General features: G+C 37.5%; 2 protein-coding genes across 2 annotated transcripts; both read right to left on the reverse strand.

The window, feature by feature from the left end:
- Positions 1–23235: 23235 nt before the first annotated feature.
- On the reverse strand, positions 23236–23832 carry LOC116256650 (aspartic proteinase CDR1-like). The gene has a single exon (XM_031633039.1). It carries the CDS (start codon positions 23830–23832, stop codon positions 23236–23238), a length of 597 nt encoding a protein of 198 aa, XP_031488899.1.
- Positions 23833–41441: 17609 nt separating this feature from the next.
- LOC116256651 (aspartic proteinase CDR1-like) lies at positions 41442–42495 on the reverse strand. Its single transcript, XM_031633040.1, has 4 exons — positions 42197–42495; positions 41803–42137; positions 41566–41730; positions 41442–41458 (listed from the first exon to the last, which is right to left on the reverse strand). The coding sequence occupies exons 1-4, from the start codon at positions 42493–42495 to the stop codon at positions 41442–41444; spliced, it is 816 nt and encodes a 271-aa protein (XP_031488900.1).
- Positions 42496–72089: the final 29594 nt, after the last annotated feature.

The following is a 72089-nucleotide window of genomic DNA, read 5'->3' on the forward strand; positions in this document are numbered from 1 at the left end:
TTGATACCTCCTCCTTTCCCCTTCCACAAGGTTTACAGGTCTTCTCGATCTCCCTCTCTTTCTCTCTGCTGCTTTGTGGCATAGCCCCTTTTTCTTCTGTGAGTTTTTTAGAGTTTTTTTGCTGAACTATGTTGCATTGATGATGTATTTGACAGAATAAAGGGTATGATTATGTGCTTGATTACAATGAGAAATAGGTTTTCCTATTCACATGCAGAGAAGTAGATGGCAGGTGGCAGAGTTCTCTGGGCTTGGAAGCATAAGTTTTTGGGATGGTAAAACATGGGGCATGTTTGATAATTTTGCATAAAAAAGAATTCTTGTGTTTTATGTTCTGGTCATTGCATTCTATGCATACCGTATTGAATAATTTCATGTTAAAGGTAACCAGCCTAACTCCTAGCATTCTTTTCCCTAACCATCCTTGTTTCTTTTCTGCATATCTTATTGAATTATTTCGTGTTAAATGTAGCCAGCCTAACTCCTAGCATTCTTTTCATTCGGGGAAGATGTCCAGAGCAAATGGTCTGCACTCACTCGTCGTCCATTAGACTATTAAGCATCCATCATTTCCTCTACACTTTTAAGGGTAGCTTGGCAACATGAACATTTGGCAAAACATTTGGCACAACACCATAACAGCTTACTTTCAAGGGTTTAAGCATAGACTCTCGAGCCAACATGTACCTAAAGTTCATTTCAAATTAAAGAGTTATTGTGTTCTAAGTTTAACATATACACTATTCGAGTAACTAACATATATTCAAGTATAATAATGTAATTGGTGTGCCACTGCTCGTGACATCAAATAGGTAATTTTTCGCTGGGAAACAACAGAGGGATCCCCTCGTTTTATTGAGATATAAAATAGGTTATTAAATATACATTGACAGTAATTAATCCATTGTCTATATCACTGATTTCTAGACACTAACATTGCAACACTTTGCCAGGGAAAGACTCATAGTGGCTGAGGACAGTAGCTAGTCATGTAAGCAGTTCGGGCATCGTTTATAGGGGATTGCAAGCATATTTTTGTGTTGATGCACCGTTTTCTGCAATCCAAGCAATGTTAAAGTGATAACATTTCAATATTTTTGTTTTGAAGGCTTCCAATGACAAACTGGTAAGAAGCATAGACATTTTAACATATTCATTTTAAAATATTCTTTAGTGGTCGTTTGGCAGTTGATACACTTTGTGAGTGTTTCATAAATCTATTCCAAAGTTTTGAGCTGATTCATAAAGCATCCCATTCGTCAAACAATTCCTTAGAGGTTGTTTGATTGTCGTCCTATATGATAGAATGGACTGGACGTCCTGTATACCAGTGTCCTGTTCTTATGGACTATGGTGTTCTTTGTCCAGAATTTTGATGGTCATAAAACAAAACACCATGCCCTTTTGTCTGACATTTGTCTTTCTTATGTTTTTCCTGTTTGTTCTGTCTGTCCTAATGGCATTTCTCTCTCTCTCTCTCTCTCTCTCTATATATATATATAATATATATATATATATATAATCAGCTTCATTTTTAGACTGGTTTTTCAGGGTTATTTTCTCTCCTTAAGATCCCACTAATCTTTAAAGCAGAAGAGAGTTATGAAGGAAGGAAAAGAAGGTGAGAAAGTAGAACTAAAAAATGAAAAGCCAGTATCTCAAGAAACCTATTGCACTCGTTTCTTTTATATAATTAAAATTCATTGTTATGTATCCTCGTTGTCATTTGTTTACTACATAGAAAATGTGTCGCACCAGCTGTTATGTATGTAAATTATATATTTATTTAGTATGTAAAACATCAAGAGGGCACAAATAACAAAAAACGTTCTGTTCAAGGGTCATACGATCTTCACTAAATTATATTCTTGATTGTAAAAAAAACATTATAGCTGGTGTGGGCAATTAGCCACACCAGCCCACAAGATCAGATCCCTAGTGAACAAATACAACCACAACTACAAAACAAGCTATTGGCAACGACCAATAACCTTATTTCCATTGCCAATACTCATCCCCTCGCAAAAACCAAGACTCGCCCTTGTCCTTTGTAGTGTAGCAAAAAACTTTTGGCTAGGCTAATGGTCGTTGTCAGTAGCCTCAGATCACCTGCCGATGTTTTAGAAGTGCAAGGACAGGGAAGCCTGGGCATCGGGCCCGGGTACCCGGTACTTGGCTTGATACCGGGCCTGAAAGACCAGCCTAGGTCGGCCTAATGGGGCCCGATTCGGCCTGATTAATTTTTTATATTATTTTTATTTAATAATAATATATATATCATTATTAAAAATGTGTTTTGTATTTAAATTTTTTAATTTTATATTTAAAATATATATATTTTTAATCGGGTCGAGCCCAACCTCGGGTTTTGGGCATTGACTCGGGCCCAAGCTCGGGTTTGGGGGGTCAGGTGCCGGCCAGATGTCGAGGCCTAGGGGCAGGTCATTCCCAGCTTTTATACAATGATGTGCCCATGTTGAGAAAACTGTTGCAAATCAATATAGGTTAGAACAGGAACCTTCTCCAAAGATCAATTAACATAATTTGTCTCCACTCAGCAAGTAAATTGGGCAATGGTCATAAACCAACGTACTACTTATTTATGGGAGTGCCTCACGGTCTCCTCCCTTCCTTAATACTCTCTTGATGTATAAGGGCATGACTGATTGTATTGACAAAATTATTATCAAAATAAAAAACGTTGGTTTCTCTTGCTCGTGGATGCAGGCTGCAAAGCCAAACCACGTAAAACTGGTGCAGCCTCTTTTTTCTCTATCATCCTTATCTTTCATTAAATCTCAGTCTATCATGGTATCAAAGTGGTAAAAAGATCTTCTAAGGAAAAATCTTCAAGCTTCAAGCAGTGAGTCATTATGGAACAAGAAAGGGAAAAAAGGAATGACAACGGTGAAGCCACCATCATTCAAACCAGCGATGGATCAATGCACAAGATTGACGTTCATGAACAAGGTAACCCCAATCTCAAAATTACTCGTACGTTGCTCAATGATTTCAACTACTTGCCTTGGTCTAAGGCTGTTACACGATTTCCTAGTGGGAAATCCAAGTTAGATTATATTGATGGTAGTACAAAGAAACCACCCATTAACGATCCAAAATACAAGGAATGGAGGTCCACCAATGACACTATAGCATCTTGGCTCATAAAATCTATGGAGCCCAAGATCGCAGCCAGTTTCACCTTCCTAGAAACCACAAAAGAAGTTTGGCAAGGTGCCAAAGATCGTTACGGTGAGCAGTATAATACGGCCCGTACGTATCAACTAGCACAAAAGAAGGGCAGCTTGAAAAAGGGGACGTCATCTTTTAGTGAGTACCTTGGTACTTCTAAAGCAATTTGGGATGAAATGGATATTTATATATCATTGACTTCAGATCTTACTCAGGCCAAACGTCAACGTGAACAGGAGAGTATCTTTGAAATTCTAGCCGGACTGCCTAATGATTCTGAGTAGCAACGTGGTCAAATACTTATGGCTCACGAACTGCCTTCTCTAGCTTCTCTTTTTTCCTTGCTTATGCGTGAAGAGTCGGCATAAGGCTATGGATATGCTGGCTGATGGTTGTCAAGAGACACATAATGAAGACAAAATGGCCTTTACAACAAGCAATAGTGCCCATGTCACCAATAGTGAGAGGTCTATTGAACACAAATGTGAGGACTCTAGAAAAGTTAAATGTACTCATTGCAAGAGGAATGGTCATTCTCGAGACTCTTGCTGGTTCCTTCATGGGAAACTAAACAAAAGGCAGAATTCAGCATATAGAAGCATGGGTCGCAGTCAAGACAAAAGGGAAAGCAACTCTAGCCAAGTGAATCCGGCCATCTCCTCATCGGAAAACCAAATCATGCTGGATAAACTGGCTGAAATGATAAAAGTCTTCAAGTTCAAAGGACAGCCGGCATCTCAATTACATTAGGCGGCAAAGGTACAAGCGAAACAAGTACGACCCTTACTATGGTTAATAACATTGAGGGTAAGGATTTGCAATGGGTAGTTGACTCAGGGGCCACAGATCACATGGCCAATAAATCTTTTTTCTTAAGTTCATATGTTCATTCTAGAGATATTGGTCCTCTTGCCACTCCCAACGGGCTCCTATAACTGTGAAAGGATTAGGTAACATAGATTTTTTTAACACAAGTTACACTAGCAAGGTGCTTGTTATGCCTAAGCTTACTACCAATCTTCTATCGGTTGCAAAAATGACTAAGGAGTTAAATTGCAATGTAGTATTTTCTGCTATTCATGTCATTTTTCAGGATCAGATGACTCAGAAGATGATTGGTGAAGGACAACTTGTCAATGGACTCTATCAAATAAGAACCATGAATCATGCACTGAATGTAAATCATGTCAACGATGGAAATATCTGGCATCAAAGAATGGGTCATCCATCTTCTAGAGTTTTAGATTACTTATTTCCTAATCTGTGCTTCAATTGTAGAGAGTGTGGAATATGCAAATTTGCTAGAATGACTAGACCTAAATTTACATTATTTGATTCCATTATCCAAACACCATTTGATTTGATACACTCTTATGTTTGGGGCCCTACGCCTATTGATTCTATGGATAGATTTTGTTACTATGTGCTGTTTATTGATGATTTTTCTAAGTCTACATGGGTCTATTTTATGAAAAATAAGTCTGAAGTGCTCTCTCACTTTTAAACCTTTTATAAAATGATTGAAACTCAATATGCATTAAAAATAAGTTTGTGGCTGATGCACATGAAGCTAATAATGAGACTCATGCTGAGAATGAGTGCCCCACAAATGATCATGAACTTGCAACAACTACTGAAGATGTAGAGAACAAGCCAACACTTATCAGAAGATCAAAAAGGATTAGGCGAGCTCCTTCACGACTAGTTGATTATGAAACCTACCCAATCAGCAAGTATGTGTCGTACAATCAAATTTTTGACCACCCTGCCAAGTTCGCTAGAAATCTTGATAGCATTCAGGAGCCCAAGTCCTTTCATTAGGCTTAAGGTGATCTTAATTGGAGGAAGACTATGAACAAAGAGCTAGAAACTCTAAGGTGAAACAAAACTTGGGAAGTTGTCATTCCTCCAAAGAGCACAAGCATAGTGGGGTGCAAATGACATTATACAGTAAAATACAAAAGCGATCGCACCTTGGACAGATACAAGGCTCGTCTAGTGGCTAAGGGGTTCACACAGACAAAAGGGTTGGATTATGAAGAAACATTTGCACTTATCGCAAAGATGAATACATTGAGAATGTTTCACTCTATTGCTTGCAACTTGAATTGATGTCTTCATCAGTAGATGTCAAAAACACCTTTTTACAAGGAAAACTCAATGAAGAAATTTGTGTCTTTACCTCCCGGTCATCCAGATGAAAGGAAAGGAAGAGTCTGCAAATTAAATAAGCCATATATGGCTTGAAACAATCTCCTAGACCTTGGTACATAAAGTTGGGTCAGGCATTGGAAAAAAAGGGTACCACAAATGTCACAAGACAATAGTTTATTGTTAAAAAATTGAGAGAACATCACTGTGTTCTAATTACGTGGAGACATAGCGTGGCTGGAAACGATGCATTGAAAAAAACATTCACATAAAGATTGAAAATCAAATACTTCTTGGCATTGAAGTGCTCAATCTCATAAAGGTATCTTGCTATGTCAAAGAAGTATGCATTAGATATCTCAAAACATTGGTTTCTCTTGCTCATGGAGTAGGCTGGAAAGCCGAACCATGTAAACTGGTGCAGCCTCTTTTCTCTCTATCATCTTCTTCTTTGATTAAATCTCAGTCTATCAATATAAATCTGAAAATTTACATGGATAAAAATGATAGATTCAGATTAGACATCCCTACCAAGTCTGAATTAAGAATTGTATTTATAAAAGAAGGAATCTTAAAATTTACTTGTTTCCACCATTTTTCCTCCTGTTCTACTTCAAACTTCCCAACCATGGAAAAATGATGTATTTGATGTAATCCAAGCAAGGGTTTCCTTCAACAATGTTGCGCGGCAGTAAGCTTCTTGATTTCCACATAACTTCTTTCTACAAGATCAAAGAATACATCAGTTTTCGGCATAAAGAAGCTAAGCAGCCTCAATAGACAGACAAGCTTCTACCAGAGAAGAAACTAATCTAGTATGCACCTTAAAAGGACAAGCTTCTGTGAATCGATCATGCCACAGTCTAGATCTTGATAACCTCCCTCCTTCTGAGCACATCTGTGCTATAGACCATAACTATCAATCTGATGAGATGACTCAGATGTTCTCTAGAAAAGAAATTATCTCTTGATCAACTAAGTCAATACCAGCTTCATGCCATCAAGGGACAAAATGCAAGTTCCTACTAAAAGTGACTTGATACTAATGAAACTACAAGAAAAGGAGGAAATTTGGAAATTCAAACTGTTACAGTCTTAAGGTATTAGAAGCAAAGTAGTTTACAAAACAAATCATGAGAATATATATTGTTACATTAAAGAGAGGCAGCTCTTTGCAAGTGCACCATGTCTCAAACAGCAACTATGTGTTTCAACAACTGTACTAAGTAGATTACACCTGTGACATGTACCTTGTTTCCAATAGCTATAGGTGTGCCATCAGTCTTAAGAATAATATTTATAATTTCACCACTACATTCTACTTGTTGAGTGCATTGGCCCCCTGTAACAACATTCTAGAAATAAAATCAGCATTAACCCAATAGAAGATATACCAAGATAAAATCGAGAGAAAGGATTAAGTAGGCCAAGTAAGGTTACTAAAAACAGCAAGAAGGCAATGTGCAGTATAAAAGCTATAAGCCCAACAGATCTTCGACGCTCCATGAGCAGCAATTAGGGCACAGACATTAGCAAAGAGGAATTCTTACATCCATAGTAGTGCTACATAGTAATAAGACTATGAATAATCATCTTAGCCATGTGTTGCAGGAGGAAGGCCTTGAAGTTGTTCAGTACAAGGTGCATATCAAAAAGTACAAGGTCATAAAATTCTAAATAAATAAGTAGATTCCATTGATTTTCAAATAAATATGTTCATTCATACAAAGTATGTGGAATGGATCAAAGAGAGTGGGTCTTACAAAAGCTTTGAATGCTGGACGATGTGCAGCCATCTCATATATAGAGAAATCTGCAAAACCATATCCAAAGCCTATATTAAAAAAATTAGTACAATTATCATATAAAGGTATTGGCCATCATGGAAAACACGGGAGAGAGAGAAGAGACCAAATATCAGATTCGAAACCATATTGAAAGGCTTATTATAGATTGTATGAGAGTGTTATAAGATTATATAGGTTAACCACAATCTACTAAAACCTTTTTCGAGGACCCAAAGGAATTAATCACAAAAGGTATGCAAAACACAACGAGCAGAAGCTATGGTTAGAAAACATGCTTGAAATGTAGAATGATTTGTAACTGCACCTACTAAAAACCCTTGATATTCTCTTTGACTTAGCAATTACTTACAAGACACACTATTAGAAAGGTGACTCGTAAAAGATGGTAGAGACATTATGGAGGATGACCACCATAGCATATGCAAGATAGCATGTGTATAAAAATATAAATAAACGTGCATTAAAAGATAGATATAAATACGTAAACAAATAGCTATGTGTATACATAAATAAATAGAGAACTAATGTCAGTATCACTTCAAATAATATGTCACCTTTTGAGTCTTTGACAACTTTGAAGAAACCAAATGTCAAATTAGGACTCGTGTGTAAAAAAAAAAGTGTAGCAATGCTGCCAAACTACCATACTCACAAATAACATTTCGGAGTTTTAAACGGCAAGGGTTTTCTTGGATATAAAATGGAAACCTTGAAAGAAAAGGGAAAAATATAGTAAATTTTCATAAAATTAAGAAAACAAAAAATAGGAAAAATAAAATAAATGAGAAACTAATAACACAAACATCAAAAGATAAGTAGATTTGCAACAAATAAAAACTAGAAAATGAAAAAACGTTTGGCATTGAAAAAATGAAAAAATGTTTTAACGTTCGTTTTTTTGTTAAACGTGTGTTTTTTTGTTTTAACGTTTAAAAAAAACACATTTTTTTCAAAAAAACACGTTTTTTTAAGTTTTAAATGACAATTTAATTTATCATGTTCTTTGTGACACTACAAACTACTTATATGTATCCACACCATTACCCACTGCTCTTCCAAGATAATCCAAGATGCCCTCTATTGTTCCTTGCAACACCACCTTTCAAATCAAATAGAACTTGAACATCATATTTGAAAAGAATTAACATGGCATTATTATGAGAACAGTTTCACACAGAAGAAACCTCAAAATGATTGAATGTGGTCAGACTAAGAGAAATGATATTGAAAGATATACAAAATGTGTCATTTCTAATATTCTAACATTTAGATCCACAAGAGGGTGGGGGGAGGGGGGAGAGAGCTAAACCTACAATAACCACGAACACACAATTATGACCAAATAAAACCCCGTTGTACTTATAGGTGACAAAAGTATAGAACTTTTGTTCCTATAATAAACAATTCATTTCTAAGTGTTGGATTATATTCATGGCTGGACTCGATGTTAAAAACTCAAATTTTTCAACATCAGAATTGGAGCAATGTCAAAATTTTACAAAAAAATACGAAAAAATGCAATTTCAAAGCAAATTTCGAATCTAAAGAACAATTTAAATTCAAATCATGAATTTGACTCGTGACACGAATCCTAACATAGGATTATGAGTCCAAACTGGATTCGAATTAGAATTTGAAATCCCAATCCAATTACCAATGTCATTTGAAATCCATATCCGATTGCAAAATTCAAATTTTGATTTAAATCTGAGAATTACATCTAATTCGGTCTAGAATGATGTGTGGGACCCACATGTAGTGCCACCTAGGTCATGTGGTCAAAAGCCCCAAGGGGTTACGCACTTCTTCTTTTCAAAAATATCTCCTCACAGTTACTTTACTCAGTCAAAGTACAATTTAGCTCAATCAAGATCTTTCCTAACTCAAATTCATCAAATTATCTCAATCAAATCAATATCAGCTTGCAGATGAGCTTCGACTTTGGTTATTTGGTCAAATTTGACTAATTTAGACAATTGTGCCCTTCTATAATCAAATTGAGATTTCAGAACTTAAATTGGGATTTTATGAAAGGAAAATGTACATTTTAATTTGTCAAATATATAAATCAAAAAATTGAAATTCAATATTTAAAACCAAATTTTGATTCAATTGAGATCCATTTTCAATCAAATTATGGACGAAAATACCTTTTTAAGCCAAATTTAATAAAATTTTCAAAATTTATTCAAATTTAAATTCAATTGTTATAATTCAATAACATTTAGAGCTTAGTATTTTTGAGGTCTTCATCAAATTGCTGCAGCAATGAGCTAGAAGGAAAAGCCAAGGAGGAGAAAAAAAAATCATCCAAGCCCCCTTCCCTCTCTCTCATTTCCTTCTTCACCTTCCCTATTCTCTTTATCGATTTTGCCAAGTTAGGTTGCTTAAGTGAACCTTACTTAGGATTTTCATGGTGAGAAGCTCTCTCTTCCCCACTGCAAATTCCAACAAGTAAGCCATTCTTCTTCTTACTTTGCTAAGCTTGAATCCAAGTTTGGATTCTTGCTTAGGATTGCTTGAATTAGAAAACAAGCAAAGAGGAAGATCAAGCATCAAGACCGACCATAAAGTAGGTAATTCCAATCCATTTTTCTTCTATTTCAGTTTCTTGCTATTTATTTTTAATTCCAGCACTCATGGGAAGGATTTATTTTCATATTTTTCATGGTTGGAATGACGTCCAGCTAAAGAAAAAGCCACGAATCAAATGTATATATCAACGCATGATGCATGCATGAATCAGTGATTTCCACGTGAGAAAGAGGTTTGCTATAGTATATATAATATAAATGCCAATTATGGATGGACACATTCTTATAAAAGTGATCCACCTTTGCATGGTGAAATTAAAGATGAACCAGCTTGAGTGTTCTCTTATTTCCTTTCATTTAAAAGTCATTTTAATTTGTGTTTTTTTTATTTTAATTGATCAAGGGCGGTAGAGGGGATTAGAAACCAGTTTTCAATCTCCCTACGTAAAGAAACCCAGCCATTAATCATCATGATTCATAGGCCATGTGATCCCTCGTTAAACTTTTCATTTGGAGGGATAACGTGTGCATATATATATATATATATTTAATATATATGCACGTGCGATCTCTTGATTAAGAGTCATGCTTTTCTTTTAAAATCAGGTTGAAACATGTTTTCAAGTTGATTTTAAGAAAAGAAGATCATTCTGTTGATTTTCATAGTGCGAAGGTATGAAATCGCTTTCATTTCATCTTAAAGTTTTGCTTAATTCCAGCAACTCATACACAAAGTGTATGTAATTTGCTGAAATTAGATCATACTTTACAGGGGTTGGTTTAGAAATTTTAAAGTTTACATGCTTGACATGCTAATGTTAAGCCACAAAGTGGCTATGTCTTGTAGAACAATAAAAAGTTTTAATCCTATCTAATCGGCTCTCTAAAATTCCTTTTAGAAATTGTTGATTTCATTTATCAATTTTCAAACTTACATGAAATTGATTATATTTCAAGAACAATGTAAGATCATACTTAAGACCCTAATCTTTATATCCCCTAAAGAACAAAATCAAAAGTGTTTTAATAGTCCAAGAAATGGATGGATTTTTTAGCACAAGAATTTGGAATTTAGCTTGATTTTGGGGAGAAAGAAAAGTTATTAGAATTCCATGACATGAATGAGAGCATGTGGCACATGCTTTTTGCCGACTTGGATGTTTAGTTCACATGGAGTCAAACTGAATTTCATCATTTTCTAAGAGTCAAACACTCTTATAATCAATATTTAATTTTAAATCATTTAAATTGGAATAAAAATCTGATTTTTATGGCAATTTTGAGGAAAATAGATAATAGCCACGTTTCCCCAATATTTAAAAGGTGGATTTCATCTTCATTTGCCTAAATTTTAATTCTTTTGAGATTCTCATCCATGACACAAGTTTATAGACTGCTTCTCTAACTTGTGCTTGAGAATATGATAAGCACATTTAAAGAAAGTCCTATATTTTAATTAAAATCAATCTTTAAGTGTATATTGTATGATGTGTGATTTCATATGAATAGACTTTGAGAGATTATGAGAGAGGTGAGCATGAATGTTTCAAATGAATGAACTTTGAGAGATTATGAGAGAGTGAAGAATCTATGTCTCATATAGTTTCGTTTGTATTTCGCACGTTCACACTCACTCAAAGTCAATAGCACCACATGCATCTTCTCAAGAAATTAAGCGATTCAAATTTGAGTTGCAAAAAAATGGTGACCATGTCATATTGCAACAAGAATTTGTGAACTTCACTTAACTTTCAAAGAAAACACAAGCAGTGCATTAATAATCTTGGCCAAAATATATTTAGAAAACAACACGTTTTGTAATAATTTGGAACCTATGTTTCATCACAAGAATGAACTCTACCTAACTAAAACCCAAGTTTCTAATATTTTATACCAAATCACACGATTTGGCAAAAGAAAATTTTTCTTGCTAAGGTTACTTAGCCATTTTCCCAAAAATTGATCATAAGATGTTCACAATTTCAATCCAAAACTCATCTTCAGTTCACAACAAAAAAGTTAATTTCAATCTTCAAAATCCCCAATTAAAACTATTTTCAAGAATCATGGATTTCAAAACAAATGGCACAACAAAGGTTTTCAAATCAACTTGAAAACCCTCCAATCTTCAAATAACATACAAAAAAAAAATCATTTTCCAAGGAATCTATTTTTGAATACAAGTTCAAATCACTTATTCAAGATGAACTTTGATTCTTGAATCCAAAACCTCAATGCACAAGCATATAGGATTTGCATCAATAACTTGTACATGGTCTGAATAATCCTTAGTCCTTGGTCCAATTACCCCTGTGAAAAGCGGCAGGAATGGTTGGACCTCGTACCGACGGGCAGATCCCTTTCTCATGAATTTTTTTTTCAAAATTAATTAAAAAAAATTGCTGATTGTGCATTCAACGCCCTCGAGGACAGGGTAGGGGCCCGTCATCGTCTGTCTAAAGATTTATTGGATCATATACAAGTTGTGTGGGATATCAATTGCACAGAACTTTCATGCATACCGGCATCATGTAGTAAACATTGAGGAGATTCCATGAACCCCCTTTTACTTCAATTTGTCATACCATCCTCAATTTAGGAGTTGTATGAAGCCCATGTATGCTCTCAAATCTTTAAATCTATCTTGTAGGAATTTATGCAACAGCGCCATCTATTTTGCATCTTCTCATGAGTTTTTTTTTTAAAAAACAAATCCTTACCTACATCATATCTCAGTCACTCAGTTTTCGGGCTATTTCTAGGACATTAGTCTAAGATATAGCCTTATAACTGGACCACCCAATTGGACTAAAAAGTCCCCTGATTAGTACCAAAATGGACAATAGTCCCGATATATCGATGGGTGAACAAGGAGATTGGAGAGCCCAAATCTAGAGAACCCTTGGAGGAGTCTATGCTAGTACCATATATTTGGTATATAGGTATACATTGAACTTGGGATAAATCAGGAACAATTTACCCATTTATTCTCCATAGGTTCCAAGATCAATTTTCAAAACAATGCATATAGGCAAAAGTCCTAGGGAATGCATTATCAAATTTTCATTAATTGCTTGTTTGAATGCATGAGATGTGATGTTTTACAACGCCTCCAAACCCATGTCCAATGCCAAAACTCTTCTCAAGTTTCTATTGGGTCAATTTATGTCAACATCTAATACTTTCTTTTGTCCAGATAAACTCAGAAAGCATTTTCCCATATGACCACATCCTATTCGGGTCATGTCAAGGGCGATCTGGATTTCGCATCATCCCAAATGGAGTCTACCTACCTCAGTAGTATCATTAATTGTACCCAACTTTCCGATGTATGTTGTCGGGCCACTTAGAAGATTGTGGTCTCGAAGAAGCAGCCAGTCTTGCCATGCAACCTGTTAACAACAGTCTAATTCATGTGATTGTTGAAAGATAGAACCCAAGAACCAGCACATTCTGGTTCACATGGAGTGAAATGACAATCACTCTAGATGGGTTTTCTAGCATTATGGGTTTGCCAGAGCCAAAAGGTGATCCAAGAGGACCAATTGAAGACCAGTTCCTTGTGAACCAAGGTCAAGTCAATACTCTAGAAGTAGTCTGTAAACTCACAGGAAAACGAAGCTGGCCCTTTCTAGAGAAAGATGGACATCAATACCTCCAACTACACGAACTTGGTGAAGCATATTTCCAATATGTCAACCCTACTTTACTATCTAGAAGTGTTGCAGACAAGTACAAAAACTCCAAGGTGACTTGTACCGCGGATCTCATCTTCTTCAACAATGAAAAACACATAATGTATTTTCGCACAGCTTGCCTCTTCAAAAAATGGGGGCATGTCAAAGTCTGTCACACAACTATAGCAATGGCAGCCTTAGAATTCCTTTACCGAGAATTGACCAAATTTTCAATTGGGGATACGGATTTGATAGAAGGATGTGTTCTTCGCACTACAAGCATGGTTCTACAAACACATGGGGCCACAATCATGCCATTTTAAAACAGAGACGGTCAATTATCCAGTATGGGGTACTATCATAGGAAGATAGAGGAAGTGGATGACTCCACCATCATTTGGAACTTCTTTGATCGATACACCTACAACCCAGTAAGAGGACCATGTGTTTGTAGAATGAAGTCCACCATCTATCCTTTTGTCCTAGATCATCATGTCTAGTTCATTATGGTTAAGCAAGCCAAGTTTTGTCAAGTTGTGTTGAACGTTATCAAGTCTTATCAATCTCATTATCCTTTCAATTTGCAATCAAAATTTGCTATTTTGTCATTTATATAAATTATCTCTCATCAATTCAAATCCTAACATTTTTAATTTTTCTTCTTACAAAGTGAACATCTGTTTTATAGTCGAGACTAGAGGCCAATAAAGACGGAGGATGGAAATGGAACCAGAATAAGCTTTCATGGGAGACAAGGAAGAAGAATCCTCTTCAGAAACACTTCCCAAGACAAAAGCAAATGATCCGAAATATGAATAATATAAGAAATTCCAGAGATACATTATCTTGTTTAATGAAGAGCAAGCCCAGGCAGAGAAAGCCAAGAAGAAAGGGAAGAAAACGAAGAAATCTTCGTCGAACAGTTTTGATTCTTCTGAAGATGCTACCATAGAATCCAGTAGTAAGGAAGAACGAAAGACTCCCTAGAAAAAGAAGAAAGGGGAATCCTAGAAAGAAAAAATTTAGGAAGTTGAAAAGAAGTTGAACAAAGTTCAACTTAAAGGCAAGAACAAAAGGAATTTCACCTGCAAAGATTTCTATGAAAGTTTTGAAAACGATAAGCACATAACAAATTTATCAAATTTGATGGCCATGGAGACCCAAAGGCACATTTGGCCATCTTCTTCGCGGAATGCTATAAATTTCGCTACAATCATAAAGCTCTCTTTCAATGCTTCGAAGGAGCTTGGAAGGAATTGCAGCAGTGGTACCGGGAGCACATCAATCCAATTGAATTGAAAAATTTTGACAAACTAATCAACCTTTTCATCAACAATTTGACACAACCACTGAGGAGCCTCATTTCTAATGCTCCAATCAAATCTTTCATTGATCTTACTAAAAGAGCAGAATGCAACGAAGTAGGGATTGAAAATGGAGCTTTTGATGTTGTCATCCCAATAAAGGTTAGAGAAGATACAAAGAAGAACAACAAGAGTCAAAATGCTCCAGCCAACATTATATCCAATGCCGCCACCATCAAAAAAAGAAAGGGCATACTATTCTGAGAATAATGGAGTAGCGGACAAAGTAGCAGTAGCAGCGGCCCTAAGAACAAACATCCTGGATTGAGACACGACAAAAAATTCACCCTATTAGAACATAGTTACGAAGAAGTCATGCACATGCTGATTGAAAGAGGCACTCTGTTCCTCCCAAAAGTTTCCAACCCTCGACCAATGATAGGAAAAAACAAAGAACAGTTCTACAAATTTCATCGTGCTCTAGGACACAATACAAAAGATTGTCTTGTGCTCAAAAATATTGTGCAACATGCAGACAACATAGAAATCATCAAGGAGTTTAGTGAACAACTGGATATCCTCAAAAACTCTTTTCCTAAACATGAGAAAGGACCAGTTGCAATGGTCAGGTTTTCAACAAATCATCAAGTCATGGTGGCAAACGAAAGGGATTAAGCATCCCTGGATTTCTTTGAGTTACTTTTCAATCATGACAAATGATCCTTCAATCCACAAACTAGACCAGCAAACAAAACAGTCAAACAAAGATCGATCAAAAGTCACAAATATGGATCTTGAACCCTTGGAAGCCATTTTCAAGAAGGAAGGAATTAACCATAACTGGAGAAATGAATGGGCTTTTGGACTATACAGAAATGGTCTGACAACATTTTCTAATAAAGATCTACCAAATGAAGGCCATTGCATAATGATGCCTTGCACATAGTGGTAGAAACAAGGGGCACCAAAGTCTCTGATGTCATAATCGAGGGAAGAGCAAGCCTGAACATTTGTCCACAATAGACTACATTAGGCATAAAGCATGCGACTATACCCCATCATCAGTTTTCATTCATGATATGATGGAATAGGACAACCTTGCATATGAAGTATATGTCTGGATATGAATATCTCGAGACGTATAATCAGGTTTTATTTGATGTGGTGGATATAAAACTCTCATTCAATCTGTTGCTTGGCAGACCATGGATCCATATTACCAATGCGGTTCCTTATACTCTACATCAGTGCATCAAGTGGACTCACAACATGAATACTATAATAATTTATGTAGAGGACAGGCAAAATCATCTTGTGCATCCACTGATTCTAGTACCAATATATACAATTAAGGTACTTAGTATTCGAGTATGCAAAGTAGAAAAAATATCCCAAGGTGTTAGCAAATTGGCTATTCAGAAGACAAAAAAACAAATGTGGGTGAAAAAAGCTACCATGCTTGAAACAAGTTACAGAAGTCATTCATTATTCAAAAATTTCAGCCAGAATGAGAAAGGATTGGATTTACTCATATGCTATGACTATCAGCCATTCACTGGCCTTGGCAAACATGAAAATGAAATCTTGGAGTCGATTACCTTGACAAGACAATGAGGCACTCAAGCCCTAGGATGTCAAAGTTATGAAAAAGTGGCTGTCGAAGAAGGATTCAAGCATGTATCTTTCGTCAAGAGCAATAGGCTGTTCACCATCAATCTGAATCAACAAATCTACTAGTCATTATTTTGTCATTTTGTTGTCATTGTACTCAATAGACCATGTGTCTTTATTCTGTAATACCTTCAAATATGCAATGACATATGCAAGTTACTTCCATATAAAATGTCTAACATTCAATCTAACCTCTTTATAATCTTTAGGATGGCACCTGAGGATCAAATGTCACTTCAAGGATGTAAATCCAAGACTCACCGAGGTAGAATGCCCAGAGTTCATCCAAATAAAAAGACAATATCAACCGTTACCATTGATTAATGACCGATTGAGGAAATTGACATTGGCATAGAAGAAAAAACCAAAAATTTTGCAAATTGGAACAAGTCTTTCAGCAAAAGAAAGAGAAAAGTTGATAAACTTCCTCAAAAATCATCAAGAAGCCTTTGCATGGACTTATAAAGACATGTCGGCACCATCGTCAAACAAGTGTCTCGGTGGCAAGTATGCCTTCTATGAAGGACTTGTCTCCATAGGAATATCTGAATCCACAAAGTTGGTTGATAGTGAAACCATCGTGGGGCACTTCATGGAAGAGCTGGTGGATCAGCTTTGGCTCTTGTAGGTAGACGACTGAAATGGATCAAACATTGATGTTTGGCTGGAGCAGGAGTCACAGGGGCGGCATGTCGTCCATATGAGGTCGCTACCAGTGTCGAGGGTGGCCCAGTAGAGGCGGGATGGTGTACCAAGTGAGAGTTTCATGAGATACTCGCCGGAGCCAGGCATCACGGGGCTAGAGATCATGCTGGTGGTTTTGGCAAATAGTGAAGCGATGCGGCGGCAGTGCAACATGGAGCGCAAAGCGAACTGTTTGGCTCGTTGGGCTAGAGTGAATGAAAGGTCATAGAGAGGAGAGAGTGATGAGTCTCGATGAATGAGGTCTATGGAGAAGCCAAGAGGTTTGGAAGCGAATATGCTGGTAGGGCTAGGCAGCACTGCAAGTAGGAGCAGCTGGAGGAGAAGGCGGGATGCTGAGGAGAAGGCAGCCATGGTGAGCACTAAAAGGTTGCCGTATTAAGGAGAAATGCGTAGATATTTATAATGGAAGTTATAGTTAAGGTCACTGCTGATTAAGGTGGGGACGTGGATTTGGAAATTGTGGAGAAAATAAACATGTGATCAAACTAAGTAACATATTCGTTGGTGTAATCAGTAACCATCACAATGGAGAAAAGTTGGTAGCATGTTACACTTAAGCAAAGCTCGTAGTGGTTGGTTGGACTTCCACAATTTCTTTTTCTGTCTTTTCATTGGACTCAGTCAAATCAAGATCTGAATATTAGTCTTGAAAACTTTGGATCACAAATATTGGAAGACTTTCCTTCACAAATATTTGAAGGACAGACACTTTAATGTATTATCAATGGTGACGGCAATAACCGGTGAATACGTTGCAAGAAGAGATTGTTTGAAGTTTTTGTCATTTGTGTTGCCCTTGTAAGGCACGGTAGTCCCTGCTCCAAAACCCGTCCATTGACCAGCTTAAACCATCAAGCTTGAAGTGAAAATCTCTGTCCCATTCTCTCTCTACACATATACATAGATGTCTTTCTACCCTTAGATATTATGGGCTTTCACCCGCTGATATTTCATCTGATTATTCAAAGTTACTCTGCTCACTCATGAGGGCCGATTGATTCACTATAATGAATGAATGAGAGAAAAATAAAAAGAAAAATGTGACGAGTATTTTTCTTATATATGATTAGTTTATATCTTTTTTTTACTTATTTATTTCTCAACCATCCATCACGATTGATTTAATGATCTTTATAAGTAAGAATACACACACACACACACACACACACAGATATATATATATATATATATATATATATATATATATATATTATATATATACTGGATGTTGACTGGTCATCAAAAATTAAAAATCTGTCATTGAAAAAGTGTCGACTATTTATCTTGCAGCAATAGTTCACGATGCTTTGGCCATTATTTATCAAACTTCCAAGTTTCTCGTTTTACTCATCTGATAACATTATCTTACATATTTGAATTACATATATAAAAGAACGTTTAAGAGTATCAGTAGCTTTTTTCCATGGTAGCAGTGATTGGCAGGCATTACCTGGCCACTAATAATATTTTATATTAACAAACTCATGCATTGAGTGATTTTTTTTCCACTCTCAAGAACGTAAAACATTCCATGTTTGGTTTGAGGTTGAACTTGCTTTCACATGCATGGCCCATAAATATTATTAACCGACAAATTTTGGGTGGTGGCGAGCCCTCCGCTAGGCTAAAAGAATGAAAACTCAGCCGGATAAATCTTGACATCAGAGCATAATCTTGGACTCTTTCTCTTTATATGTTTGAACTCTTTGTCCTTGAAAAGAGCAGTCGACCTTTTGGTTGTTGTTAGCTGATAGCCATTCTCTCGGGCCAGGTTACCTATAATAGCTTGTAGACATCTAAAATGGTCTATTGCTTCCACTGAAAGAGGATGTGAGCTCCTTCATACTTATCTTTTTGTTTTCTGTCGACAAATTGCATGGTACTTGCTATTTTATTATTTTACTTGATGCAGGAAACTGTGTGAATATGGAATTACATCAAGAGCTATTTGACATGTACAGTAGATGCAGATCTGCTTACCAAAATAATACCCTCTTTGTCTCCTTTTTAGCACATTAAAATGCACTTCGATCGCTGTTGATGAATAAGCACCATGTGGAAGACAATCAGCTATTTAGTGACGCTCATTGGTATATATATATATATATATATATATATATATATATATAGAGAGAGAGAGAGAGAGAGGGGGAGAAAGAGAGAGAGGGAGAGGAAGAGAGAGCAGTCTGTAGTAAATAAAGATGTTCTCTGTTAAGCTGTGAGATTCTTACTCAACTTGGTAGTGCTAAATTTGTGCCATCAATTGCTTTTTGTATTGCATATTTGTGGTCTTACAGTTACATGAAATAAGTTAAAGCCACTATTACTTTGAGACTCTCATCTCCCCTTTGATGTGCACCAACTTTAAAGTGGAAAAAGGTTGGTTGCAGAGAAGGAAAAAAGAGAAGAGAAGAAAGAGAAAAGGTTGGTGACATAATGATGGGAAAATGATGAGATCGAAAAGTAAGTTTAAAAGAGACTGGCTAATCCAATTGTTTTTCTCTTTGTATTTCTTTTCTCGCTCATTGTACATACGTGTGTGTCTTTCTATTTGTTAATATCCCTGTTTACATCAAACCATAAGGTACGCTTTTTTTCTTACATGAAATGAAGAAATCGGACATGTGTCAAGAGACTTTGCCACATGCTGGCATTATAAAGCAAATAGACCGTCTTCTTTTTCTTATTTTACCTGTTTTGCTCTGGTCAACTTTTGTCTTTCTTTTTTTGATTGCTGGTCTTCTTTTTCTCTTTCCTTTTTTTTGCATTTTTAGTAAGTTAAAAAAAATATTACAGTTGTCTTGGTTGGACCACAATTTCCTGATCTTTAATTTGTAAAACTGTGCCTAGTATGGTAGATATTTAACATTTCCTGCTACAGTCCAATCCAAAAGTAAATGCACCAAAGGCTGGATATATAACATCACCTAAAATTTCTTGCTTGAATCATCAGTTCCTGTTGATGTATAAGTGCATTTCGTCGACACACAAAAGTTTCAGAATTTCTGGGTCGTTTAGTTATAAATTAGTTTAGGTTGTGTTTGTTTCATCTAGGATCTCAAATCTATGGATTTATGATCAAACCACCTACCCCCCTCCACTCATCTGACTTGAAATCCATAGTTGTTGACATGTAGCAAGGATTTAAAATCTATGTTACCGAAACTAAGGATCTCCCAAAACATACCTTTTTATGCAGCTTTGAATCTAAGATCTGAGGCTATCAAACAGAACCTTAGGCTGGAAAAGTGAAATGACGGAGTAGCAACTCTTATCGTTTAACTGCGTCTTGGAGATGACTAGTTAAATAAAAGCAGTTGGTGCAAGTGCAGTACTTGTGGAAATATCTGAAAAAATTAGTCATGATCATATATAGAGCAACCTGCAGTTAACAAGCTTTAATCTGCAAAATTTTTTATGAAGGAATATCATCAACCTTATTAAAGGAATACAAATTCGACTCGCATCTTAATAGACCAATCTGCATATAATTAATAGACCAATCTACGTATAATTTCATCTGTTCATTTCATTTCAACGCTCCATAGTTTCAGGCAAAATACATGTATAAAAATGGTCGAATGGTGACTCTCACTATAAAGTTACCCAGCCATTTAACCAAAGCTGGCATCCATCTAGTGCAGATATTGGAGGGTTAAGAAAAAAACATGGAGAAAATATAAAAACAAATATTAGACGACGAAAATGTCTATTTTTGTTTTCTCTTTGTTTTTTTCTTAGTCATCTGCTATGATAAATCAGATGGTCATGGTTAGATGGCTGAGTGACTCAAACAACTAGATCACCATTCAATCTTTCTATACATAAAACACCTAACCACTTATATGGTCAGATGATATATTTGTGAGTGACAATTGCTTGACCACATACTTTAACAGCAAAATGTATCTTTTATGAAAGTTTTTAGCAACATAAAATAAAAAAAAAGAATGTATGACCATATCGGTAGCTGATTCGTTTCAATTCTCTTTATCTTTCTCTCTCTCTCTCTCTCTCTATATATATATATATATATATATATATATAAATCGCAACTCTCTATGCTATTTAAAAATCTGAGAATCCTACTACTATTAATTGGATCTTATTTCGGTCACCAAACCAGACTATTAAGTCTATCGGATTCAGATACGTAACTGACAAAGAAGATCTATTGACATTCGCTTGCACTGAATTCCAATTATTCCATTACGCAATGTGGTTTGGACGAATATAATCAGTCACGTCATAATATTTCACAAGCAAATTCCGAAATATTAATGCTGGTATATTCCCAAAATTCCCGTCTGCTGGTTACAACTTGCTTTATGTACTTCTCAAAATAATATTAAAACTTTTAAAAAATAATTGTATCTTTAATATCAAGTTGACCAGAATAATCTTATTTTTTACATTATTTAGAGATTCATATGCCCCAAGTTCCAACTTAGTTTGAGTCAACGCCGGCCTCACCTGGATAATCTTTGTCTGCAATCCGTCATCCAAGTATTATTGAAAATTATTAATTGGGCACGTGATGTACCTACCCCTTAAATTTTATTTTCTTTTCTTTTTTTTCTTTTTTTTAGTTTTGGTCTGACATGTTTGGTGTAAGAAAGCATGTCATCACAATGGTTGCGGCTGATGCCATGGCAACATAATGTTTATGACGAATACAATGTTTGATTTATACATGTTTTGTCATCCGCAATATTATATGCAGCACATTCGTTTGATTTTATACTTCTGTCATCTTTCGATATACATAATAAAAACCAGATTGCAATGATTACAATGTATTTTTTTCGATTTAACCTTACAGATATGATCTTAAGAATAAATTATTAGAAAACATATATGAAATTAATCATTTTTTAAATTAATAAGTTATTGGGAAACATATAATAAATTGATCATTTAACTATCTGTATATTTATAACAAGTCAAATTGAATGGCTTTCCTTATAGAGTGACGGCATTTTCACGCAAGATGGAACAACCCTACTTTTAAAGGAATTTTTTGGCTTTCTTGCTTTCTTGAAACTACACAGTCGTTATGATGCTAAGAATTCATGAGCAGCTTTTGTCTATAGCAAGTAAATAAATGTGAGTCTCGCCATATGAAAGTATGTTCTTGGATGGTTTCGTGTTTAACTTCAAGAGACGTAGCATAGCACAGCATATCAGCGTTAAATTTTAACGAAATAACGACACAAACCGTAGACATTGTGTAGTTAAGTGGCAGATACAACAGTCAAAGAGCACATTGTGTTATGCGTCACAAAATTTCATGTCAAAGTGTTGGCACATTCCGTGGCCATTATGCTTACCTAAACCAGCTTATGTCGCAACAAATTCAACCAACACACCATGGCCATTTCATCCGTAATAGTGTAGGCAACGGGACTTGTAGTGGTGGAGTTTTAGCTGTCACGATTACCTATTAGCAACAGAATTGTGAGTATCAGCGACTGTCAAAGCCTAGATAATATTCATAATTGCCATGTAGACATATATAACTTAACCTTAAAGCTTAAACGGAGGGGAAAACATCCTTAAAACGAAACACATACATTTATTGTACATGGAAAACTAACACCATCGACTACATGACACTCAGATCTTCCATTGACATAAAACACAATTAAGCAGCGTCCAAAGCTGCCAATAGTAGACCAATACAGAGATCATCACAATAGAAACTATATATATATATATATATATATATATATTGTATTAGCCTTGGGTACATTCAGCTGGTGCAAGAGAAAGCAGCCTCTTCCCCAAATCATACTTCACATGCATGTTCGGCTGCACAACATTCCCGAAGATGGGCACCTCTCCGTCTTTAATGGCTAAGCAGGCGATTACACTTTCAACCATCCTAAAGATATTTGAAGGTGGCAGCTTCCAGTCTGCATTGGCGAAATGAAAGGTCATCTCCGGCAACCCTTCATATGGATCACCATTATTCTCTACATGGTGACACAGATAATCCTGTTTAGCTGGATAGAAGCATTCATGGTTTATGACGTTAGCCACCGCATTTGCGACTTGATCGTACACATCTTTGCAAGATAAGTCAGTGTGGTACCCGAGTCTATAATGATCGATCTGGCATCTCCCAACAATGCAGTCATCTGTGCACCACCAAATTGTATGTTGAGTCTGTTGTTTCCGATGCTTATGTCAATTAGGTTGAGCACATAATACGTGCCTTGAGGACCACCTGGTGCCATCGGCATTTCTTGAACCCCTTCCTGGCCTGAAAACTCTGCGTCCTTACCGGATTTGAGCTGTCTGACGTGATTTCATTGCTATTGGGAGGAAGACAGTAGGCAAATTTATCATCAATAGAAGAGCCAATCTGATTTACAAGTGAGAGAGGACCACCTCCGAGGCCAACAAGGTCAGGAACTTCAAGCAAGGAGGGATTAGGAGGGCCATCCTGATGAACACAACCAGAGACAATTTCTGGAAGCTTGACGGTGCCAGCACCATTGTCAAACAAGAGCGTTTCCGAGGCCAGTATCACTTCTACGAAGGATTTGTCTTCATAGGAATATATGAATCCGCAAAGTTGGTTGATAGTGCAACCATGAATGGGCAGTTCCATGCAAGAGCTGGCAGAGCAGGTCTGGCTCTTGTAGGTGGATGACTGAAGTGGATCAAACATTGATGTTTGGCCGGAGCAGGAGTCACAAGGACGGCACATCGTCCATATGAGGTCGCTAACAGTGACGAGAGTGGCCCAGTAGAGGTGGGATGGTGTACCAAGTGAGAGTTTCATGAGATACTAGCCGAAGCCTGGCATCACTGGGCTGGAGATCATGCTGGTGGTATTGGCAAACCGTGAAGCATTGCAGCGGGAGGACAGAGCCGCCTGCTTCGCTCGTAGAGCTAGAGTGGATAAAGGGTCATAGAGAGGTGACAGAGATGAGTCTCAATGAATGAGGTCTATAGAAAAGCCGAGAGGTTTGGAAGCGAATATGGTGGTAAGGTTAGGCAGTATTGCAAGCAGGAGCAGCTGGAGGAGGAGGCGGAATGGTAAGGAGGAGAAGAAGGCAGCCATGGTGAGGGCTAAATGGTTGCTGTATTAAGGAGAAATGTGTTGATATTTATAATGGAAGTCATAGTTAAGGTCGCGCTGACGAAGGGAAGGATTTGGATTTGGAAATTGTGGAGAAAAGAAACATGTGGCCGATCACAATGGAGAAAAGTTAGTAGCATCTTCCAATGGTTAAGCTTTGGTAAATCTCAAAGTGGCTTCTTGGACTTCCACAATTTTTTTTTTGTGTGTCTTTTCATTTGACTCTGCACAATCAAGATCTGAATATTAGTGTTGAAGAGTTTTCAGTCACAAACATTTGAAGACTCTCAAACACAAATATTTGAAGGAAGGACGCAGACACTTTAACATATTACCTAAGGTGACCGCAATAACTGCTGAATACGTTGGAAGAAGAGATTGTCCTAGTGGTATTTCAAATTTTTTTTTATCAGTGTTGCCTTTGTAAGGCAATAAGGCATGGTAGTCCCTGCTCCAAAACCTGTCAATTGACCTCCTTAAACCATGAACCTTGAAGTGGTTGAAAATGAAAATCTCTCTCCCACACGCTCCTCTCTCTATACATATATATGCAGACGTCATTCCACCCCACGATGTTACGGGCTCTCATATGCTGATAGTTCATCGGGCAGAGGATCATGCGCTGAGGGTTTGCAGGTATGCTATGGTCATTTTGGCCATATCATTCTATGCCTCTTTTATATTTTTATATATATAGCAGAAAATTAAATGGTGACTTTGATTCTTCAAAGTTAACGACTATTTGATTCATTATAATGAATGGACGACAGAATACTAAAAAGAAAAAAGTGATAGGTATTTTCGTCATCTAATATTAGTTTACACTTTCTTTCTCTGCATCTTTATCTCAACCGTTAAGTGGGTGAATGTGGATATGGGCTGAATATATATATATATATATATACTGATCATATCTATTGAATGCTGGATCTTGACTGGTCCTTAAAAATTAAAAACCTGTCATTAAAAAAGTACCAACTATTTATCTTGCGGCAATAGTGCATGATGATTTTGCCAACTATTTATCATACTTCCAGGCTTTTCATTTTACTCATCTGATAACATTATCTAGCATGTTTGAATGTTATATATATATAGACATACACACACACACATACACACATATATATATATTGCCACTAGAATTGCTTTGTTTGATGCTTCTAGTATGCTTTCTATCTGGAAAGATGCCTAACCTGACCCTACAAATAACAGACATTATCTATGTCTACAGATGACCTTGCACAATTATATGTGCTGATCTTCTAAACTTGTCATGATTCATTATTTATTTTCGATGGTGAAATAAGTACATTTTATTTAGGATCTTGCTCACCTGACGCTAGGAAAGATCTCTATAGAATGTACTGATTTTTTTAATTGGTTCAGTCTTAACACAAAAAATAGGGTCGATTGAATGCTAGTTGGGTCTGGCCCGTGGCGATCATTTACCAAAGAAACATTCAATTTATGAGTCATTTGACCCAAATCATGAAAATGTTTAATTGATAACATAATTTTTCTGGTCTGACTAAGAAAAAAAAAGATGGCTATTCATTGTCAGACACTTCCAAGATTTTATTATCTAGCTAGCCATAGCTTCAACTTCATCCACATTTTCTTTTCCTTTCGTGCCTTCTCTGCCTGCAAATCAAAATAAAGTTCTTAATTAAGTACCAACTTCATCCATATTTTCTTTTCCTTTCGTGCCTTCCCAACCTGCAAATCAAAATAAAGTTCTTAATTAAATGTTAAAATTAATCATTATTAAAAATTAATTTCTATTTGAAGTACGACTTGGAAACAACCGGATTTCTATCAACCCATCCACCTACAATTTCTTGCCTTTCTGCACCAAATTTCCATATCAATTCTTCATATGGAACAACCTCCCTGACAGTAGTAGCTTTATTTTCCTGCTCAATTTTTGCCAGCCCCCTTGACAACTGCTCTTTTGAGGGTCTTGTAAGCATATTGTATGGTAAGGTATTGTAAGCATATTGTAAATTTATTTTTGTAATTTGTTAGCAACTAAAAAAATCCTAAAAATAGCGATAATTCAGAAAAAATCTAGAAAAATGTTTTCTATATAAAAGAACTCATTACAATATCACACACATAATAAATATTCATAAATCTTCATCTATGGACATAATGATAACGACATGATTAAGATGATAAAAATTGAGGTCTTAAAGACTTACAATATATGTTTTACTGTTTTTACATCATATTATCAAACAATTAAAATAAGCAACCTATCTATTCATCTTCTTCACCTTTATTATAATATTCAAACTCATTTTGCTTCATTGTCTTCATCCCCTTCAAGTGGAACGTCCTCACCAGCATATGCAGGCTCACCTTCTTCAATGTTCAAAAGGAGTAGGCCACAATGAGGCCTCCATCCTTTCACATCAAATTCCTGAGATGATCACTACTGCTCAGAGTGTCATTGTCAAAATTCAAAAGCAATTGCAAATTCCAAATAATGGCTATTAATGGTGCTAGGGTCACTCTCAAAAGCATGTTTTTTCTTCCAGCAGCCACAATTCCTCATCTGTTCACTTCAAGCCTTCCAAGATAGTCAAACAAACTGAAACATTCATCTCCAAAATATTTTTATGGTATGACAAATGACAACTGCAATTTCCATGTGGTGAAACATGAAGAGGTAATCAGTAATCTGTGGCTCGAGGTGGTCTCCGTGGCAGAGCTACATCTGGTGTGGGCAATTACCGACATCAGCCTACAAATTTTGCCTTATTTACATATGTAAACATAATTGAATTTAGTTTTTTTTTTTCATATGAGTGCCCCTTCAAGTTTAAAATTTAAACTTAGAATGCCCCTCAATCAGAAATTTCTAGCTCTGACACTGGTGGTCTCCCTATCTATTAGTTCCATTCGCATGAAAAACTGGACTTTACTTGTTAAACGATAGCATGACATTTTCAATTTGCAATCAAAATTGGAAATCATTGATGAGATGCAAGTATGAATGGTAAGAAATAATTTATGGAAACCATTATTGTATCTTATCAAGTTATTTAAGGGTCCCTATCAATAGGATGTAGGAAATCAATGGATTTCTTGGATGAAGGCCTTCACACATTTTAATGGTTGCATAGATAAACCCTGAGGTCATAAACATATTTGGTTTGCTTGGCCTTTTACATTAAGTACTCCATTGCTAAAGTTTATCTTTCATTATTAATTTTTAAGGTGATAAATTATTTAAAAGTCATTTAAGTAAAACATATATATATATATAATAAACGTTATGCTACATATAAAATAGGTTTATGCAACCCCTGGAATCCAGCCGTATAATTGAATCAAATATATTTTACTTGCATAATAAGTTCTAGAGTGTTTGGGGTCTTATTGCAAACCAACTTAAATTCTTTCTTCAACTTAATTCTTTTTTTTTTCCGTAATGCAGTCTAAAGAAGCATGGTTTGAACAATTCATTTCCTTTCTATTCAAACAAGCTTTTATAATTATTTGTTTCTTTCATTTTGTTTCCTCTCCCTTTCTCCACAATTCCTTTCTTTTCCTTTCTATTCTTTTCCTTTTTATCCTACTTTCCCTCCATCGAGCACTTTGAAATGACCTTATATAAGAAGTTACATGGGGAAATAGGTCGCTACTGCTGTACACTTGTAGCTCCTTTTATCTTGAGAATCAGGACAATCACAGTGCTATTAAACTTCTTCACCATTCTTCTTATTCCAAGAAAAGTTCAACCATCTTGATTATGTCATGACTGATTACTCCTTGGTACTGTTGAAAAAGGGACATGAAGGATCCATTATGTACTGAAGCACTCTCCGCTTTCAAACTAAAGTTGCATACTTCACTTCTTTTGCTAAAACAGGTCTTACGAGGAAAGTATTTATTGGGTCGGCCCTAGGGTCAAAAGGCTGCCCTTGGCCCCGACTCAATATGGGCTGGGTACCTGTTAGGACGAGACCCGGCATCGACCAAGACCTCTGCCAGATGCCGATCCTCTCCCATGATCTCTCGGAAGAGCCGTTGGACAAAACTAAAAACAAGTTATTTACAAGATGAATACCCAGCCGGACAGCAACCCCGGCTCAAAAATCCTTGGGAAGTAAAATACAGGAGAGGTTACCCACCCAAAAGCTTGAACCTACTACAAATTGCTAGAAGGTTGTGAGGCTAGTACAAGCGCGATCAATACATGAATATCTCTCCTCACTCAACAAACCATTCAAGCATGCACATCCAACACATCCTGTCATACATGCCTAGGACGGCCAAACCATACCCAAGCCCATAGGTGGTCAGGCAGCCCACGGTCATGTTTTCGGCACTTGTGCCTCCAAGGTACCACTGTGGATGCCAAGGCTATTGCCGGGTATAAAGCAAAAGACCCAAAGAATCCCATTGTTATACGGAGGGAAGAAGTATACCTGCCAGTCGGTCCCGGCTTAGGGCAGCAAAGGACTCAGGTGAGAACCGGCAGCTTGGTGCTGCCCTCGAGTATTTCAGCAACCGAGGATGAAGGACTCGGCCCACCTGGCCGAGGGAAGTGAAAGCTTCTGCCGATTGCTGCTGGAATACGAGAGGGGTATCCTTCTCGGCTACGGCACTCCTTGCTGGTGATGAGTAGGCTCCAGTGGATAGAGGCTCGGTTGCCTCGAAGGTGAAGGCGCTCCTTGATTCTGCCATAGAGGATAGGTCCGCCTTGGTGAGGATAAGTAGGAGGGTCTTGGTTGGGTTGAGCTGAGCTGGGTCTGATGTGACCTTGTCTGGGCTCGACCAAATGCTAGGCTCGGTTGTGGTTAAGAGAGGTAGGTTCGGGTATGGCTAATATGTAGGTGGCATGCAGTGAGGTTAGGTCTAAAGGGCAAGGGTAGGATGGGAATGATGGATGATTAGGTGTTAGGGTCGGTTGGCGCAAGGTGGCGACACTTCCTCTACTTTAGGAAAGTCTCACATTGGCAACGGCTAGTGATGAGGTGGCCGCGGATTATGGCAAGAGAGTTGTGCGTAATGGATAGGAAGGACGAGGGGCCGTTATGGAAAGGTATGGCACGTGGAGAAATTGGAAAGCGCGTGGGGGAATGAAGGGTTGGATATGGCAAGGGGTAATGGCGCATGGAAGGTTTCTTGTTTTGGAGCTAAGAGATCACGGGCTAGGATCTCGGGGCGGTTATGGAAAGTGGGGAAAGGGGAAGCGCGTGGAGGTGGCTGGCTCCTACCTTTTTGGAATGCATAGGAGTGGGACACGCTAGAGGGGGACTTGCCTTTGTGGTGGACTGTTACAAAGAGGACTGTTGGCGCTCGAGGGAGGCTGCTCCATCCAATAATTCTGGCAGCGAGAGAGTTGCAAAATGTGGCTGGCGGCTTGGGTTTCTCAACACCTAGCATGAGCTCTCAATGAAAAGCCAGAACTGCCCTTTACAAATTACACCTTAAGAAATATGGTGGTTATAATCCATGGGCAATCCTAGAATGTTTTCGGGGCAACGGCTAGCTGTTTTGGTGAGGTGTGGCCAGAAAGTTGCCGACGCACAGCCGGTCTTCATCCGTCACGCACAGCTCCACCGATACTCCTCTGATTCCAGCCAAACTAGGCCAAGACACTAGTAACTAATGGGCGTCCAAACTGATATGCATGACTTCACACACCAGTTTTGTTGGAACCTGCCCCTTGTTCTAGCTGTGGTTGTGGCGGTTCCAGCAGCTTAGATCCAACTGAAGAATAGGATCTCGATGGCCGTCGAATGACAGCTTTCTCCCGAATCTCTTTTCCACTACAAATGTTGAATGAGGGCTGTCGGTGGTTAGAGATGTCTCGATCAAACTCAGGGTTCAGCCTTAAGATTCCGATGTAGAACTGCCCCGTGGAAAGGATAGAACCGCGCGTCCCTAAGCAGCTTCTTCCTTCACCCGATCTAGGATCTACAACTAGTTTTGCCATTTTAAAACCCATGGACCATGCAAGATGGGCCAGATCGTGTGCCTTAGGGCTAGTTCATTCAGATCTATAGAACAACCTTCAAATGGAAGTACCAAGGGAGAACGGGTACTTGCCTATCTTCAAAGGATGCGGTCGTCGATGCTACATAGGAAGAAATCACCCAAGTGTTGAACATCATTCTCCTATGCAGCCTTCCATAGATCAATCCCAGCCTCTAAACGTCCTTGTGGTTAGGACGAATGCACCGTGGATTGAATAATACCTTGCTGGTTGGGATACATAGGTGGTATGAAGAACCTTGAAGGAGGTCGCTGGTAGCCCTTCAGAGATCTACAACCTTGAATCCCTCGCTATGGAAGAAAGGACTTTAATAGAGAGAAGATGGAAGAGAAGCAGTGCAAGAGCTCCCCACCTGGGTTGAAAACTGGCCTTTAAACATGGACCATCCAAGATGGGAGAGTGAAGTCTCATTCTCATTCAAATGTGTAGGACCCCTTGTCAAGATGAATACCAAAGACGGTACTGCTCTCAAGGATGCGGTCGTCGATGCTAAAGAAATCACCAAGTTGAACATCTCCTATGCAGCTTCCATAGATAATCCAGCTCAACTTTGTTAGAAATGCACGGATGAATAATACTGCTGGGATACATAGGTATGAAGAACATTGAAGAGTCGCTGGTAGCCCTTCAGAGATCTACAACCTGAATCCTCAGCTATGGAAGAAAGGATTAATAGAGAGAAGATGAAGAGAAAGAGGAAGCCCATGGGTGAAACAAGAGCTCCGACCACCGGTTGGGGTTGGAGAAGAGCTCTGGCCACCGTCGGTTGAGAACAAGTGGAGAAGACAATCCCCACGGAGAAGGAGAGTGAAAACGATACTCAATTCTTCATTGGCATAAAATGTGTTTAGGGTTTCCCCTTTGTACAAGACTTATATACATCAAAAGTGTCTCGGTTCTAAAGCTCTAACCTGAGATGAGACAAATGCAAAACGATTCTAAGTGTCTAAACTGAGACGTTACAAAAGCAACTAAAACAAAGTGCTAAAGCAAATCAAACATGGGCGCGGATGTTGATCCATTTGCGACCGCTCCAAAAGATCTCAGACTTGTGAATCCAAGGGGTAACTTACCTAGGTTGCCCTAGGCTGCTCTGTTGTTTTGGTAAACGTTTCGACATCCCTTTGATCTGGCCTAAACCGAGTTGTGGTCCACTATTCTGATCTTCAATCTCCACGGAACTCAGCTCCAGCCAGACTCTCTCCTTTCAGCCTTTGCTGCTCCATGCTCACCTCCCACTGCAGCCACATGAGTGTTGCCTAAAGGGAATCCAAGAGTTGGTCCTTCAACCTCGCCTAGGTGCCTTGTGGTGCCACCCACTCCGTGCTCTTGACCCGACACGCGTGGCGCCGTGGTCGACACCTTCGGCATGGTTAGCTGCCCTGCTGCCGCAGCAATGGCCCTATCTCGCCTTCAGCCACACTGCTGGCTGGCCTCGGCATGGTTAACTTGAAAACTCTCCAATCTCCAAATTCATTTTCAAAACAAGTTCAAGTCACTTATTCAAAATGAATTTTGGTTCTGGAATCCAAAATCTCAATGCACATGCATATAGGATTTGCATCAATAACTCGTGCATGATGCAAGTGATCCTTCGTCCTTGGTCCAATTACCCTGTTAAAGGTGTCTGGACGGTTGGACCTCGTACCGATGGGCGATCCCTTTCTCTTGAAATATTTTCTTCAAAACCTCAATTTTTAAAGAACTTTGCTGATTCGCATTTCGACCCCCTTTGAGAAAGGGGTGGGGTGCGAACAGTACTCGGCTTATTGCTCACCCTTTTGTACAACCCAATAATTTCAAACAATGAGCCATCTATGAGGCCAATTGTATTTTTGTGTCTTATTTCTTTGAGCTTAACAGTTTGCACATTGTTTAATCTATGTTCCATTTCCTATAAAATTACTTGGGGGTGCCAGTTTAACTAATTTCTCTCTCCCACTCGGCAGCACAAACTACTATTTAAAATAAGAATAAAACATGTAATTCCCATCTCTTTTCCTCTCTCCCTCTCTTTGTCTCTATCTCTACATGCAAGAGACTCAAAGGGCATGAGCTGTCACTTTGTTTCTTTCTTCCACCACATTTCACTTTCAGTGGAAGACAAGCCAAAAAAAAGGAGCCACCCTGTTGAATAGAACCATTAATATACATTATATGACAGTTCAATCATCCTTGATATTAAAGTTGCAGACTTGGTGGCAGAGACGCAGACTTAAGAGGTGGAATAAAAAGGCTCAAATCAAAATACGTATGTGAAGTTGGAAGATTGTGTTTCCCATGGCAATATGGTGGCTATGGAAGAACAGGAATTATGAACACCATGACAACCAGAAAAAATCCAAATCTGTTACATCAGAAGCAATTGACGTCTTTTTTATAGGACTTACCAAGTGCTAAATATGACTCCTCAAGCAAAATAACAAGTTTCTACTACTTTTCATCCTTTTTCATGTAGGAAGTCTCTCACGTATATCACCAACTTCAACACAAATCAGCATCAACCACAAAAGCATGTAGAAAACTGATATGCTAATGACACACATTTGAAAGAGCCCTGCCTTGATCGACCAACTTCCCTTCCCTATTTTAAAGCTACTCACAGTACCTACACCACGGTCCTCATGAATCTTCATGATCGTCGATCAACACTAGCTATTGCCGGAAGGAATTCCCATCTTTCTGTTTGCTCTCGCTCCCTCTCTCTCTAGACATGCATAAGAACTGAAAAGGCATAGAGCTGTCACGTTATTTCATTCTTCCACCACACTTTCACTTTTAGTGATGGAGAAGTCAAAAAAAGGTGAACCGTCCTGTTGAATTGAAATGATTAATTTACATGATAGGACTTTGTCAATCGTTCATGTTGTTAATTGTTCATGTTTGAGATGATGTTCACGCATAGTAAACTAATTTTTTTAATTAATATGCAAATAAACAATAAGAATGAGCGTTTGGGTTGGAATTTCTTCATTATTATGTTGATTTTGATGTTAGGATTTGTCCAACCTGAAAAAGCCCTTCAGTGTACATGTTAAAAAATGCATCTTCCTGAAATCACCCGAATATGGATCCCAATAAGAGCTTTTTTATGTTGCTCTCCATTTCCTTGTAATAGATGAAATGATTATTATTTATGCTCACTATAAAAATATTTGGATTCATGTTTCCAAAAGAATTTTGAAAGCAAGAACCATCTTCAATGAGGCTTCGGAAACTTAATTTAGCCTCTTGCATGAGCCCAAGTTCCTCATCGACTTATATAGAAAAACGAAGTCAGATATTTTTCAAGTTATTTCTTGATTTCAACATTCATAAAGGCATATGTGTATATACGTGTCATATACTTATACATACACATAATTACCTCTCTTTGTCTTCTTTTCCCTATAGTTTAACATTTTCGTTTACAATTTTTTATATACGTACACATATAAATGAATTTATATGTGCATTTCATTTTCTCTCTCTAAAATCTCTCTCTCTAAAAAAAACTTCTTCTACCAACATACACATAATTACCTCTCTTTGTCTTCTTTTCCCTATAGTTTAACATTTTCTTTTACAATTTTTTATATACGTATACATATAAATGAATTTATATGTGCATTTTATTTTCTCTCTCTAAAAAAAATCTTCTTCTACCTCTCTCTTTCTATTAGATTTAAAATCTTTCTTTTATAATTTTCACATATGTATACATGTGACTATATATATGTATACATATATGCACCTCTCTCTTTTAAAAATTAAGACATTACTAAGAATCATTTCTTCTTTATTTTCTTTTCATTTCTTTCAATTTTTTCAAACACATTTTCTCAAACATTTCAAACACATTTTCTCAAACACCTCTTCCCTAAGGTCTAGGATTTTAATATTTGTTTATCAACTTCATTGAGACCAAAACTCAATTAATGATCTAATATTAGAATCATGCTTGATAGTCTACAACCTCATTCCATTTTCAAAAATTTGTCTCTCTTCATAAGAATATTGAAGACAATTATGTAAATAAAAGTGGGAAACTTACATGTATGTGATGGTAAAAATGCTTTTAGATAAATGTTATAGTAGGAATGAAGGATTTGCTTCCAATTATATAAGTTCAATCCATTCATACATTCACATGCACTTGGGAAATTCACAAATAATCACATGCATTTCTCTAAAAGAATTAAGTAACATGAAATGAAGCTCTAGCGATGTAATACCGAATTAGAGGAAAATCTTAAATTTACTTAAGTTCTTAAGAGGACACTAAATCAACATTAAAAAATGATCTTTAAAATACCCATATTATCTTCCATAGGTTTCCAAATAATATTTGCAAAGATTTCTCAATTCAAAATCTCTCAAATCAAAATGGATTATGCTCTTAAATGATTCTTTAAAACTTTCTCAAAAATTTGAAACATCAAATCTTCAACATTTTCTCCAAACACCACACCATATTTAGAATGAAAAAGATTTTTAAGCAAAAGTGAAATGCATCAAGAATAAGTATAGCCATTGGATTGGTTATCCTCATAAACATCCCGAGAACAATCAATCTTCATACAGACGGGTGATTCCCTCTCTCTCATTTCAAAAATAAAATTTTATATTGCTGAAGCAATTCAAAAATCAAAGTAAATTTTGGGAATGCAAACATATCAACAAATTGCTCTCCTCATCAACACTGATCTTAGAGATTTAGTATATGAAATTTGAAAACTTCGGCGTAGAACCACCCTATCGCTTACTTCCTTGAAAAGTTTACAGAAATTATAATACAAACTTTTTCATGTTGATTGAAAATGGATTGTTTGGATCAAGGCAGCCAATTGAGTGATGTGTAGGTTTCAATCCCCTGCCTCATGCTTTCCATGTCATGTTAATTGTTTTTTCTTTTATTAAGACAAAGGAAAATGGATAAAGAAAATTGACAATCTAAGATAACATAAGAAAAAATGGTGAAAAACGATCCCATCTCTAGTTTCACTCTTTCTCAAGCAAAAGAAAAAAAAGAAGGTCAAGTGTCCAATCACTAGGAGAAAATAATAAAGAAGTTCTACCAACATGAATATGAAGAAATGCCTGACAATCCCCATAGATCTTCTCTTGTGCAAAATGATCCAGTGTTATTGTGCAAGAAAGAGATCAGCTCTTTGCAGGGAGAGAAACACTATGATTAAACATTTGCATGAATAGATTGTTTCTGGTTGCAAGGCTTCAAATCGACCTATTTGGAGAATGATCATCTGGTAAGTAGAAGAAGAATAGAGGAGGATTATCCATCCTTTCTACCAAATTAATCCATTGAGCAGCAGCAGGGATGATTGTGCGACTCTTTTTTGCTCGTTTTTAATTACTATGAATCTTCAACCTCAAAATAGACATTTACTCTCCACATGCACCTACTACAAGCTTGACAGTGGACAACAGGTTGGGGGGCAGATAGGGGATGAAGAGTGATGGTGATGCACTGCGGGTTGTGTGAGGGCTTGGAGGCTGCTGGTTGGGGTAGAAGAGATGATGCCATTCAGACTGCAAGTTGGGTCACTGATGGGGAAGGTAGAGACCCTGCACGATGTGGTGGGCATGTTGGGTTTGTGCAATGAGGTGATGGCGTTGGCATTAAATGGCTTCTTGGTCGAGCAATCGAGAATGAGAGATAGACACTTTTAGTGGGAAATCTTTGGGTTTCATTGTGGAGAGGAAAGAGCACACGATCTGGCATTCTCTGAACCAAGAAGGAGGAGGAGAAGGTAAAAGTGACAAAGCGAGATTGATAGATAAAGAGAGGTCGACAGATTGTGAGAGAGAAAGAGGGAAACGGATAAAGAAAGGTCGAAATCTGTTACATCAGAAGAGGAATTATGAATTTCATGATGTTGAAAGTGGGTGTTACATCTAGCGCAGCATGCTCAATGGATCATTCTCATTCTTGCCTTATTGAAATCGATTTGAACATTGGAAAAATTGCTGCAATATACGTTACTGACATTCTTTCCTCGATAATTTTGATTTTATATGTAAAGTGTACCAATGATCGTATGCATTGTCTTTTGCTTTCCTCATGTATCGTATATATACTTGTAAAGCAAAGAAAGAAAATAAGGAAACAGGGAAAATCAAAGGAGCAACTGCTGTAGCATTCATCGTGGATGTATGTCTATGGACCGAACCACATAAAAATCAGTGTTTGTTTCTTGGTTCTCTTTCTTTATCCCATTTCAACATGGTATCAGAGCATTGACTTTCATTCTTGGCACATTTTGCTTATCTCCTGGTGCTTGATCTTGCTCATTTCATCATGACAGAAGACTCAAGCTTTGGAACCACCAGCAAAGTGGTGGAAGAAATTATCGTGCAGGAGCAACCAAGCCCTGCAAACAAAATTACTTCTGTACTTTTAATTGGCAGCGACTATTTAGCTTGGTCCAAATTTGTGATGCTATATTTGAGTGGCACAAGCAAGCTGAATTTTGTTACTGAAGATCTTCCAAAACCTGCTGAAACAGATCCAACTTACAGAGAATGGCGATCCACCAATCATCTCATAATGTCTTGGTTGATTAACTCTATGGTGCCTAAGGTCACTCAAGGATTTTACTTCGCAGAAACTGCTCACCAAATTTGGAGGAAGGTGAAGGAACATATATGAGAAAAATGACATGCCATATGTATCAACTCTCTCAAGTCATTGGGATCTAAAAGCAAAAAAAAATTTCAGCAATCTCCTAGGCAACATACAAGGTATGTGGATGAACTTGACTATCTTATGGATATGTCTGCTACTCTTTGATCCAGAGAAAAAAAGTGAACAACAGAAATTTTTTGTACTTCTTGTGACTCTTGGCCCAGAGTATGAACCCATCCGAAGCCAGATTTAATGTCTGGAACTTCGTTCTCTTCCCACTGTTTGTTCTATTCTTATAAGAGATGAATCTAGAAAAAAGGTAATGCTTCAAAATTTTGATCCTCAAGAAACTCTGGAATAGAATATTGCCTCTATGGAGTATGAACATCGAAGATAAAACAGTGAAAAAAGTGGAAGAACTGTCCACAACGATTATGTTCTCATTGTAAAAAGGAAAGGTGTTGGTTCCTCCATGAAAAACCAACCACCATGAGGCCAAAAAAAAAAGAAAAAAAGAAAAGAAAGCACCACTGCCGTATCCAAAGTTACAGCCAAAACTTTGGATACTTCGGATCTTACTCAGCTGCTGGAAAAAATAAGTGAACTACTGAAAAATGTCAAGGATCATCATGGTAAAGAGCAGAAAAATGCTACTGCAACATCAACAAGTGTTACCGGTAAAGCTCTTATTTCCCTCAAGTCTGATTATTGGATAATCGATTCTAGAGCTAGTGTCATATGTCTATGAACTGCCATAACCTTAGTAATTATTCTTCAATGCCTAGAAAAAAAATCATGTTACTGCGAATGGCTCCTCAATGCTTGTTCAAGGAGAAGAGTTAGATTTTCATAGAAATGGTGTTAAATCTAAAGTGCTTTATGTGCCTGATCTCTCAAGTAACTTGTTGTCCATTTCAAAAATTGTTAAAGATTTAAATTGCCAAGTTATTTTCTCCCCCACTAACAATGTATTGCATGACCCTATATCAAAGTGGAAGATTGGTGTGGAAACTCAAGAAAATGGGCTATATGTACTGAAAATTAATGAATGTGCCTTGACTCCCCAAATCAATCGAGAGGGGGACTTTGGCACCAGAGACTTAGCCACCCATCATGTCATGCCTTGAATATTTTATTATCAAATTTGAATTATAACTGACATGTTTGTGAAACTTGCAAGTATGCTAAAATGTCTAGACATGCATTCCATGAATATTTAAATAATGCTATGTGTACTTTTGATCTAGTGCATTCTGATGTGTGGGGGCTGGCCCCGGTGAACTCATACTCAAATTTTCATTATTATCTCACTTTTATTGATGTTTTTTCAAAAACCACTTGGATTTATTTACTAAAAACAAGGATGAAGTTTTTGCAAAATTTTTATAATTTTACAAAATGGTTGAAACTCAATTTGATGCCTATATAAATTGTCTTCGATTTGACAATGGTACTGAATATAAAAACCAACTTTTTGAACAATTTAAGAAAGAAAGTAGGATGGACCATCAATTCACTTTTGTTGATACACCCCAACAAAATGGGGTGACAGAATGGAAAAATTGTCACCTTCTAGAAATGACTAGGTCATTATTGTTTGATATGAATGTTTCTCAGGGTTTCTGGAGTGACGCAGTTTTGAAAGCTTGTCATACTATCAATCGCACACCCACAGAAATTATTGCTGGAAGAGCTCCTTTGGAAGTCCTCATGAAAAGGAAATTTAAAGTTGACCACATGAGAATTTTTGGATGCATTGACTATGTTAAGAGTAAAGTTGCAGACACCCAATCTCAGAGTAAAAAAATGCATTTTCATGGGCTACTCATCTACAAAAAAAGGATTCAAATGTTATGATGTGACCATCAAGCATATTCATATCTTTTGTGTGTTGTAGTATTTGAGAAAAAAAAGTCCATATTTCTCTCACTATGCAATACAAGGAGAGGATAGTTTCAAGCACAACAACATGGTCATGCCTAACAATCTGCAGTACAATTATTTTGATATCACCATAATCCATCACCATAGTGACCTTGAAGAAAGAGAGACCTTTGAAAACCTTGAATGTGATTGAAGCAATACCTAAGTCTCTCTTGAACCTCAAGCAGATCAAAACATTGGAATTGGAGCTATAGTCCTTATTGAACCTTACTCAGAGACCTTAGAATCTCACCCGACTGAACCCATTCTAAAAATCTTCTTGAAACATTCAGCTACCTAGACATTTTGGAAGGCTTTGTCACCTACATTGATGTTACTCATCCTTTAGAAAAAATTTTGAGTTTTTGCAACCACCGCAAACACCACGTGGCCTTCCTCAGTCATATTGAAAAGCAAAGAGATTCTACTACTTACCAGGAAGCCAAAGACCAAAAGATATAGGTTGAAGCCATGCATGAAGAGTTAGATGCTCTACACAAATATCGTACATGGGAACTAGTTACTCTCCCAGTGGGAAAACGTGCAGTTGGGTGAAAGTGGATCTTTAAAACTAAGTACAAGACTGATGACTCTATTGAACGCCATAAAGCACATCTTATTGCTAAAGAGTATACTCAAACACAAGGGTTAGACTATGAAGAAACTTTTGCTCTTGTAGCAAAAATGACCACCATCAGAATTCTCCTATCCATTGCTTGCAATTTTGAATGGCCATTATTTCAATTAGATGTGAAGAATGTTTTTTACAAGGTGACCTTCAAGAAGAAGTATACCTGCCACAAAGCCACCCTATGGAATGTACTCCAAATCTTGTTTGTAGGCTCAAGAAGTCAATTTGTGGATTGAAGCAATCTCCTAAAGCCTGGTACCAAAAATTGAGCGATGCATTGGAGAACAAAAAATTCACCAGATGCTATTCATATAATTCAGTTTTCATCAAAAGATCTAATGATAAACTTGTTGTTGTATTGATTTATGTGGATGACACAACAATTACAGGCAATGACAAACAAGGGATAGCTCACACCAAGTGGTATCTTCACAATACTTTTGAGATCAAGGATCTGGGGAGACTAAAATACTTTTTAGGGATCAAAAGTGCTAATTCCAAGAAAGAATCATCTTGAACCAACGCAAGTACATACTTGATTTACTTAAAGAAAAAAGAAAAACAATTATTAGGCCAGCATACACGGCCATAGAAGTGTACCCTAAACTTGATAACACCAAGGGTGACCCCATTGAAGATGTGAAAGCTATCAAAGACTTATGGGGAAGTTAATATATCTCATTGTCACATGACCTGACATCAATTATGCCATCAGCTTGGTAAGCCAACATATGCGTTCTCTTAAAGTAGTGCATGTCAAAGTAGTTGAAAGAATTCTCAAATACTTAAAAAAGACTCCAGGGCCAGGTTTGTGGAACAAAGTGAATGGGAATGTTAATATACGATGTCACTCGGATACAGACTAAGCCGGTGCTTCAGATAAAAAGATCTATGACAGGTTATAGCGTTTATGTTGGTGAAAACCCGGTTTCTTGGAAAAGCAAGAAACAACATACTATTTTTAGATCCAGTGCCGAGGAATAATACATGGCAATGGCAACTGCCTCAAGCGAGCTCATTTGAATAAAATCACTCATCCAAGAGCTTGGATTTGTTATCAACTCTCCTATTGCTATGCACTGTGACAATCAAGCTGCAGTTCATGTAGCTGCAAGTTCAATTTTTTACGAACATGCCAAACACATAGAAATTGATTGTCATTATGTACGTGAAAATTTCTAAAAAGGAGATATTGAAATTCCATATACTAGGAGCACAAAGCAGCTGGCCGATGGGTTTACTAAAGAACTTCCTACAAAGCAATTTGACAATATTAAAATCAAGTGGGGCTGTTTGAATCTCTATGCCCCACTTGAAGGGAAGTGATGAAAGTGGGGGTTACGTCCAGTGCAGCATGCTCAACGGATCATTCTCATTCCTGCCTTATTGAAATCAATTGGAATGTAGAAAGAATTGCTGCAATGTACGTTAGTAACACTCTTTCCATGTTAATTTTGAGTTTTGTATGTAAAGCCTACCAACGATCACATGCATTGTTTTTTGCTTTCGTCATGTATCTTATATATACTTGTAAAGCAAAGAAAGAAAATGAGGAAACAAAGAAAATTAAAGGAGCAGCTGCCCTGGCATTCATCGTGGATGTAGGTCTATGAACCGAACCAAGTAGAAATCAGTGTTTGTTTCTTGGTTCTCTTTCTTTCTCCCATTTCAACACATGACAACAAAAAATCCAAATCTGTTACATCAGAAGCAATTGACCGTCTTTTTTAAATGATTTTCCAAGTACTAAATATGACTTGACTCTCAAGTATTAAACGACATATATAACCATCACACAGAACACATTGTGTTATGGGATGGAAAATTCCATGGTAAAAGTTACAATAAAGTATTGGCACATTCCATGGCCACTTTCATCAATGATAATTTAGACAAGGGGACTTGTAGTGATGGAGCTTTGACTGTAACAAATACTTATTAGCAACAGGATTGTGGGCAATAACAACTGTTAAAGCGGTAGCTAATATTCAAAATTAACCTTTAAACTTAAACGGAGGGGAAACATCCTTGAAACAAAAAACATATATTTATTGAACATGGAAAAGTAACACCATCGACTACATGGCACTCAGACTTCCCATTGTTATAAAACACAATTAAGCAGCATCCGAAGCTGCCAATAGTAGACCAATACAGAGAACCACAATGATTATGACAATAGAAACTAACATATATATATATATATAGATATATACATATATATACCTTAGCCCTGGGTACATTCAGTTGGTGCGAAAGAAAGCAGTCCATGGCCCAGATCATACTTGACATGCATGTTTTGCTGTGCAGCATTCCCGAACATGGGCATCTCCCCGCCTTCAATGGCTAAGCAGGCGATTCCACTTCTAAACATTACAAAGATGTTTGAAGGTGGCAGCTTCCAGTCTGCATTAGCAAAATGAAAGGTCATCTCCGGCAACCCTTCATATGGAACCCCATTATTTTGTACATGGTAACAAAGTAAATCTTTCTCAAGAGGATAGAAGCGTTCATGGTTTATGACATTAGCCACCGCATTTACTACTTGACCATACACATCTTTAGCAAGAAAAGTGAGCATGGTGCCCGAGTCTATGATGATCGATCTGGCATCTCTCAACAATGCAGTCATCTTTGAACCACCAAATTGTATGTTGAATCTGTTGTCCCCGACGCTTATGTCAATTAGGTTGAGAACATAATACGTGCCCTGAGAACCACCTGGTACCATTGGAGTTTCTTGAACTTCTACCTTGCCTGAAAACTCTGCATCCTCACCGAATCTGAGCTGTCCCAGGGAATTGTTTTCATTGCTACAGGGAGGAAGACAATAAGCAAATTTCTTATCAATAAAAGAGCCAATCTGATTAACAAGCGAGAGAGGACCACCGCTGAGGCAACAAGGCCAGGAACTTTAAGCAAGGCAGGATTAGGATTGCCCTCACTATGAACGGAACCAAAGACAATTCCTGGAAGCTTGACATTGCTGGCACCATCCTCAAACAAGAGCATCTCGAAGGCTAGAATCCCTTCTACAATGGATTTGTCAACATAGGAATATCTGAACCAGCAAAGTTGGTTGCTGGTGCAACCATATTGGGGCAATATCGTGCAAAAGCTGGTGGAGCATCTCTGGTTCTTGTAGGTGGACGACTGAAGTGGATCAAACATTGGTGTTTGGACGTTCAGTTGTCACAATGGCGTCATGTTGTCCATATGAGGTCACTACCAGTGTTTATTATGGGCCAGTACAGGCGGGATGGGGTACCTAGCGAGATAACATAAGACGTGGAAACTCACTGGGACCAGGCATCACGGGGCTGGAGATCATGCTGGTGGTATTGCCAAACCGTGAAGCGATGTGGCGGCAGTGCAACATGGAGTGCAGAGCTACCTGCTCGGCTCATTGAGCTAGAGTGAATGAGGGGTCATAGAGAGGAGATAGTGATGAGTTTCGATGAATGAGGTCTATGGAGAAGCGGAGAGGTCTGAAAGCGAAGATGCTGGCAGGGTTAGGTAGCACTGCAAGTAGGAGCAGCTGGAGGAGGACGCGGAATGCTATAGAGGAGAAGAAGGCAGCCATGGTGAGCGCTGAAAGGTTGCTGTATTAAGGATAAATGTGTTGGTATTTATAATGGAAGTCATAGTTAAGGTCACTGCTGATGAAGGAAAGGATTTGGATTTGGAAATTGTGGAGAAAAGAAACATATGGCCAAACTGAGTCACGTATTCCTTTGTTTAACCAGTAACCATCACAATGAAGAAAAGTTGGTAGCATCTTCCAATGGTTAAGCTTAGGTAAATCTCGTAGTGCTTGGTTGGACATCAGCAATTTTATAATGATTTGTTAAATTCCATTTTCTTTCTTGACCTTTTCTTCCCAATTCCTTTCCTTCCCTTTCCATTTTTTTTCCTTTTTATCCTACTTTCTCTCCATCCAAACAGGTGATAGAATAGGTCAACGAAAAATTATTTAACAACAATGAAAAGGTAAGGCCAGATGGGATTGCGTTTGCGTTGCCTCAAGCCTCCCTAAAAGTGACCAGACATTGAAATGACCTTATATAAGAAGTTACATGGGGAAATAGGTCACTACTGGAGTACACTTGTAGCTCCTTTTATCTTGAGAATCAAAACAATCAGAGTGTTGTTAAACCTCTTCACCATTCTTTTTATTCCGAAGAAAACTTCAGCCATCTTGGTTATGTCATGACAGATTACTCCTCGGTACTGTTGAAAAATGGACCTGAAGGATCCACTACATCCTGAATCACTTTACGCTTTCAAACTAAAGTTGCATACTTCAGTTCTTTTGCTAAAGCAGGTCTGAGGAGGAAAGTATTTATTGGTCAGGCCCTTGGGTCAAAAGACTGCCCTAGGCCCGACTCAATCTGGGCTAGGTACCTAACTATTCATTTAGTACTCGGCTCACTGCTTACCCTTTTGTACAACCCAATAATTTCAAACAATGAGCCCTCTATGAGGCCAACTGTATTTTTGTGTCTTTTTTCTTTGAACTTAGCAGGTTGGCACATTGTTTAATCCATGTTCCATTTCCTATAAAAGTACTTGTGAGAATAAAATAAGAATAAAGCAGGTAATTTCCATCTCTTTCTCTCTCTCTCTCTCTACATGCACGAGAACTCAAAAGGCATGGAGCTGTTACTTTATTTTTTTCTTCGACCACACTTTCACTTTCAGCGGTAGGCAAGTCAAAAAAGGGAGGAACCACCCTGCAGACTAGGTGGCAATGACGCAGACGTAGAGGTGGAATAAAAAGGCTCGAATCAAAATACTTATGTGAAGTTCGAAGATTGTGTTTCCCCTTGCAATATGGTGGCTATGGAAGAACAGGAATTATGAACCGTGACAACAAGAAAAAATCCAAATCTGTTACATCAGAAGCAGTTGACTGTCTTTTTTATATGATTCACTAAGTGCTAAATATAACTCTTCAAGCAGAAGAACAAGTTTCCACAACTTTTCGTCCTTTTTTATGTAGGAATTCTCTTATATCATCGACTTCAACACAAATCAGAATCACCACAAAAGCATATAGAAAACTGATATGCTAATGAAACCACATGTGAAAGATGCCCCGCCTTGGTCGACCAACTTCCCTTCCTTATTTTAAAGCTATTCGCAGTACCTACACCTTGGTCCTCATGAATCTTCATGGTCATCGATCGTCACTAGCTATTGCCGGAATGAATTCCAATCTTTCTGTTTGCTCTCTCTCCCTCTCTCTAGACATGCATAAGAACTCAAAAGGCATGGAGCTGTCACTTTAGTTCTTTCTTCCACAACACTTTCACTTTCATTGCCCTCAAATGATAACCTTGCTTAGATTATCTTGCAATCGAGTTATCATGTTCTAAGTGTAACATATAGTCTTCTGGTACCTAACATATATATTCAAGTATCATAATGTAATTGGTCTATATGCCCATCCGGCAGCCACTGCTTTTGATATCAACTAGGTAATTTTTTTGCTGGGAAACTGCCAAGGGAGCCCCTTGCTTTATTGAGATATCAAATAAATAAGTTAATCCACTGTCTATATCACTAATTTCTAGAGACCAGCCAATATTGCAACATTTTACCAGTTAGTGCCCACACGAGCAAGTGATGATCAGTCAAAAAAATTGGTACTGCGACTAAGATGAGGTTGAGGTTACAAGTAGTGAGAAATCAATTTTCTCAAATAACATGGCATCTTTCCTGCTTGGTGGGCCATTACAGATCCTTTGATGGGATTTTCATATGATCCGATCAGGTCGACTGAAAACTGGATTGGCCGGGTCATTCCTGAATATTCAAGGGATTCAAATAAAAGTCAAGAAGAATGAGGAGGGAAGGGTGGTGGAGGAGGAGAAACTGAACTTTAGCCACCAGCATTGTCATGGGATGTCGCTTGTTGGTTTCTTCAATCGATGCTGCTTGAGTTTTTGACACTTACGGTCATTGGCGAAGCTGCCAATTGGTAACATATGTTTTACATGATTAAGAAAAATCTTAATACAATAAATTATCAGACACTTCATTATTTTGTCATCTAGCTAGCTGTAGCTAGTTTCACCTCCAACCATGGTCAGTCGCAGCTAGAGTTAGAAATGTTGGACTTAGGGGCACTAATTTAAAGAATCTCATACCTATAGGGTCACTGATGTATATAAAGAAGCAAGTAGTTGAAAGCATATGTAACAATGAAAACAAAGAAAGTTTATAGGACCATGTGGGCAACTGCCAAAAGGAGCCCACGTATGACTCCACCAAAGGCTCTAGCCCCATCCCAATTTTTTGTACTTCCATGCATTTCATGGACCAGAAAATCAAAACAGGGTTCGCATAAAATTTTCAAACAAAATTTGAATTCACACTGACAAATGCACATTTAAAATAAATAGCAAATTAACCAGATTACTTGTTAGATGATTGAATGCATAGGAGTTGCCAGTTGCCATCAAATGAAGTTTGATAGTTGGAATGTTAGAGGGCTTGCTAATCTAACAACCTAGAGAGATTTTGGCAAATGGATGAGATCTCATCAACTTGACATCGTTTTCATGTTTTGATATCATGTTGATTGCGGGCAACTTCAGATCTTTTTGCAATCACTACAAGGAGTTTTCCTTTGAATCTAATATTGATACAAATCTTAATTGGGCCATAGTTGTCTGTGCTTAGAGACAGGCTGATTTTAGATTGACTAGTTGCAAATTTAATAAATTTTAGATGGATTGTTTGTTTATTCATAACGCTTCCAATCTCAACTTTGATACAATAGGGGTGTATCTTCACCCTGACTTTAGAATTCACAAAGACCAATTGGTTATGTTAGATATCATTATTGCCAATAAACAAAAGTTAGTATTGTCATGAAAGATTTTAATTCAGTTTGTAAGGAGTCTGAAAAATGGGCCTGCCCCTGCTAGACAAGCTTGTTTAGCATTCAGTGGATTCATTCAAGATGCTGGACTAAGGGAGATTGTGGACAGAAACAGAGCATTCACTTGAACCAATCTCTGCGGCCCAACAGCGCTGGTTCAAAGCAAATTAGATAGATGTTTTTTAACAACTATTGGATTGAGCAAGTTGGATGTTGCAGGCAGCTTTTGGTAGAACCAAGAAGTTCTTCAGACCAATCAGCGCTTCTCTTTTACATGTAAATTAAATATCTTTAAAACCGCATGCAGAAGAAGACAATGATTTAACTACTTCCTTTAGTAAGAGTGTTAACCTAGTTGTAAGGTCATTATTACAAGATCATGGAGAGTGGAGTGTAGACGATGCATAATGCTTAAACTTCTGGCAAAACGGAATAGAGTACGACCATGAATAAAGTAACTGGAGTAAGTATAGAACCGAGAAAGTTGATACCAGAACTATTCAAAAGGATCTTATTGAAATTTATAAGAGGCAAGACATTGGCTCTCATAACTGGTCCACTTCTGAAAATCATATTAGAAGTTTTCTTGCGGATGCTCTCTGAGATGAAGAAATTTATTAGAAAAAATAAGTTAGGTTATCATGGCTAAAAGAAGGGGATAATAACAGCAACCTATTTCATGCTATGTTGAAGAAAATGTCCAAAAAAATGGACTCTTGCACATGAAGATGGATGATGGGGAGTTTTATGAGGAGGATAAAATTCTTTCAGCATGTACTTCTTATTTTTAAAGATTTTTTACCAGTGACAACTCAACAAACATGATTATGGATCAGCTTGCTGTTGGCCACTGCATATTTATAAAAGAAAACTTAACGGACAAAAGTCCCATTTCAGATGAGGAAGTGTAAATAGGCTGTTATGGGTGCCAACTCCAATAGTGCACCAGGTCTGGATGGGTTTCCGAATTCGTTCTTTCAATATAATTCGGACATGGTAAAGACTAATATCACTGTCGCAATTACAGATTTTTTTTAGAAAGAAAAGTTTGTTAAGAAACTAGGCAGAAATCATATAAACTTAATTCTTAAATTTGATTTAGAATTTGTTAAGCAACTAGTGTACTGAAATTTATTTTCAGAATCATGGTTTCGAGAATGAAGAAGGTACTAAAGCGGGTCATTTCCAACATGCAAGGTGGTTTTTTGAAAGATAGAAACATCCATCAATCTCTCCTTCTTGTGCTTGAGATGGTATATGCAATGTCTAAGGGTCAACTAGCTATATTGAGATAAAGGGTCATGAAATCATGGACTTGTGTTAACAAGTTGGAAGTGGATTCATCAAGATGTGATAAGGAATTGTGAAAAACAACATTCATGAAAATCTCTGCGGCAACAGCGGTTCAAAGCAATTAGATAGAGTTTTTTACATATTGATTGGATGGATTTGCAATTTTGTAACCAAAGTCTTCAGACATCAGCGCTTCTTTTACGAAATTAAATATCTTAAAACCGCATGCAAGAGACAATGATTTAACTATTCCTTAGTAAGAGTGTTAACTAGTTGTAAGGTCTTATTACAAGATCATGGAGAGTGGAGTGTAGACGATGCTAATGCTTAAACTTTGGCAAACGAATAGAGTACGACCATGATAAAGTAACTGGAGTAAGTATAGAACCGAGAAAGTTGATACCAGAACTATTCAAAAGGATCTTATTGAAATTTATAAGAGGCAGACATTGGCTCTCATAACTGGTCCACTTCTGAAAATCATATTAGAAGTTTTCTTGCGGATGCTCTCTGAGATGAAGAAATTTATTAGAAAAAATAAGTTAGGTTATCATGGCTAAAAGAAGGGGATAATAACAGCAAACTATTTCATGCTATGTTGAAGAAAATGTCCAAAAAATGGACTCTTGCACATGAAGATGGATGATGGGGAGTTTTATGAGGAGGATAAAATTCTTTCAGCATGTACTTCTTATTTTTAAAGATTTTTTTACCAGTGACAACTCAACAAAATGATTATGGATCAGCTTGCTGTTGGCCACTGCATATTTATAAAAGAAAACTTAACGGACAAAAGTCCCATTTCAGATGAAAGTATGCATCATGTCAATTGGGACTTTCATTAATCAAGTAAGCAATCTGCATTAAGATTTTTAGAAAAAAAAAAAAAAAAAAAAAAAAAAAAAAAAAAAAAAAAAAAAAAAAAAAAAAAAAAAAAAAACAATTCTCTTTGTGAGATGATATGCAATGTCTAAGGTCAACTAGCTTATTGAAGATAGACCTATCAAAAGCATATGACAGGGTCAATTGGACTTTCTTACAAGCTGCCATGTTGCATTTGGGATTTCATTCTATTTGGACTCAAAGATTAACCACAGTAGTGACAAATGTTTTTATGCTCTTGTGATTAATGACCATCAAGGTGAATACTTTGGATATTCTCATGGTCTGCAATAAGGATACCCTTTATCTTCATTTTTATTCCTCATTGTCATGAAAATATTTTCACGTACATTACAAGCTGCAATGGAAGGAAGAATTATTGAAGTCCCGCATATTGGAAAAGGCATAGAGGGAGTTTTTTCTACAATCTACGCTGATGACATCTTGATTTTCTTAAAAGCCTTCAAGAATGGCTTTCTTCACCTACAAGATTGCAAGTATTTGTAATCAGTTCAATATGGGCCAAAGCAAGATTGCAAGTATTTGTAATCAGTTCGGCTATAGCCTAGGACAGTTTCCTACTAGACCTTTGGGTCTCCCTCCCAAGCCAACGAATTTGAGAACGTTGATCTGATTCTTATTGTTTTAAAAATGCAAAGTAGACTAAGTTTATGAAAACGAATGCTACTTTCCTATGCAGGCAGGATCTGCTTGATCAAATCAGTATTAGAAGCACTTTAGAAGCACTTCATATTTGCTGGATGTTGCTGTTCAAGTGCCCTCTTGGTGCCATTAAGAAAATAGAACAGATTATGTGCAGTTTTTTATAGGAACAGTCAGACGCAGGTAAGCCCCATTTAAATGCCTGGAATGTCTTGACTTTTCGTAAATAGGAAGGTGGGCTGGGTATTATAAAATTTAAAGAGGTCAATGAAGTTAAGCTGTTGCTTCTAGGATGTACATTAATTTTTCACCATGGCATATGGGACTCAAAATGCATGAAGAAATATTTGAGTAGGAAAAGTCTTGGTATGTGGAAATGTTTCCCAATATTTCTTCTCTTGGGTGGGATCTAATCTGTTACTTGAAAGGTGATGAATGGAGTGCTTACGAAGTTCTGGACAGAATGCGGGGGATGTTTTACTTAAGCAGATTCCATTGGATCTGTTTGGAGAGGCAGAACCTTTCCTTCGAAAGTCTGTTAAGGAAATGCTAATACAGCGCCACATTGAGCGAAATCTATGGAGACATGTGCAATGCATTGGAGATTGCCTTCAACTTAGGCTCATGCAAAGTGCAGATTTTCTTTGTTCTAAAGAAGATCGTAAACCTGTAAAGTTTGTGAGCCAAAAATCTAGAATTCATGGTCACCTGTAAAGTTTGTGGGATACTTATGCTATGAAGATTCAGCAATACATCTATTCATGGTTGATAAATTCCATGGAATAGACACTTTCTCTATCTGGAACAGGTGGTGGAGGAAGAGGTTCTCATGTAAAGAATTCAGATGGTGTTGGCTTGCCTGCTTCAAAATCAAAATCTGGAAGCTATGCTGTTCCAAACATCAGGTGGTGCTAAAGAGGTGCTTAAGATCAACCATGAATAAACAACAATAAGGAAAATATGTAAAATAGGCGATAAATATCTGGCTACAAACCATAATTTTCAGTCCTTTTTGGCATTGTCAGAGTAGAGATGAGTGGGGATGGAAATGGTCACTTCTTGTCTTGCAAATGTTTATAAAGGATGTATTCCAAAATGGTCACTAATACAGTTGTTGTTGGAAATGGGCAATGTATTCCAATCACACACATTGGACAGGCTGATATTTCTCCAAATCTTTCTATTAAGGATGTTCTCTATGTTCCATGCCTCACTAAAGATCTCATTTATGTTAGCAAATTGACTGATTTTCCATATGATTTCAAATTCACCTCTGGTTGATGCACCCCTAAGGCTGCGTTTGATTGCAGGGGGAAAAGTTGAGGGGTGGGTGAAAATTGTATGACGATGGGAAGATTCAACCACTATGAGGTGAGGCCATCAAACGCCGAAAATTTTAACACGAATTTTTCGTACGACAAGGTGAAAATTAACGCGGAAAAAAGTCGGACCTCAGAGGTCCGACTTTTTTCCGTGGACAAATTTTTGAGCCATTAGGGCTCAAAAATTTCATCCTCTTTTCTCTCGTTTTCCCCCTTCTACCGAAGCCCTCACGTCTTTCCGCAGCCCTTGCATCTTTCCCCTTCCACCTGAAGCCCCCTTCTCCTCTGTTGCTGCCTCTTGTTCTCCTGCTCTCCATTGAAGGCCTCCGTCTTCCTCTTCCTCCTTCGCGCTGCCTCTCTTTTGCTGCCACTTGCTTTCCATCCCTGCATCTTCCTCTTTGCCGAAGCTGTCCATCACCATCTCTTGCTCTCCATCAAAGCTGTCGATGTCGCCTCTTGCTCTCTTTCTGCTGCCTCTAGCTCTCCGTCGCTGCCGCTTCTTTTCCCCATCCAGGTATTCTTCCTCCTTCGTTCCCACCAACAGAAAAACCAGCTTGGTTATCTGGGATCATCTGCAGTTACACCGTCAAATCTCTCCGTCTCTTGCTCTAAGTCGAAGGCATCCGTCGCAGTTAAAAAGAAAGAGGAAAGGCAGAGATGGAAAAGAAGAATACCTGAACGGGTTTGGGGCCATACTTGAAAGAACTCCACATAGCTGGCTTTTCCATTGGTGGGATCGAAGGAGGCATCAGCAGATGCCAATTTTCCTGTATTTGCCATCTTGGGTGTGCTCGATTTGACGCCATCCGACGAGGAAGAAGAGAGGGAAAAGGATGGATTCATTGGAATTTCTTTCCACCCATGAAACCAATTTCAAATCCGAAACTTCGCAGGTTTCTCCAACCGGCTGGCCTTCCTCTTTCCCACCAATCAAGGTCAGAGAACCCTAGATTTCTCACAGTAAACTGAGAGTGAAAGAGAGAAGATGGTTGCTCGCCTGCAGATGGGCAGACTCTAGATCAGCAGCCTGATATTCTCCTCACGAGAAAATGAAGCAAAATGTTTTCTTGACATGAAACACATGGAAAATATAGTCGTTATTATGACAATTATATTTAGTAAATACATTTTTTTGATAGAAAAATTCGTAAGTGTGCAAGAGAAAACTATCTACTAACATGGAAAACTAATAAAGCATCATCGTATTTCAAATAGTATAAAACCATAAATATATGTTATTTTCAGAGATAATTAAGTAAATAACTGTGATATCTTGGGAAAGAGTTATTGGACAAGAACCAATAAAACAACAATTTCTAAGGGTCATGAAAAAGTCTCTCTTATTTTTTACCATGTGCACCAAACACAGTTAAATTTACCCTGCAAAAAACTACTATGTGCATCAAACACAGTTAATTTACCCTACAAAAAACTTCCTTGCAATCAAATAGGGCCTTAAATCGGAAGAGGGTTAAATTTCATCCTGTATATTTTCCTAGAAAAATTTTCCATGGTAAATTTACCACGTTAAATTCTTCTCTGCAATCAAACGGGCCTAAAGGACAGAAGGACGGGTATAGTAATGGCAATAGGGAGTGAACCAGGCAGACTCTCTGCAGTGAACAATCACAGCAATCATAAGGCTTTCTTTTCATCACGTTTCTGAGAAGTGACAGAAGAGTTTTGGCATGCACGTTTGGGACATCCTCAATCTGTTGTTCGCCCTTTTTTCAAAAACCAGAAATATATTGATATTTTACCTAATATTTCTCTCTCGGTTTGTGCTAGTTGCCAAATGGGAAAATCTTGCGAATTGCCTTTTATTGTAAAAGACGATAATGTTTCTTTCCCACTAAAAAGAATTCACAGTGATGTTTAGGGACAGGCACCAGTTATATCTCGAGAACAATATCGGTTTTAAGCTCTAATGGTCGATGGCAATAGCCGTTTCACATGGTTTTACCCTCTAAGACACAAATCTGATTTTTTTTATGCCTTTGTTCATTTTCACACAATGGTTGAGCGCCAATTTGACAGTAAAATAAAAATTTCCAAAGTGATGGAGGTGGTGAATATACAAGCTCCTGCTTCGTATTATATCTCGACAACCTTCAAATTAAACGGCAATATTCCTGCCCCAAGACACCCAAGCAAAATGGCAAAGCAAAGCACAAGCATCGCTCTATCACTGAATCGGGTCTAACGTTGCTCTTTCATTCAAATGCACCAAAGAGATTTTGGGTTGATGCATTCTCAGCAGCTGTCTTTCTTATGAACAGGCTTCCCACCTCGACATTGTCTATGCAGTCACCTTCTCTATATTGTTTAAAAGAATTCCTGATTATTCCAGCATGCATATCTTTGGCAGCAGGTGCTTCCCTTATTTGAGAGGATATGTTCAAAACAAATAGACCCTAAATCTGTTCCATGTATATTTTTGGATATAACACATTTCATAGGGTTACAAATATTTCAAACCAAATTCCAGATGTCTATACATATCCAGGCATGTCCTCTTTGATGAAAACACATTCCCTTTCAAAAATCCATCTTCCTCTATAAGGACGATGTCATGGATAGTGATTTTATATCCTTTGTTGATATCGGGACTTCAAGTGATAGAACCATGCAAACTTCCGATCACCCATAATCTGGTTCCAGCCCTACACCAGATCCATGTCTAAATGTCTATGACGATCTTCAATAAAGCATGCCACATGATAGATCTCTTGATACAAATATTCATCCAGCCGATCCACCTGATCCAACGCCAAACTCTCCACCAAGCTTACATAGTTCAGAAACTACAAGTGACACCAGTCTTCCATCAACCTGTATGGGAACTCGAACCATAGTAACAAGATCTGTAGCTAGATCAACGTCTCTAGGAAACCAAACGATGTTAACTACAGCTACAGTAGGCATTCACAAACCTAATCCTAAGTATGCCAACATTCATACCATGGAAGAAGAAATGACTGCATTAAGCTCTAATAATATATGGGATTTAGTTCCAAGAGAACCTTACATGAACGTCATTGGATCAAAATGGGTTTTCAAATCCAAACCCAAAGCATATGGAAGTCTTGATCGTTTAAAGGCATGCCTAGTTTCTTGGGGTTTCACTCAAGTAGAAGGGATCAATTACCAAGAGACTTTCTCTCCCGTCATTCGACCAAGTACTATATGACTTGTACTTTCTATTGCTATCATCTTCAAATGGAACATCAAACAATTAGATGGTAAAAAATGCTTTCCTACATGGATTGCTTCATGAAACGGTTTATATGTCTCAACCACCGGGGTTTGTAGATCCTCTTCTACTGCATCATGTTTGTCATCTTCGAAAGGCACTATATGGCTAAAGCAAGCATCTAGAGCTTGGTTTCAATGGATAAGTGATCTTCTTTTCACTTATGGTTTTGAGAGTTGCTATTCAGATCCATCCATGTTCACATTTCATGAAAATGGCCATTGTCTTATTCTTTTAATTTACGTCGACAATGTGGTTCTTACAGGCAGCTCTTCTAACTTAATTCAGAATTTTATCTCCAAGCTTGAAGTCAAAGTTCTAGTGAAAGATATGGGGCAACTAAGTTATTTTCTTTGGATCGAAGCCTTGCATACCTACGATGGTCAATTTCTCACTCAAATGAAATATGCTTAGGACATTTTGGAAAGAGCTCAAATGCTTGATTGTAAACCTATGAACACCCCTATGGCAGCCAAGCTAGCTCTTCTAGATACTTCACCTTTTTCATATCCAACTCTTTATCGTGCTATAGTTGGAGCATTACAGTACTTGACAATCACTCGACCAGAGACAACTTTTTTAGTGAATTTTATCACCCAATTTATGCAAAATCCAACTCAAGCTCACTTTCAAATTGCCAAGCGTATTCTCTGATATATCAAAGGAACTACCGGCTATGACATTCATATCCTCTCTCCAAGCACCATGGATCTATATGCCCTCTCAGATGCGGATTGGCTGGATGCCATCTCATCAGAAGATCCATGACAGGGTACTGTACTTTCCTAGGAGCTAACTGTATTTCCTAGAGTGCAGAAAAGCAATCCACCGTTGCTTGATCCAGTGCGGAGGCTGAATATCGCTCCATGGCATCAATAGCTGTAGAATTGACTTGGCTCCTTCAAAACCTTCCATAACCAAAATCCAGTTTTCCACAATCGGTCAAAACATATTCAGATTGATTATCATTATGTGCCGAAATGACCAGTTCAGGGCGCCTGACCACTAGATACGTCAATTCTTCTAGTCAAATTGTAGACATATTCACCAAACCTTGGGGAAAGATCAATTTTTTGACTTACAACACAAACTCAACGTCATCAGCCATTCCCGTTTACGGGGGCGTATTAAAGAAAATATTCAAATCTGGCTCACGACAATCATGACAAATCAAGCCAACAAGGAAGTTTTCAATCAAATAATGTAATGCCCAAATCAACTGCAACATCCAGCTATGGCATCGACAGCTGCAAGGAACAAAATGGAAGTTTTCACTCAAATGCTGAAACACCCAACACAACTACAATGTCTCACCAAAATGAAAACAGAAAATGGAAACTGCAACGTCACACTCAGCATCAAATGAATCTTCCTATGCAATGTCATTCAGTAATGGCCACAACAAATGGAAGGTACAAATCAAATTCAAACAATTGATTATCATGCATGAGCCATAATGATCCTGATCTGGCCCACGTTTCTTACACTGAAAGTCAAGGAGAAAAAGAAAATGATCCTGATGAAACGTTAAGAAGAAAAGATAAATAGAAAGATCATAATGATGTTGAATTGGCTCACATCTCTCAAATTGAAACGTTAGAGGGAAATAAAGAAACCAATGAAACATTATATCCAAAAATCTCTCATCGGTTACAGGGTGATTTATGCAGCTTCATGCTGCCCTATATAATGTATTGATGTACATAGGATGAATAGTGAGAAAAACGGCAAGAAATCCTTTCCTAGTGTGGACGAAGGTTCTCCTGAACTGAACCACATAAAACTTTGTATCCTTTCTTCTTGCCTTTCTCTCTCTTTTTCTTTATATTGTACTCACTGCCAAACAGTAGGTCACTCGAGGGGGAGATGTTTCAAGCTAAATGGATGCCCTCCCAACTTAAAAGGAGGAAAACAAAAAACTGGGGGTGCTAATGCCATAGATGGAAATAAAATACATTCTAATGCTTCAGTGTCTATTGTTTTTGCCTAATCCAAGCAAGGATCAAGCTCATGTTCTAACCATGGATGAATACAATAAGTTAAAACAACTTCTTAAAGATCAAACTGCTCTTGTGCCACACCCGCCCAATGGTCAATCTCATTTTGCAGGTATGATATATTCACAATCCAGCACATGGATCATTGACAGTGGTGCCTCTGACCACATGTCATCGTCCCTTAATTTTCTGTCTAATGTTATTGTCTTACAATCACCTTATCCCATAAAATACCAAATGGAACTGTGGTACATGCTACGCATATTGGTGAAGCCTCTCTACAACTTTCTTTGATACTAAAAAATGTTTACTATGTTCCAAATTATTCAATCCTGTATCAGTAAGTAAACTTGTTTCACTTACTAAATGTCAAGTCATCTTTGGTTCCAATGGTTTTTCGTTGCAGGACCTGAATTCTAGGACGATGATTGGACTGGGTAGTTTGAGAGATGGCCTGTTGTATTTAAGATCTCTGATCCTTCACATCAATCATTGGCAATGAACTGTAGTCTCAAGTGAACAGATATATGGCAACTTAGACTTCGGCATCCATCACAAGCCATGATTATCTATTTTTCAGCAAGAATCTAGCATTAAAATGAAAACATTTTATTGTGACGTATGCAAACTAACAAAACAGTCTAGATTACCTTTTAATGAAAGTGTCTCTTGTCAAATAATCCATTTGAGTTTTGCATTGTGATATTTGGGGCCATATCCCAAGCCTTATTTTCGGAGCACACTATTTATTACCTTAGTTGATGACTATACTAGAGCAGTGTGGGTTTATTTGATGTGATTTAAGCATGAAACTACTCATCTATTAAAAGATTTTATCAATATGATAGAAAGGCAATATAAGCTGAGGTTAAAATTGTTAAAACTTATAATGGAGTCGATTTTTTAAGGGAGATAAATGATTTTTTTCATGAAAAAAGCATTGTTCATCAAACACAGTGTTTATACACCACAACAAAATGGTGTAGTTGAAAGAAAACACCATCACATTTTAGATGTGGCTGGAGCCCTTAAATTCCAATCTGGTTTGCCTTGGCATTTTTGGGACCAGTGTGTATTGACAGCCGTGTATTTAATCAATCAAACTCCAACAAGTGCTTTACAAAACAAAACTCCTATGAAAAATTATTCAAAAAAAAAAAACCCAAGTATTGTCATCTATTGTCGTTGATTGTTTGTGTTTTGCAAAAGAACAAAATCCCAAATCTAAATTTGACCAAAGATCACGCAGATGTTTTTTTTTTAGGCTATACATTTGGTCAAAAATCATATAAATATGTCCTGAACTTCTCCACCCAGCTCTGGATAGAGAAATCCTCCAACCTCTCACACTAGATCACTTGTGCATTTTTTAAGCAATGCATTTATTTACACGCTCAATGCATTATATTGGGTGGCTGTAAAAAATGAGGACTAGCAATAGTTTACGACATGTACATAGCAATGGTTCTAGTGTTTTTAGCAACAATTTACAATGCTTTTAGAGTCTAATTTTTAATGGTTTAAAAAATTGGAGCATCCATTACACAAAAGCACAATACATACATACATACACACATATATCCACCTACTTTTTCCTTCTAGGTTTGGTATGTGATTTACATTTGGTCTAATGTCTAGATACAAAACCAAAAACTTTCAACCTTTGGTCCATTTTCTAACATAAAAGTAGGTTCTTAAGAGGTTGTTTGGCAAAGTAATACATTGTTGTTGCCCCATGAATCTGTCCTAGCAAATAAGACAGATTCATAGACGACTTGCTACTGTGTTGCATGTACAGTAGGAGACTTTAATAACAATGTGTTACTGTCGTCAGACAGCCCAGATCGTCAGACAGCCCTGAGGTAGCCAGTCTGGTTTGGAATGAAAAAATTTAAGTTAAAAAACTGAAGGCTTGGTCGGACTAACCCAACCCTCTGACATCCCTAGGTTCGGCAGGTTGACATGACCAGAGCGGAGGGATGGATTGGAAAAACTGCAGATGCCCTTTTTGGCCAACTCCAGTCATGTCATTGATCGATTCCTCAACAACACCATGGATGGTTGCCGAGCCTTCAACGTCGATGGGCGATAGCAAACTGCGGATGCTAGACTCTAGATGGTCCATGTGGGCCTGCAGTTTGAGAGTGAGATCGAGGCTGAGAGCTACTTTGTCAATATTTTGGAAATTTCTTTGAGTGAAATGTGAAATCAAGTGGAAACTGAAAGAAACCCGTAAGCACTTCAGCATCTTTTAAAATGGGTGATTGATGATGAATTGGCTAAATCATGCTTCATTCAGAATCACTGGAATAAAGATTGGTTGATTGCCTCAAGGCACATAGGGCAACTGGGTGGCGAGTAGTTCATATCCAAGGAGTTCGAGGTTTGAATCTTGTGGCCGCTGTCACATTCTAGTGTGTTATTTATTGGATTGCAAACCATGGCAAGTGGGTTCAGTGATGTAGAGTATGTCCACCTAAGCCTCGAAGCAGGACAAAATCTTGAAAGCATAAGGGCATGGCCTAGTAGTTTTATGGAAAAGACAGTTTCTTCTAAGTAAACAACAAATAAATAAATAAATATTGGCCGATTTGTATAATACTTCAGATCAACCCAAGCCAAGCCCCAATACAATTCAAAGCGGCTGACTCCAACCAACTTTTACATGAGAAAAACAGAATGTGAGAGTATGAACAATTAAAGAATCATTAAGGAGGACTGCTACGTATCACAATAGGCAACTCCTGTTTATCAAGAATCATGCAGGAATGTGTGGACTTGTGTGGCAATTGCCCACACAGGCACACAATAATTACTAGTTTACATTGTCGAAGCTCTGTAGCTATTTTGCTGATTAGCATGTGGCATCCCTCGGCCACTGATTTTCTGAAGGGCCTTCAGTCAGTAGCGAATATCTTGCTTTGCCTCCGACGAGTTACTGTGTTTTGCGGTGACCGATTCAAACTGCGAACCAATGAGATTGGTCCTTTTCCTTTGGAAAAACTGTTGAATCAATGGCTGCTCATTGTATTTGACAAGTCCTGGATTTCTCAAAATCAATCAGGGCAGGCCAGTCCATGAAACTGGGCTCAATCCATCGACGGTCCAGCTGTTCTCTTTAGATGGCCGGACTCAGCGTAAAATTCTTCTGGTCGATGTTTAATATTTATATGTTTTCTATTTGAGCAGATCCCCACCTCAACGTTTATGCATAATACATAGGTCATATATGCATCTTCTCAACTGTCCAAGATCGTTTTTTTTTTCTATAATGATACAAATACAAATTATTTAGGTTTCATGGCCAGAGAGGCTAAGCCTGTAATTCTCAAGCACCTCGTTCAAATTCGGAGATTCGAAGAAAAGGTCTGCAGCAAATTCTTAGCTTTAATCCTGCTTGGAAGGTCTAGGGATGCGTTGGGGCAGGAATCACCCAATGAAGCGTTGGAGCATAGCACCACAAGTAACCAAACTGGTGACTGCGTTTCCAAGTAAAAATGTGACCCATGGATGCAATGGAAATCTGACACAAGAATATTCCATGCATGTCTCTCTCTCATAGTCCACATCTTCCGTTAATCTTTCCACCATCCTTAAGAGCTGTTTCAGAATAAAAAAACAAATTAGGCTAAATCGTGAGAGAGAGAGAGGTGACAGTTGCTCATGAAGAGACAGTGAGTGGCAAGTGTTCAGCTGAGTTCGGGTAGATTGAGTTGAGTGCCCTCATGGGCACCCAACGTACAAACTCAAGAATAAGGGGACATTTTAGCAATTTTTAAAAGGTATGTCTTTTATTGTATTTTTTTTTTGCTTCCACTTTTGTCTCCTATTTTTTTTCATCGTAACCATACAAACTCAAGAAATTTTTACAGATAACCAGGTTTGGAGTTTGGGTGGACATGGGCCAATGCCGACATATTTCAATTAATGTAACAGTCATAATGAGAAGTAGAGTGTCCGGTCCAAGGAAAGGTATTATAGAAAAGATATATTTTGAAAAAAGAAGATTGTATATATATATATATATATAATATATATATATATATATATATTTATATATATATATATATATATATATATATATATATATATAGAGGTTATGAAAGAGTTAAAAAGTCTAAAATAAACATCATTTCATTAAAAAAATTCAGAAGTACACCAACCCCCTTCTTTTTTCCCCGTACATAAGGATGTGCATGCAACATACCTAAAACCCCATCTTTTTCGTATGGTAACTGCATACTTGTGAGTCCGTAAGGATGCGCATGCAACTCGATCTCACATCCCGCTGTGACTCAAAAGGATAGAAAAAAGAGAGCGGTGAAGAGGAGAAGCTGCAGTTTGTCTACCGTCATTGTCATGATGTAGATGAGACGTCACTCTAAAAAATCTGGAATTACATCTCAAATTGATGGACTAGCATTTGCTCATCCATCTTTGGAACAAGTTTTCTCAGAGACCTTAGACTTAATTTCTTGCTTAGGTGGGCATCTTAGATCCTTTTCATGACGTATGTGGAGGGCTATATATCTATATGATCCAAGATATTGCATACCTAAGGTCTGTTTTGAATAGGTGAAAAGTGAAAACTGGAAGGACTGCACCTTCTTACGTATGAAGTAACATCACAAAGCACCCATCCAGATATGCTTTCTATATCAAAATTTTATTCTCTATATATATCATTCTAGCAGCCAAAACATTATGAAAAACTGAATTTTTCATTATAGATGGCCAACTTTGAAAGTCGATCAAACAAACTGATGGTCGCAAACATCTTCTCTAAGAACTTATTGCCTTCTAACCAACACTTCTGGCACAAACCGGACTGTTGCAGCAACTGTCATATGAATATTGGCATTAGTGCACAAAACAAATGTTCAGTCCAAAGAATTAAAATATTTATGAATGATTGTATAACAGCCGGAACACTTTGTGAGTGTTGCGTGAATTTGCCGTGAAAATTGGGTCTGATTCAAGAATTATTAATTATAGTGCTCCATCAATCTATCCCAAATTTTGAATGGATTCATGACACAATCATAAAATGTTCACTTAGTGTAATCACCCCAAATTTTTTCAAAAAGAATGCCCTCTTTTATTGAAAACACAAAACCCAATTTTTGGATCTAAATTGGTCCAAAGCCACAATCCAAATCCAAATTATATCCAGAAACCCAAGTTCAAATCTAAATCAAGCATTTGAGACCCATTTGCCCTTTCTTTAACAAAAATGCCTCCTTTTAGAGGGTGATTTTGGTCTTTGTGGTAAACAAGACCCATTTGTCCCTCCTTTTTGACAAAGAACCTCCTTCTAGAAGGCAATTTTGGTCTTTTTGGTAAACAAGACCAATTTGTCCCTCTTTTTGACAAAGAACCTCCTTTTAGAGGGTATTTTGGTCTTTTTGGTAAACAAGACCATTTGCTCCTCCTTTTTGACAAAGAGCCTCCTTTTATAGGGCGATTTTGGTCTTTTTGGTAAACAAGACTTATTTGCCCCTCCTTTTTTACAAAGAACCTCCTTTTAGATGATAATTTTGGTTTTTTTGATAAACAAGACCCATTTGCCCCTCCTTTTTTACAAAGAACCTCCTTTTACAAGGTGATTTTGGTCCTTTACAAAAAAAATCAAATTTTGGGTTATGACTCCAAAATCCTCTATAAATACCCCCCACTTCACCCTCTGAGCAAGAGTGGTCATTGGGAGAAACCCTAGAGTATTCTCACTTGAAGACTTAGGGTTTTTCTTGAAGTCTCTCTCTCTCCCTCTTCCTCTTTCATTTCTCTTCAACTTGGAGCAAACTAGAACCCTTTTGGAGGCATTATCTTGGAGCTTCACTCAAGGGATCTTCAAGTGAAGGTGTTCATCTTCGTTAAGTCATTTTCTCATTTAGAGGTATGTAATCATCATCCTTCTCATTTTTCTCCAATTTTCTTTCCTCTCTTCTTCCTCTCCCCATGGCCAAAAGAGATAGTTCTCAACTGTATTTTTGAGCCAAGAGGTCATGCTCAAGTGCAACGGGAACATAAGAAGATGAGATGATCTTTCATTTCTATGCTTGAGTTATGTTATCTCATTTCTTGAATATATTCTTGTTGTTCTTTTGTTTCCTTTATTTTCCTCTCTTTATCTTTCCCCATGGTCATAAGAGATAGCTCTCAACTTTATTTTAGAAACAAGAGGATATGCTCAAGTGCACCAGGAACATGAGAAGATGAGATAACATTCCATAGTTGAATCATGTTCTCTTTCTTTTCTTAAATATTGTTTGATATTATCCATGCATGATATTATAATCTTTCTATTTACATACCAATGAACGGTGAGAATGAGGGTATGGCTTGGGGTTCTTTATTTTCATATTAATTTTTGAGATTGGGGCTTGTCCAACCCAGGAAAACCATCACAAAATGTATATGTTAAAATGCATTTGCATGTCATTTACGCTAGTTTCTTTCCTAATCACCGCATTAGGAACCTTAAAGAGTGCCTTGATGTGTTGTTAGATTTTCTTCCATACCCAACGGTGGAAGAAACATATTCCCTTGTAACCAAACCATTAATATTATATGTTTTATATAAATCATATTTTCTAAAACTTTTTCAAAAGAAATCTCTCTAATGTGGCCTTGGAGACTTAGCTTAGGCTCTTGCATGAGTCCAAGCTCCCTTCCGGCCTATATCAAAATTTAAAGTCGGCTATTTTCAAATTATTCTTTGATTTTTATATTCATGAAAACGTATGCATATATACATGTTATATACGTATGCATGCACATGAATATCTTTCTTTGTTGTTTCTCTTTCTATGATTTAACATACTTTTATAAACTCTCGTATACGTATATATAAATATATATATACGTGTATTCTATTTTAAAATTTCTCTTTCTCTTTCTAAAATGATCTTCTCTTCTCTACTTGATATAAACATCATTTTCATAAGCTTTCATATATGTATACAAATACATATCTTTCTTTTTCAAAACATGTGATTTTATGATTTTCAAGATCTTTTTCTTTTCTATTCTTTCAATATCTTACCATTTAAGATTTTAATTTTTCATTTGCTGACTTCATCAAGACCACAAACCAAGTAATGACCCAATATTGGATTTTTTCTTGATGGTCTACAATCCCAATCCATTTTCAAAAACTTTTCCTTCATATATATGATATTTACAAAAACAAATATCTTAGATGTATGTTATGGTAGCAATGCATCTAGATGAATGTTATGGTAGGAATGAATGATTTTCTCTTTCAATCATATAGGATCAATGCATCCATTTATTTTCACTCACTTACTGTCATGTATGATCACAAGCACCTCTCCAAAAGAACTTAAGCAAGATGAGATGAAACTCTAACTAGGTGGTAACCGAATTAGAGCAAAATCTCAAACCTACTTAATGTCTTAAGAGAACACTAAAATGATTTCAAAATAACTTTTCAAGCTTCCCAATGATATTCACAAGGATTTCCTTCTAGTTTTTCCAAAACATTTCACATTCTCAAGCAACACTTCAAGAACCTTTTCAAAAGTTTGAAACATCAAACTTTCAATATTTTTCTACACCGCATATAGAATCAAAGAGATGTTGAAGTTAAAACGAAATGCATCAATAAGAAACATAGTCCTTGGGTTGATTACCCCTAGTAAAGGGACTGGGAACAGCCACCCTCGTATCGACGGGTGAGTCCCTTTCTTTTCTATTTCAAAACAAAAACCTCATTTTTCTGGAGCACTCCAAAACCAACCAAAAATTTTGGGGATGCAAACACTTAGCCAAACGAGTCCTGCAGGCCTACTAGTTGAAGATAATGTCGTTCTGTCAAGACGTGAAGTTCTTTTTTCTTTGGAAAACTGGAGGGATTGCTGACATCATGTTTGGCCTGTCCTGACCGATCAAACACTAAGGCAGCAGCAGATCCAAGAAACTAAACTGGGTCCTTTGATGGTTCAACCTTTGCTTGATTTTTAAATAAAAATCTTTGTCCTGACAACCATTGCTTTATTTGATGTTCCTCATTTTCTTTGAAGGTGATTATATTCCCAACCTCATCGCCCTCAGATTCCTACAAACTAACACAATTTATATATTTCTATAGATGACCGCTCACAAAGCCCCTCAACTCGACCTAACTCTCACCAGCCCCTCAACTCGACCAGTTACGCTATGTTCATCGAAGTAACCCTGTTTCTGTTTGACTCCGTAACTTTTTGACAAGCTACGCTACGCCTCTCAAGGTAAAGTCTTTTGTGTAACGTGCGCTGAGGCTTTTAAATTCTCTAAGATGGAACATGTTAAGAACAATATTCTGTTTTTAAAAATACAAAATAAAAAAGCATCATATTCCTTTTTCAATAAAAGTAACATCGCTTCAATTAATGCCTTCTTTATAACACAAAGTTTTAATCAATGAATTAAACATTAAGCAAGTACTATATGTTCTGAATTTTAGCTACATTCACATGATGCCATATTCGATAGTGATCCCAAAATCCGTTCCAAATGTGTGTCAGGGATTCAAAAATATGTCGCCAGCTACTACACTGTGCATGCTAAAACAGCCATCATTGTAGATGGAGGGTTAGCGCCGTTAGTTGCAAAGTCCAAAGACATTAGTAAGTTATGCAACAAATATAACCATCACATAAAACATTATGTAAAGCGTCGGAAAATTCCATCATAAAAGTTATAATAAAGTGTAGGCACATTTTGTGGCCATTATGCTAGCAACTAATCTCTTAACAAACACAACTAATACACGATGGCCAGTTTCATCCGTAACAGTTTGGGGAACGGAACTTGTGGTGGTGGACCTTTGACCGTCACGATTACTTATTAGCGACAGAATTGTGAGTATTAGCGACTTTTAAAGCCGTAGCAAATGTTTATACTTGCCCATCATATCTAAGTTAAGCTTTAAGCTTAAAAGGAAGGGGTAACATCTTTAAAACTGAACACATATATATTTATTCAACATGGAAAAGTAATATCATCGGCTACATGACACTCAGTCATTCCACTGAGATAAAACATAAGCAGCATCCAATGCTGCCAATTATAGACCAGTACGGAGAACCATGGAGATCATCACAAAATAAATATATATACATACATATATATATATATATATACATATGTATATATATACATTTGGCCCTTGGTACATTTCAAAAGAATGCAGCCTCTTCCCCAAATCATACTTCACATGCATGTTATGCTGCACAACATTCTGGAAGATGGGCATCTCTCTGTCTTTAATGGTTAAGCAGGCCACTCCACTTCCAAACATCATAAAGATATTTGAAGGTGGCAACTTTCAGTCTGCATTGGTGAAATGGAAGGTCATCTCTGGCAGCCTTTCATATGGATCACCATTATTCTTTACATGGTAGCACAGATAATCTTGCTTAGGAGGATGGAAGCGTTCATGGTTTATGACATTAGGCACCGCATTTGCCACTTGATCATACACATCTTTGGCAAGAGAAGTCAATGTGGTACCCGAGTCTATGATGATCAATCTGGCATCTCCCAACAATGCAACGCACCTGATTCGGGATGCGACGGGGTCGAACACGGCCCTGCGGCTGGATGTGGCCGATGTTGGTGTGGCCACTGCTGGTACCAGCGAAGGCAAAGCAGAACAAGCCAGTGGTTGCTCGCCGGAAGCAACAGGTTGGAACCTCGACCAAAGTGGAAGACAACGATGGGCAGCTTCATGACATCCTTGCCACTCAGGTCGTAGCACGTGTCGAAGAGAGAGAATCTAGCAGTCGTGAGGTTCAGCTGCGTCGTCCCTGCCCAGAAAGCATCCTTCTTTGTGACGTACGTCGACTGTATCAAGCGGGTGACAGAGGTGCTGGAGTTGAGGATGACCCCTTTGTTTCCATTGGCAGAGACCTGGAATTCTGATGCCGCGATATTCACTTGCCGGGGCCAGCAGCAGCCACCCACGCTGATTCCAACCAGCTGAACATAGTAGAAGGTCCCTAACTTGGGGTTCACCACCATGGGAGGGAAGACCGAGCAGTGGCTGGGAGCCAGCAGTGCAGCGTCGATGATGGAGTGGAGCCAGCTTGACGTTCAGAGAGAGGCAGTAAGAGAAGCGCCGACTGAAGATCTGTCCGACCCACAAGGTCATCTATTATTGTACAAGTTTAAATCATTTGACAATCCCTACTACAAGAAAGGCACTAAAACCAATAAGTAACAGAAAATGATGGCAATTACATTTCTATCTATATATAAAACAGATCTTTATACAATTAAACTATATACCTTCTTCACCTCATTACCTCAATTAAAAGAGCAAACACCATTTACGAGGACTTCTTTATAAAATTAGCCCACAAGAAATTTTTTCAAAAAGTGTAATCAGCAATCAGGTGGGATTAGGAAGCCATTACACGAAATGGAACGAGCTAAAGGTAGATGTAGGTTTTTGCCATATCTCTTGTCGCTTTCAAGCAAATTTGCAGAAGTTTTGGTCCATTAATCAATGCCAACTTATTGTTTATTGTATATTCTTATCATTTTTTATTCACTTTGTCCGTAGAAAGTAAGATCTCTCTCTCTATATATATATATATAATCAGCTTCATTTTTAGACTGGTTTTTCGGGGTTATTTTCTCTCTGTAAGATCCCACTAGTCTTTAAAGCAGAAGACATAGTTTTGAAGGAAGGAAAGTAGAACTGAAAAATGAAAAGCCAGTATCTTAAGAAACCTATTGCACTCGTTTCTTTTATATAATTAAAATTCATTGTTATGTATCCTCGTTGTCATTTGTTTACTACATAGAAAATGTGTTGCAACAGCTGTTATGTATGTAAATTATATATTTATTTAGTCTGTAAAACATCAAGAGGGCACAAATAACAAAAAACGTTCTGTTCAAGGGTCATACGATCTTCACTAAACTATATTCTTGATTGTAAAAAAATTACATTTCACATGTTCATGGATGAGCTGGTCAGGGCTGGTAGAGACCAAAAGTACTTAACACTACCAATTTTCATTATATTGAACATTTACTCCTTCCTTAATATGTGTGCTAGAAGGATTAAGGGGGGCGCACACTGAATCAACTAAGGAAACTGATGACACCCGTCATGCCCATGCTCACAAGGTGGCTCCATTAAGGAGAAATGTGTTGACATTTATAATGAAAGTAACAGTTAAAGTCGCCGCTGATGAAGGGAAGGATTAGGATTTGGAAATTGTGGAGAAAAGAAACATGTGGCTGAACTGAGTAACGTATTCTTTTGTGTAACCAGTAACTATCACAATGGAGAAAAGTTGGTAGCATCTCCCAATGGTTAAGCATAGGCAAATCTCATAGTGCTTTCTTGGACTTTCATAATTTCTTTTGTGTGTCTTTTCATTGGTCTCAGTAAAATCAAGATCTGATTATCATTCTTGAAGACTTTGGGTCACAAATATTTGAAGACTTTCAATCAAAATATTTGAAGGAAGGACGCAGACACTTTTAACTTATTACCAAAGATTGACCGCAATAGCCAGTGAATACGTTGGACGAGGATATTGTTTGAAGGTTTTGCTATCTGTCTTGCCCTTGTATGCACGGTAGTCCCTGCTAAAAAAACAGTTCAGTGACCTGCTTAAACCATGAACCTTGAAGTGTTAAAATATGAAAATCTCTCTCCCAATCTCTGATTCTATACATACATACATAGATGTCTTTCTACCTCAGGATGTTATGGGCTCTCACCCACAGATAGTTTCATCAAGCAGGGGCTATATATATATATATATATATATATATACATAGAGACCACACAATAGGTTAGTGATCAAAGCCAAACCCTTTAAATATGATGTTGAAATATTTATTTTGAAATCTAGCCATAGCAATATGATCTTAAGGTTAAGTTGATGAAAAATATGTATGAAGTTGATCATTTTTTTTTATTTCCATTGTGTTTTCATAATAAGCAAAAAGGAATCGCTCTCATAGCATCAATATTTTGAGAATAGAAAAATCAAATTTTTTTATAAAAACAACTTGATTCAAAGCATGTTTTATATAAAAATAGTTTTTATAAGTAAATTAGGATTTTATATTTCATTTAAAATAAATTTTCAACAAAAAATTAAAGGGTCTGTTGTTTACGCCTGACCTAAATGTCTGGTTTTTTTAATCCCTGAATGCTGACTTGACATCGAGTATACATTAAGGGACATCAAATCTAGTCCTCCCATCTAAGATGGATGGCCCAAATTTGTTATACTTTCTCCATCCTTCCCTTTTCCTCTCTTTTCATGATTCCTTTCTTCTTTCTTCTTTCTTCTTTCTCCCTGTCTGTCAAGGAAGCCATCGGCAGCGGCTAGCTACTGGCTAGATGGACTACATTGGCACTGGTCCCACAGCGATATAACGGGGAGATATCTCGAAGCTGGTTATGTACACCACCTCTGTGTATGTATTTCATGCGCCATTTTAAGTATGACAAAAAAAGCCCATGATTAATACAAAGATACACTTTTTGTAGGGATAAAAGCAAAAAACCACAAAAAAAAAGATTTTGGGGATTTGATAAAGGTAAAATTTGTCAGTCTATACACACATATTGTTATGACCAATATACCCTTTTAAGCAGTAAAAAAACATTTTAATTTTCTTGTCCCACTTATAGTGTTATCTCATTATCTTATGAATATTTTATTTTCATAAACATTATCTCATTCTTATGTTTAGTGTTATCTCATACATCCGTCTATTACCTTATTATCTCATAAATATTTTATTATCTCATAAACATTACATCATATTTATGTTTAGCCTTATCTCCTGCATCTGTCTGTTATCTCATTATCTCATAAATTTTTTGTTATCTTAAAAACATTATCTCATACTTATGTTTGGTGTTATCTCATACATCCATCTATTTGTTATCTCATAAATCTTTTGCTATCTCATAAACATCATCTCATACTTATTTGTGATTTCATACCAATTTGTTATCTGACACACATGTATATGCAATGTTTGGACATAAAAATAATTGTACATGTTAGTAATAGGGTCCACCCCCGGCATACGCTCATTACGTATGCCGGGGTACGAGCGTACACCAGGGTGATGCATGTAACTCAATCTCAAAATATCTGGGTATTTGTAAAAGAAGTCATGGTTGAGGTTGCTGCAGATTTAGGGAAGCATGTGTTTTTGAAAACTATGGAGAAAAGAAACATGTGGCCGGAGTATTCCAGGTGTTACCAATGACCGTCAAGGTGGAGAAATGCTGGTCACATCTACCAATTAACATCTTCCGATGCTTAAGGTTTGTCAAATCTCCTAATCCTTGGTTGGGCTTCCACAATTCTTTTTGTCTTTTCGTTGGTCTGAGTAAAATCCAGATCTGAATATTATTCTTGAAAACTTTCGATCGCAAATATCTGAAGGACAGAGATAGACAATTTAACCTATTTTCCATGTTGTTTGGTAGCAGAAACACTTATAAATCAACTCTAAAGATTGAAGCTTGTACATGAAATAATAGAACTATTGTTTCATAAACCTATTTCAATCTTTGAGGCATTCACAAAGTGTCTTTCCTGCCAAACAACCCATAAGGAAACCACAATAACTGATGAATAAATACATTCGAAGAAGAGATTTTGGTAGTGGCGTTTGAAGGTTTTTTTATTACTCGTGCCCTTATAAGCCATGGTGGTTCCTGCTCCAAAAACCATCCATTGACCCGCTAAAATCATGAACACTCAAGGGTTCAAAAATGAAAATCTCTCTCTCCGTCTGTAGTTCATGGGACAGTGGCGCCTGCATTGAGGAGCTGCAGGCGCTATGGCCATTGCATTTTGATGCCATGATGCCATCTCATAACATCATCTGTTATTAAAAAATTATCGATTATGTTATTGCAACAATGGTTCATGATGCCGTGATGCCATTTGATAACATCATCCAGTTGAACTATATATATATATATATATATATATATATATATATATATATATATATAATCCTCTGACCATGTTGAAATCCGTCATCACAACTGCATTTGCATCAGATGAATGTGATTAAACACATCGCCTGATACATTTGATCGAGTGATGTACTGTGACAGGTAAGAGGATTTTCCTTTCAAACCCAGACTATGACATCCACAAATTTATATATGAGAGTACTTACACGTCCTGATGACTAGCGTTCTTCCTTGATAACAGTAATTGGCAGGTGCTACTTGGTGACTAATAATATTTTACATTAACAAAGTCATGCTTTGGGTGTTTTTCATCCTCTCTCAAGAGTGCAAAAGGTTCCATGTTTGGGTTAAGCTACAAGTTTTTCTTCACATGCATGTCCCATAAATGTTATTAATAGACAAATTTAGGGTGGTGACGAATCCTCCCCTAGCCATATATAGTCTGTTTGATTGCCTTGGTGTAAAGCATCTCACGATGCCCTACCTTGTTTGTATATACATCGCTCAACAGAGCATCACGTGACCCTCCTTCTCTGCCGTGTGCACCCAGCACAAAGGAAGCTCATGGTTTTGGGGGGTTGCCGATAAAGCCGGCGGTCCCGTGTTTGAATCGATAGATATGCTAAGAGACACTCCAACCATCTCAAACAGCCTCCCCACAAGTCAATGCACTTTTGGTGACTTGTAAGTGGTCCAAAAAAGTAGGGCTGTGCAAATGGTTAAAGATTGAACTCGCCCTCAGCTTATAAGCTGGTGGAGAAGCTTTGACTGTTGTAGGTGGACGATTGAAGTGTATCGAACATAGATGGTGTTTGGCTGAAGGAGGGGTCACAAGGGCAGCACATCATCCGTATGAGGTCACTACCTGTGTCCATGATGGCCCAGTAGAGGCTAGCGAGACTTTCATGAGAAACTTTCCAGGGCCAGGCATCATGGGGCTGGAGATCATGCTGGTGATATTGGCAAACCATGAAGCAATTTGGCAGAAGCGCAACATGGAAAGGGAGCCGCTAGCTCGGTTCGTTGAGCTAGAGTGGACGAAGGGTGATAGAGAGGTGAGAGAGATGAATCTCAATGAATGAGGTCTACGGAGAAGCCCAGGAATTTGGAAGCGAAGATGGTGGTAGGGTTACACACTGCAAGTAGGAGGAATGTTAAGGTGGAGAAGAATGCAGCCAAGGTGAGCGCTAAAAAGGTGGCTGTATTATAGAGAAATGGGTTGATATTTATAATGCAAGCCATAGTTATCGTCAACCATTTTTGTGTCTTTTCATTGCACTCAGTAAAATCAAGATATGAATATTAGTCTCAAAGACTTTCAATCACAACTATTTGAAGGCTTTCAATCACAAATACTTGAAGGAAGGACATATGCACTTTAACGAATGCCCTAAGGTGACCGTAATAGCTGGTGAATACACTGGAAGAAGAGATTGTCATAGTGGTGTTTGAAATTTTTTTTATCAATGTTGCCTTTGTAAGGCAGGGTTGTTCGTGCTAGAAAAGCCATCCATTGACCTCCTTATACCATGAACCTTGAACTGTTTAAAATTGAAAATCTCTCTCCCACACACACCCTCTCTCTATACATATGTACATAGATGTCTTTCCACCACAGGATATCATGGGCTCTCATTTCCTGATAGTTCATCGGGCAGAGGCTCATGCACTGAGGGTTTGCAGGTATGCTATGCCCATATCATTATGTGCCTGTTTTATATTTTTATATATAGAGAGAAAAATTAGATAGTGACTATGATTATTCAAAGTCGCTCTCCTCGCTCATGAGGACTGTTTGATCGATTATAATAAATGGACAAGAGAAAACTAAAGAGAATGCCTTCTTCTTATTGCAAAGCTGGCTTGTTTGTAGAATTCACTGACTGGTTTTCTGGCAGAACGCATCCTCATTATTGCAAAGCCAAGCAAATTTCTGGTGTCGATGGTCTTTTTCTCCCTTGCGATGGAGTCTTTATTTCTTTCTTGTAAATGTTTCTTTTTGCCCCTGTCTCCCCTAATCTTGTAAATGTCATCTATTAGTGAGTACCTTGGTACTTCTAAGGCGATTTGGGATGAAATGGATATTTATATACCATTGACTTCAGATCTTACTAAGGCCAAACAGCAACGTAAACAGGATAGCATCTTTGAAATTCTAGCCGGACTGCCTAATGATTCTGAGTAGCAATGTAGTCAAATACTTATGGCTCACGAACTACCTTCTCTAGATTCTGTTTTTTCCTTGCTTATGCATGAAGGGTCGGCATAAGGCTATGGGTATGCTGGCTGATCGTTGTTAGGAGACACATAATCAAGACAAAATGGCCTTTACAACAAGCAATAGTGCCCACGTTGCCAACAGTGAGAGGTCTTTTAAACACAAACATGAGAACTCTAGAAAAGTTAAATGTACTCATTGCAAGAGGAATGGTCTTTCTTGAGTCTCTTGCTGGTTCCTTCATGGGAAACTAGACAAAAGGCAGAA

The sequence above is a fragment of the Nymphaea colorata genome, chromosome 6 (genome assembly GCF_008831285.2).
Source record: "Nymphaea colorata isolate Beijing-Zhang1983 chromosome 6, ASM883128v2, whole genome shotgun sequence".
Classification (NCBI taxonomy): Eukaryota; Viridiplantae; Streptophyta; class Magnoliopsida; order Nymphaeales; family Nymphaeaceae; genus Nymphaea; species Nymphaea colorata.

What these genes read in the sequence shown, in the direction of transcription:
- LOC116256650 (XM_031633039.1), bottom strand. Translation starts at nt 23,832, where the DNA reads ATGAAACTCTCACTTGGTACACCATCCCACCTCTACTGGGCCACTCTC.
- LOC116256651 (XM_031633040.1), bottom strand. Translation starts at nt 42,495, where the DNA reads ATGTTTGATCCACTTCAGTCGTCCACCTACAAGAACCAGAGATGCTCC. An exon ending in GCGGTGGTCCTCTCTCGCTT is followed by an intron (nt 42,138 to 42,196) that starts GTTAATCAGATT and finishes TCCTCCCTGTAG; the next exon opens with CAATGAAAACAATTCCCTGG. An exon ending in TCTTGAGAAAGATTTACTTT is followed by an intron (nt 41,731 to 41,802) that starts GTTACCATGTAC and finishes TTGCTAATGCAG; the next exon opens with ACTGGAAGCTGCCACCTTCA.